The 59,645-nt window shown below is 39.7% G+C and overlaps 5 protein-coding genes across 5 annotated transcripts; all 5 read right to left on the reverse strand.

Annotated features, from left to right (window-relative positions):
* Positions 1-2,906: 2,906 nt before the first annotated feature.
* On the reverse strand, positions 2,907-4,855 carry LOC148115647 (vomeronasal type-2 receptor 26-like). Its single transcript, XM_087885099.1, has 2 exons — positions 4,770-4,855; positions 2,907-3,872 (listed from the first exon to the last, which is right to left on the reverse strand). Exons 1-2 carry the CDS (start codon positions 4,795-4,797, stop codon positions 2,971-2,973), a joined length of 930 nt encoding a protein of 309 aa, XP_087741225.1. The 5' UTR covers positions 4,798-4,855; the 3' UTR covers positions 2,907-2,970.
* Positions 4,856-14,694: 9,839 nt separating this feature from the next.
* On the reverse strand, positions 14,695-21,193 carry LOC132712320 (vomeronasal type-2 receptor 26-like). The gene is made up of 6 exons (XM_087885204.1): positions 20,912-21,193; positions 20,236-20,445; positions 19,657-19,842; positions 17,532-17,762; positions 16,494-16,620; positions 14,695-15,596 (listed from the first exon to the last, which is right to left on the reverse strand). Exons 1-6 carry the CDS (start codon positions 21,191-21,193, stop codon positions 14,695-14,697), a joined length of 1,938 nt encoding a protein of 645 aa, XP_087741330.1.
* A 5,342-nt stretch (positions 21,194-26,535) lies between these two features.
* LOC148115648 (vomeronasal type-2 receptor 26-like) lies at positions 26,536-28,739 on the reverse strand. Its single transcript, XM_087885100.1, has 2 exons — positions 28,578-28,739; positions 26,536-27,686 (listed from the first exon to the last, which is right to left on the reverse strand). The coding sequence occupies exons 1-2, from the start codon at positions 28,603-28,605 to the stop codon at positions 26,785-26,787; spliced, it is 930 nt and encodes a 309-aa protein (XP_087741226.1). The 5' UTR covers positions 28,606-28,739; the 3' UTR covers positions 26,536-26,784.
* Positions 28,740-39,965: 11,226 nt separating this feature from the next.
* Positions 39,966-46,869, reverse strand: LOC132712321 (vomeronasal type-2 receptor 26-like). The gene is made up of 5 exons (XM_087885205.1): positions 46,582-46,869; positions 45,314-46,117; positions 42,781-43,011; positions 41,729-41,855; positions 39,966-40,919 (listed from the first exon to the last, which is right to left on the reverse strand). Exons 1-5 carry the CDS (start codon positions 46,861-46,863, stop codon positions 40,018-40,020), a joined length of 2,346 nt encoding a protein of 781 aa, XP_087741331.1. The 5' UTR covers positions 46,864-46,869; the 3' UTR covers positions 39,966-40,017.
* A 3,545-nt stretch (positions 46,870-50,414) lies between these two features.
* LOC148115649 (vomeronasal type-2 receptor 26-like) lies at positions 50,415-52,415 on the reverse strand. The gene is made up of 2 exons (XM_087885101.1): positions 52,295-52,415; positions 50,415-51,398 (listed from the first exon to the last, which is right to left on the reverse strand). Exons 1-2 carry the CDS (start codon positions 52,320-52,322, stop codon positions 50,497-50,499), a joined length of 930 nt encoding a protein of 309 aa, XP_087741227.1. The 5' UTR covers positions 52,323-52,415; the 3' UTR covers positions 50,415-50,496.
* Positions 52,416-59,645: the final 7,230 nt, after the last annotated feature.

The following is a 59,645-nucleotide window of genomic DNA, read 5'->3' on the forward strand; positions in this document are numbered from 1 at the left end:
CCACATGTCCATCACATGGTCCAATCAAAGCACCGTCCCAACTGGAGATGCCTCCCAATCACACACCTCCAGGTGCAGGGCAGAGTGACCTTGACTCTCAGAGAAAGAAATGTTATTATGACTATATATCTCCCCAGCTCCCTACAATCCCCCCTCCCAGTTTCCCACAGCACTAAATGTGGCAGGCCTGAAGATCCAATGCCCAAGATGGCTTCCAGGCCTGACACAATATTCTTGACTACAGTTATTATGACATCTAGGCTGCTAAATAGGAGTGGGAATAGAGTCAAGCCTTCAGCACTCCATAAAGCAGAGGCCTAAGGTGAAACATTCCTCTCTGCACGCCAACTGAAATTAATTTTGGAAGGAGGAGAAGAATCACAGACGATATGTGCTTCCCAGTCCTAATTCCCTCAGGCAATCCAGAAATATAGCATAATCAATGGCATTAAAAGCTAGACTTTAGAAAGAGTGTGGAGAAGAGCAACAAAGATGATTAGGGGAACAGAGGCTAAAACATATATACAGAAGTGTTGCAGGAACTGGGTATGTCTACTTTAATGAAAAGAAGGACTAGGGGAGACATGATAGTAGTGTTCCAATATGTAAGGGCAGGGGTGGGCTGTTGGGGGTTTTTAGGGGTTCAGGAGAACCTCTAGCTAAGTTTCTGTGCAGTTCAGAGAATCCCCAAATCCAACTCCTGGCTGGCCCCACCCTGCCCTGTCCACCCCTCCCCTCCCAGGAGTATCCATGCTGCCCATTTTGGATGTGAGATAAGTGCAAGGTGCACACAGTGGTTCTGGGAGGGCGAAAAACTACTGGAAATTCAGGAAGATCCAGAGGGCCTCTGGAACCTGGGGAGGCCATTTACGCCCTCCCAGAAGCTCGAGGAAAGGCTCTGGATCCCGGGGAGGGCAAAAATGCCCCCACTCATGGTGCAGGAGGCTGACTAGGCCACACCCACCATGGCCACACTCACCCAGCAACCAGGCAAAGAACCCCTTGCTAAAAATGTTGAAGCCCACCTCTGTCTAAGGGGTTGCCACAAAGAAGAGAGAGTCAACCTATTCTCCAAAGCACCTGAAGGCAGGACAAAAAGCAATGGATGGAAACTAATCAAGGAGAGAAGCAACCTAGAACTAAGGAGAAATTTCTTGACCATTAGAACAGTTAATCAGTGGAACGACTTGCCTCCAGAAGTTTTGAATGCTCCAACACTGGAACATTTTAAGAAGATGTTGGATAACCATTTGTCTGAAGTGGTGTAGGGTTTCCTGCCTGAGAAAGAGGTTGGATTAGAATACCTCCAAGGTCCCTTCCAACTCTGTTATTCTGTTAATCTATGGACCAGGTTTGATCTACCACATTCAACCCAAGCCTACCAGAAATCATCCACAAGCATGTTCAATGGTGTCTTGCAGAGGTGAAATGCTCCTGGTTCAGACCGGATCACCTGATATGGGTCCAGAATGTTAAATTTACACAGTCGCAGAACTTGAGGGAAAATTTTTATAAAATGTTTTATAGGTGGCATTTAGATCCTAAGAAATTGTCTTGTATGTATCCTAATGTTCAACCAAAATGCTGGAGATGTGATTGCTTAGATGCCACATATTACCATATGTGGTGGACTTGTAAGAAAGTGAAGGCCTTTTGGATAAAAATTTGGTGGGTCATGCAAAATGTTTTGAAGAAAAAACTTCAGTTTTCTCCACAATTGTTTTTATTGGGTATAGTTAAGGGTTTTACATTGGGTGAAACAAAGTTGATATTGTATATGGTGACAGCAGCGAGATTACTGATAGGTCAATATTGGAAAAATGAAGCTATGCCTACTATTGAGGAATGGACTTTGAAGATGGCCAGTTTTGCAGAGATGGTGAAGATTTCAGCATATTTAAAAGACCGAACTCAAGAGACTTATGTATGGGAGTGGAAAAAGTGGATAGATTATGTGCAGAATAAATACCAAACTAGGAAATATCAGATAGCTTTTAACTGAATGTATTATATAGGGATAGAATAACTGAGTTTTATGAAGGTATAAACAGTATATAGTGGGTGGAGGGGTTCAAGTCTTATAAAATGTGATTTTGATTTGGATTATATTTTGTGGAAGTCACGGGGGAGGGGAGGATTAGGGGGGGTTAGGGAGGGTTAGGTGGGGTTAGGGAGGGTTGGGGGGGGAATTGGGGAGAAAATGTATTTGTAAAACTTTTTCAATAATATATATATATATATATCTCAATGCCCTTATAAAAAACCTACATAAGGACTTGAAGCCAGACTTTGAACAAAACAGAATTAAACAGAGTGATTCCAGGTCAGTAAAGAAGTGAGACAAGACTGTATAAGGTAAAGGTAAAGTTCCCCTGCACATGCATGCTAGTCGTTTCCGACTCTAGGGAGCGATGCTCATCTCCGTTTCAAAGCCGAAGAGCCAGTGCTGTCCGAAGACGTCTCCTTGGTCATGTGGCTGGCATGACTAATTGCCAAAGGCGCACAGAATGCTGTTACCTTCCCACCAAAGGTGGTCCCTATTTTTCTACTTGCATTTTTTACATGCTTTCGAACTGCTAGGTTGCCAGAAGCTGGAACAAGTAACGGGAGTTCAACCCGTTACACAGCACTAGGGATTCGAACCGCTGAACTGCCGACTTTCTGATCAACAAGCTCAGTGTCTTAGCCACTGAGCCACAGTGTCCCTAATTACAAGACTATATACTTACTTCTTATTTATTTATCTTGTATGCTGAATGAATATTGAAGAAGTGTAGTTTGGAAGACAAATAACATAGTTTTAAATTGGTGGAAGAAACATCAATAAGCTTCCTTAGGCTATTTATTGATAGTACATTAATCACATGGGAGAAAGAAAGAATTTTTAGAACAAATAACAAAAGGTTTTCAATTTCTGATTTTATCTTAGCAATAATTTGGATAAAAACATAACTGCCAAAGTCAAGAGCTCTAGTTGTTTTTCATCATTAGATGCTCCTTCATGTTCAAATCAGGTCTCAGAATGATGATGTAACATTTGGGGACAAAGATGCAGCCCATTAAGCCCAGGCTGGAAGTCAAGATGGAGAAGATCTGCACAGCCACCATGTATTTCCCTTTGGTGCTCAGGTAGGTGGGGACAAAGGAGACCCAAACACTGCAGAAAACCAGCATGCTGAAGGTGATCAGCTTGGCTTCGTTGAAAGATCCTGGCAACCTCCGGGCCAGGAAAGCCACCAAGAAGCAGATGGCAGACAGAAAGCCCATGTATCCAAGGGCACTGTAAAACATTGTAACTGAACCTTCATTGCATTGCAGTAGGATCTGTCCTTTTTGGGAATAGAAGTCAGAATCTGGGAATGGGGGAAAGATTCCCAGCCATATGAAACAGATGCCCACCTGAACACCAGAGCAGGAGAAGATGATGAAATTGGCCAGAGATTTCCCCAGCCATTTCCTCATCCTGCTGCCTGGCTTTGTGGCCAGAAATGCCACCACCACCATGATAGTCTTGGCCAGCAAGGATGACACGGCAACTGAGAAAACAACACTGAAGGCAGTTTGTCGAAGAAGGCAGGTCGCTTTCTTGGGTTGACCAATGAAGAGAAGGGAAGTCAAGAAAGAAAGCAAGAGAAAGATCAGCAGAATGTAGGTGAGATCCCGGTTGTTGGCTTTGACTATGGGAGTTTCTCGATATTTAATAAAAATTCCTAGAACTGAGGCAGTGATTAGAGACAAAAGAAGGGCAGAGATAGCCAGAACAAGACCTAAGTTTTCTCTGTAGGACAAAAATGTCATAACTTTGGGAACACACAGATCTCGTTTGTTGTTGGAATGGTGGTCATCTGGACACTTTTCACAATGGGCTACATCTGGAAAACACAAAATACTGTTTTTTAACAAGTGATTGAGTGACATTCAGCACATCATTCTATGCCGCCCAACTCCCAAGAGTCCCTTGGGAGTTGGGCGGCATAGAAATGCGACAAAATAAATAAATAAAATAAATAAATCATAGCCAACTTTTCAGATATAGGATGTACACATTTATTGTTATATGATTTGTTTATTATGCAATTATATTTATAGACCACCTGTAAAACATTTTGCAGCAGTTTCGCCTTAAATTATGACTTGGGAGTGAATTTTCTATATTTTTCTTTTTGAAAACTCTTCTCATTTTTGCATTAGGATTATTCCTTTGATGTCTTGCATCCATTTTATCATACAAATGTTTATTTTTTCCATCTCCATGTTATATTTCAAAAACAATTTATATATGGGTCTAAATCATAAATCTTGTTTTGTATGAGTATTTCAAATGCTGTCATCATTCTCAAGGTCTCTCAATCTTTTTCAAGATGGTTTGTTATTGTTTCAGCAGTTTGTGAAAAAAATCCACCACCGTGAATTCTATCTTCACTGAAGTGATTTTAGTCTGCTTCCTGAGTCTGGATGTAGCATATCGGCATATGACATCAAATCTTGGTAATACCAGAACAGTGGTAGCACAGTGATTAGAATACAGTATTGCAGGCTAACTCTGCCCAGAGCCTGGAATTCAATCCTGATCAGCTCAAGGTTGACTCAGCCTTCCTTCCTTTTGAGGTTGGCAAAATGTGGACTCACTTTGTTGGGGACAATATGCTGACTCTGTAAATAGCTTAGAGGATGATATAAAGCACCCTCTAAGTCTAAGTGCAATTGCTATTGCTAATATATTGTCCTTAAAATATATGGTGCTCCTTCTTTGTTCTTGAACTACCAACCTTCCTGCACAGAGATGGTTCCTTCCATGCATGGAGAACAGTCATAACAGCAAAGTGGTTCTCCCTCCCTCAAGAGCTTGGTATATCCTGGGAGGCAACTTTCAGTACACCTAGAAAAGGGGGCCTTCTAAACAGAAAGAAAGTCAGAGAAACATAGGAATGAGGGGGTTACTTCTAAAAATGGAACTGAGTGCCAAAGTGGGTTCAGGAATTCAAAAAGATACTTTCAAGATCTTTTTCCAAATATAATGAAAATAATTTTCTCTTAGTGAAAAGTCTTCACTAGCTGTTTCATTTCAGCAGGCTATGATCCCAGAGTCCCCTTAATGTTCAGAAAAGGCTGTTGATTCTCCAGTCCAGGCATCATTATCCTTCTGGGATTTTTCTGCATTTGGACTTCAGATCCCATCAGATTCAGCCAACTGGTCAATGACACAAAACTGTGGAAAGTGTAGTCCAAAGCATGGAAACCAAAGGGTTGCTCGCTCTCATCTTAGCAATTGCTAGAACACAATCTATCACAACATGTCCTCTGCCTTCTTACAATATGCATTTGTTAGATCTCAATTTCCTATCAACTCAGTCTCAAAGCAGACTCTAGTTGTGAACAAACATTGGATAAGATTCAATAGAAGAGAATCTCTGTAATGCAGGATTGAACTGTAAACTCCTTGATGCTCTCTCAGTTTGGTTGTCTGCTTGCATTCATTTGACTAGATAACATTATCAGTGCTATCATCAAGCACATCAGGCATTGATGATGTTACTTAGTTCGGTAAGCAACCAATGAAATACCTGCAAACAACAACCAAGCTCAGAGAACACCAAAGATTCCACTAACTAAGTGCCTCCAACCCCAGAACAATGCTGGTATTCCCACCATAAGCAATAGATCTTTTGAGAGGTCCAGGAGAAATAGTAGTGTCTCCTTCAACTGCCTTTTTACCAGTGCAGGTCCTCCATTATAGTGAAAAGGCTGAAAAACCATAAAATCACATGGATATATAGGAATAGATAAATAATAAAACCCAAAAAGAGGCAGATTTGGTTACCTAGTTAAAAGACGTTGGCCATATGATGGCACTCTCATGGACAGAGACCTTGATATCTGAAGAGACTTCTTCTTTTCCAATATTCCCAATTACCACCCCAGCAGCAGATTTGTTGGGAAATACTGCCCAGTCCATGATATCAAAGTCAGCAGTAGGAATTCCATTCTCATCCAAATAAACATCATTTACAGAAAAATTGTAAATCTGGAAGTTTCTTAGAAAAGGATGGAGCTGAAAAGATATGGAGAATCGCACTTGCAATGTATACGTTCCCATTTCAACCCTAAATCAAAACAGGGATACTTTACCCCGGTGTTTCTGTCTGCAAATGTGGTAGGAAGATTATTTTTTCTCTCTCTAATTCCCTCTCTCCCTCTCTTTCTTTCCCACTCCCACTGTCTCTCTCTCTCACACCCACATACACATACACACAAACCTTCTTCAGTTTAATATTTTTCGCCTGCTTTATGAAATTGGTAATCTCAGATTCCAAACATATTATGACTCCGGCAATCTCACCATATTCCTATGGTAGTTTTCCCACTAATTGTATTGGTATTACAAAAAGGAGTGTCCCAATTTTGCTTGACTAGAACATTAACTCCATCTTGGCTTTGAGTCATCAACAAAAGGCTGGTCCTAAATTTTCAGTCTCCTTTGGCCAATGTCCTAAGGCACCCCTGCTGCTTCCCCTTTGTTGCAAGGTTCTTGCCTGCCTACCTGTGTCCAAGTCACCTGCTGGAAGGAAACATGCACTAATCTAGGTAGTGTGAGAAAAAAGTGAGAAAAGGAGATATATGCAATGCCTGTTAAAAAAAAAGAAAGGATGGGGTTTCCATCACACTCTTTGGAAGAGAAAATATCACAAAATGAAACAGTGAGGTTTAGAAAAGCCACTAGAAATGAGAGCTAGTTATACAACCAGATGTGACATCATGATGCAACCTGACTTTTCCCCCACAACGTTGTGAATGGAAGTTTTTTTTCCCCTTATTAGCTGATATGTATCACAGTTGGAAAATTGCACAGCCAGAGAAATCACTTCTGTTCTGATGTCCTGGAAACACGGAAGAACAATGGAGGCATTTGGAAGTGAATAAAATGGTCAATAGAAAAAACACATTTCTTACCAATGTATTATTATACGCTCTTTCTAAGCTCTACAAGTTTTATTCTTCTATAGTAGCTTTATGGAACCAACAGTTGGTGTTGGAATGTGAAAGGATTGGGAGAAATGATTGGGTTCGAAACAGGGGTGTTATTCAGCAGGTTCTGTAGAACCGGTAGCAGAAATTTTGAGTAGTTCGGAGAACCGGCAAATACCACCTCTGGCTGGTCTCAGAGTGGGGTGGGAATGGGGATTTTGCAGTATCCTTCCCCTGCCACCCCCACCAAGCCATGCCCACCAAGCCACGCCCACACAACCGGTAGTAAAAAAAATCACTGGTTCCAAATACTAAGATTTAATTTTCAAAGGAGAGGAAAAGAATATTGGGAGATGGCAAACACAGAAGAGAAAATTGCCAGGCTATAACAAGGAAGTTGTAGTGTGCTCTCTGTAGCTTCAACCTGAAGATGGTAAGAGGAAGAAAGATTTGACTCCTCTTTTCATGGCAGGACAGGAATTCAGAACTACATGAGGCCAATGTTAGATCTTCAAGAGAACATGATGGTTTTGGTGGCATCCTACTGTTTACTGCTGCCCTGTAGACAGCAAGTCCATCATGACTTCGGATGTCATCCTTGCATTGAAAAAGTTCTCATAGATGCTGTATCCCAGGGTGATGTTTGGTAAAAGCTTTGGATTCTGGTTGACCTCATGAATGGCAAAGAAGAAGGGCAGGACGTGCCAGAAGCTCATACTCTTTATACTGCAAAATAAGAGAGTGCAGTTGGTTTTCATCCTCAATTCATAAAATGACATCATATTACCTGAAGCTGTTCCTTTATGACATTTAGCAATCAGTTGGATCACTGTCTTATGAGGCTAGCCTGGAAATTTAACAATCTAAAAATCTGAAATTAGTTATAGAATGCATCTCTAATATAGCTCTAATTGTGTTGCCCAAGATGATTTTTGATAACAGCTTGGGATTCTGATTGACCTCATGAAGGGAAAAGAGGAGGGAATCAGACCAAAAGTTCACTTCCTGCATTATAATGCAGGAAATATTCTCAGAAATTCCTTCTTCAATTAAACAAAGTCAGATGATTGTATGAGTCAATTACGGGACCTTGCCAGGTGATTGGGTGTTGCTCTTAGAAGGATAGTCCTATTGACTACAGAGGACTTTCTTTCCAATGCTTTTCTTTGGGCTCAAAATCATCCCAACTGGAAATTCTAGATAGTTTTAATCATAGACTGCTAATATCACAGGTGTCAATATTAAAAGTTAAAACATATAAAATTTTAGCATTCATATCAGCTAACCATCCCCATTAAAAGAAACACAGTGGAAAGGATAAAATTAATCACTAGCGTTGAGGACACATCAGGAATTACCTTACAAATCTGTGGTTTGGAGGCTTAAAGAAGGTGTATGGTTGAAATACAGCGCTAGATGTAGATATGAGTCCACTAATCAGGAAATCTCCTGTCTTGTAGTAATGAAATTTATGTTTGTCATCTTTCTGCACATTTAATGGACATTTGGTCATCAGCGTCCCACATGGAAAATGGGACACCAAGAGAAGCAGCAGCAGCAGCATTTCAAATATCACAATGAAGATCTTCTGTAGTTCTCTGAGACAAGACACCACTGTCTTTAGTTTCAGGGAAATCTTTAGGGGAAGCACAGCTCTCTTGCCAAAGGACACAGATACACTGACTTGATCAAGCAAGATAAAATTTAATCTGCCACATTAAAAGGACAGCATTAAAATTCAGACCTGTACAGTGTGCCTACAGGAGTCTCACCATGTGTTCTTTGTAATCCTTGAGGTCCTTGTGGACCAGATCTTCAGATTTTTATAAGAATTACAAAATACTTGTGAAATCTGTTGATGGGGGTTACTAAATATCTGTACCTCTGTTTCAAAATAACCGTGGGTGAGAGAAGTCCCCTAGGCTATAGTGGAAGATGAAGTAATCATTGTGATTTTGATAATTATACAGGGATTTTGGAATCACAGTTGATTCTCTGTATGACTTCATTCACAAGTGTACCTGAGGGGAAAAAACTTTGCATGAGTTATGGACCTAGTTAGAATTTAATCATCAAAATAACAACTGCAAACTTTTTATTCCCATTATTACTTTGGAGGAAGCAGAATATTATGGTCCTGTTATATTTGGGTTTCATGTTGAGTCCTAGCACAGAGAAAACACTGATTGTGCTTGTGAATTAACTCTGGTGGACCCTGAATTAGGTGGGGTATTCATCCTGCCTCTGCTGGGTCTCTCATCAGCTTTCAGTATTTGAAATACAATATATATGTAGTCCTCGGCTTACAACAACTCATTTAGTGACCATTCAAAGTTACAGCATCATTGAAAAGCATGACTTACAAAAAGTCATTTAATGAACATTAAAAGTTACAGCGTCATTGAAAAACATGACTTACAACAGTTGCATCTTCCCCATGGGCACATGATCAAAATTTGGATGCTTGGCAAGTGGTTCATATTTATGACGGTCGCAGTCTCCCAGAATCACGTGATCCACTTTTGCAACCTTCTGACAAGCAAAGTCAATGAGGAAATCTGATTCAATTAACAACCAAGTTTCTTTTTTTTTTAATAGTTTTTATTAATAATAAAAAGAAAAAACAAAACCAACATAAATACATTGAAACAACATACAAAACGAACACACATCAATTCAGTCCAATGACTGACTCTTAGAAGATATTACAACGGTGGGTTATTTTTCATATTTCTATTTGTATCAATATCTACAGTCACCTATTTACTTAGTTATATATGTACATATATAGTTGACTCCTTATTTGCTTCTATACATTTCTATTGAATAGTCGAAAATCATCTTTATATTCCTATTTTTGCCTCCAACCAGCTGTACCATCTTTGCCATACTAAATAGTAATCAGTATCATCTTTCTCTTGTATTTCTTTTGTGAGCTTATCCAATTCTGCACATTCTGAAATTTTAGCTATTATTTTGTCTTCTGTGGGTAACTGTTCAGATTTCCAATGTTGGGCAAAGAGTATACGTGCTGCTGTGAGGATATGGATGATCAGATATTTTATTTCTTTGGTATATTGTGCTGTGATTATTCCCAATAAAATGGTTTCCGGCCTCATTTCCAGTTTTTGTTTCGTGATTTCTTCAATCATTGTTTTAATTTGTTGCCAGTATTGTTTTGCCCTTCGGCATAGCCACCAGAGATGATAACATGTCCCTTTCTGTGATTTACATTTCCAGCACATCGGAGATGTATTTGGGAACATCGTGGCTAGGCGCGCCGGTGGGAGATGCCATTGGTAGAACATTTTGTAAAGGTTTTCCTTGTAGGGTATAGACAATGTCATCTTGTAATTTATCTTCCACAGATTCTCCCACTTATCCAATTCAATAGTATATCCTATATTTTTGGCCCATATTATCATATTCTCTTTGAGAACCTCCTCTTCTAATTTGTATTTTAATAGGTACTTATAAATTTTGGTAATCATTTTCTCATCTGTACTTTGTAATATTTTATCCAATTCATTTGGTTCATTTTGGAATCCGAATTGTGCCCGATCAGTTTTATATCTTGATTCTATTTGCATGTATGGCCACCAATCAATGTCAAAAAAGTTTCTAATTTAACTTAATTCACTTAACAATTCTGACAAGAAAGGTCATAAAATGGGGCAAAATTCGTTTAACAATCAGCAACAGAAATTTTAGGCTCCATTGTGGTCGTAAGTTGAGGACTCTAAGCCAATTGAGAGGGTTTGGAATGAATTTTCCCCTCCCCCAAAAATTATCAGGTTCCTCTACTCAGTCAACTCTCTTGTGATTTGCAAATATAGAGCACTAGGGAAAGTCTTTGCCACATTTCTCCCTGTGTGAAGTCCCATATAACTCACTCAAGAATTTGAGGACTATGTTGCTTCTCGTATTCTAAACTTTGTAATTAAATTACAAAGTTACTATGGCAACTGTGATATCTTTGGGAAGGAAGTTTTGAAAGTATGCCTTCATAAATTGAGTAGATTTTTAGCAGGCCAATTTTTTTTATTTTATTTTTTTGTATTGATATGAAAGAGTATCACACTTTTCTGATGGAAATGAGCTAGTCTCCTTTCTTTCCTAATGCAAAAGGCAATTCTTCCAAGTGTTCAGCTTAATTCAAAACAACATGTGCTTAAATTAATTGTCCACATGTAAAGCATTCCTGGCCTGCTCTTGAGTTGCCATAGGCAGGAGCGGGGGGGGAACTGATGGAGCAACCAGAAGCACATTCCACGCATACCTTCTCAAGGCACAGCCTAGGTTACCAAGAGTCAGCTGGAGAGGCATGTTCTCTACAGCCCGTGAAATTGCTCCGTTGGAGAATGTGATTTATGACACACCCTGGGAGGAGGGAGAAAACAGGGTCATAGTTGGGACGTAAATTACGTGAGGCAGAACTGACTCCATTTGGATATGTGCCGATATGTTGCTCCTAATTAACAACTGGAACTTGGCTCAAGGCTCATGAATTAATTAGGGCACCCGTTGGAACCTCGACATTAGTGCCTTCATATCAGCACTCAGTATTTTCACATTAACAATCAGGAGAGTCTAGATCACAGGTGTCAAACTCAATCGCATCACAGGCCATATTATGATGTATCACGTTTTTTGCTTTGGCAGAGCCTGGATGGGTATGGCCTACACATGATGTCTCCAGCCAATGGGGCACCAGTTTGACAGGCCTGGCTCTAAATCAGAGGTGTCAAACTCGTGTCGCCACAGCATCTTCAAGTGATGTATTGCGACTTTTTCCCCCTTCGCTAAACCAGGCATGGGCATGGCCAGCGGGTGACACATCCGGCCTGCATGCTATGAGTTTGACACCCCTGCTCTAGACACCTGAAGAAAAGAGCAGAAGGGAATGAAAAAATAATATCCCCATGAACAAATAACTAAATAAGTAAATCAGAGGTGATAATTGTCCAACTATAGAAGCTTAACAATATGAAATGAAATATGACAAAACAACTCACAAGGAACTATCATCATCAATCAATCAGAATAGAGCTAGAAGGGACACTCGAGGTCTTCTAGACCAGCCCCCTGCTCAAGCAGGAGACCCTATACCATTTCAGACAGGTGGCTGTCCAGTCTCTTCTTAAAGACCTCCAGTGATGAAACACCCACAACTTCAGAAGGCAACTTCTGTTCCACTGGTTAATTGTTCTCAATGTTAGAAAGTTTCTCCTTAATACTAGTTTGCTTCTCTCCTTGATTACTTTCCATCCATGGTTTATTATCTTGTCTTCTGGTGCTTTGGAAAATAAGTTGACCGCCTCGTCTTTGTGGCAGTTCCTCAAGTACTTGAATACTGCTATCATGTCACCCCTAGTCCTCCTTTTCTATACACCAGCGATACCCAATTCCTGCAATCGTTCTTCATATGTTTTGGTCTCCAGCCCCTTAATCATCTTAATTGCTCTTCTTTGCACTTTTTCCAAAGTCTCAGCATCTTTTTTTATAATGTGGTGACCAAAACTGGATGCAGTATTTGTGATCTTGGAAAGTTTTTATACAGCGGTACTAATACTTCACGTGATTTTGATTCTATTACTCTGTTTATGCAACCAAGGTTTATATTAGCTTATTTGGCTGCTGACACACACAACTGGCTCATATTTAAATGATTGTCCATGAGGACTCCTAGGTCTATCTCAAAGTTACTGATTTTGAGCCAGGTACAAGTCTCTACTTGTAACTTTGGTTTTTCTTGCCTAATTGTACAACTTTGCTTTTCTCCGCATTAAATTTTATTTTGTTGGATAGGACCCATTGTTCAAGTCTGTCATAATCCTTTTGGATCCTGAACTTGTCTTCCGGGCGGTTGGCTATTCCTGCCAGCTTTCTGTCATCTGCAAATTTGATCAGTTCTCCTTCTATTCCCTCATTTAAATATTTTATGAAAAACTTGAAGACTACGGGACTTAAGATGAAAACTTGTGGTACGCCACTGCTTACTTCCCTCCATGTAGATGTACTACTATTACTACTCGCTGAGTATGGTTTGTCAGCCAATCTGTTGGTTATGCTGTCTATCCCATATTTTTCCAGCTTATCAAGAAGTAGATTGTGGTCTACTTTGTCAAATGCCTTATTGAAATCTAGGTATATTATGTCCACAGCATTTCACTTGTCTGCTAATTTAGTCACTGTCAAAGAAGGAAATATGAGGGGTTTGGCATGATCTGTTTTTAACTGGCTCCTACTTATAACTTTATTTGTTTCTAGATGTTCACAGATCTATTTTTTGATGATCTTTTTCAGGAACTTCTCAGGTATTATATCAGACTGATTGGTCTGTAGTTTTCTGCGTCTGGTTTTTTTCATCATTTTTCATCATTTTTTTCATCATGATTGGCAAGAGATTTGTATCTCATCTAAAAATTATATTAAGAAAAACTCCCTGATAAAACTTCTCTAAATTGGTTTCAGAAACTTGTTTCTGATTTTATTTGCCTGGCATTTTTGTTATTCTGCTGCTGTGAGCCAACCTTTGTAGTGAGTAAAAGGAGAAAAAGCAATTCAGTTTTGATTTTTGAAGGTCAGTTGTGTTGTCATGAGAGCTGATGAACTGACCTGATTGCTGATTTTGGAGATAGCAGTCCCACTGGGCCAGCTAGTATGTAGGTGTCAGCAACTGGAAACCTGAGGGAGATCATATACTCATTCTCCTGTTAAGAACCAGAATTCTGAGGGAGTGTGACGACCAGCTTCCCCACCCCCCTTCCAAGAAAGTATGAACTCTTGAGAACTTGGTATTTCAAAAGGAGTCTTTTATTGAAAGGGATGAAAGCAAGTCAAAACTCAAAGCAGGCTCTGGGGTCCCTCAGGGTGTGCAGTTCAGGATAAAGGAAATTAGGAACCCCCTCTCCACTTTCCGATGTGGATTGTGACCAATCCACTAGTATGAATACGAATTGCACCAGCCTCTCTGAGAAACAGATATTAAGAGCTTCTCCGGGTCATCTTGCAATCCACTCGTTCCCCCTCCACCACCTTCCCTTTCCTGTCCTAAGGTGTGAGAATATTCCAGGCATTCCTGGCGCCAGGCAACGGTTATAAATCAGGGTAAAGTTCATACAAAGAGGACCAGGCAGGAAATAGGATACTTAGGACACATAGGAAAAGAACTAAACGTGACAACTCCAAACCCCCCCCCTTCTTCCATGAAGAATGGCAGATACACAGATCTGCCAGGGAGATTCCTATCCCCACTCTGTTTGTCTAGCTTAACTTTTCAAGAGAATAGGGGGAAGAGGAGAGAAATATGTGCATATTGACAGAGTGAATGGACTGGCTGAAGGGAAAGTGGAAAGAAAAGTTAAATATGCAAAGCAGATATCAGTTCCTGATTGGATAAAGAGAAAACAAAAATAATTGTTAAGATCATGGCTTTAAACAGAGTGATTCCAGATCAGAAAAGAAATGAGACAAGACTGTATACTCCATGTTTATTCAACTTGTATGCTGAATGAATATTGAAGAAGTATAGTTTAGAAGACAAATAACATAGTTTTAAATTGGTGGAAGAAACATCAATAACCTTCCTTAGGCTATTTATTGATAGTAACATTAATCACATGGGAGAAAGAAAGAATTTTTAGAACAAATAATAAAAGGTTTTCAATTTCTTATTTTATCTTAGCAATAATTTGGATAAAAACGTAACTGCCAAAATCAAGAGCTCTAGTTGTTTTTCATCATTAGATGCTCCTTCATGTTCAAATCAGGTCTCAGAATGATGATGTAACATTTGGGGACAAAGATGCAGCCCAGTAAGCCCAGGCTGGAAGTCAAGATGGAGAAGATCTGCACAGCCACCATGTATTTCCCTTTGGTGCTCAGGTAGGTGGGGACAAAGGAGACCCAAACACTGCAGAAAACCAACATGCTGAAGGTGATCAGCTTGGCTTCGTTGAAAGAGCCTGGCAACTTCCGGGACAGGAAAGCCACCAAGAAGCAGATGGCAGACAAAAAGCCCATATAGCCAAGGGCACTGTAAAACATTGTAACTGAACCTTCATTGCATTGCAGAAGGATCTGTCCTTTTTGGGAATAGAAGTCAGAATCTGGGAATGGGGGAAAAATTCCCAGCCATATGAAACAGATGCCCACCTGAACACCAGAGCAGGAGAAGATGATGAAATTGGCCAGAGATTTCCCCAGCCATTTCCTCATCCTGCTGCCTGGCTTTGTGGCCAGAAATGCCACCACCACCATGATAGTCTTGGCCAGCAAGGATGACACAGCAACTGAGAAAACAACACTGAAGGCAGTTTGTCGAAGAAGGCAGGTCGCTTTCTTGGGTTGACCAATGAAGAGAAGGGAAGTCAAGAAGGAAAGCAGGAGAAAGATCAGCAGAATGTAGGTGAGATCCCGGTTGTTGGCTTTGACTATGGGAGTTTCTCGATATTTAATAAAAATTCCTAGAACTGAGGCAGTGATTAGAGACAAAAGAAGGGCAGAGATAGCCAGAACAAGACCTAAGTTTTCTCTGTAGGACAAAAATGTCATAACTTTGGGAACACACAGATCTCGTTTGTTGTTGGAATGGTGGTCATCTGGACACTTTTCACAATGGGCTACATCTGGAAAACACAAAATACTGTTTTTTAACAAGTGATTGAGTGACATTCAGCACATCATTCTATGCCGCCCAACTCCCAAGAGTCCCTTGGGAGTTGGGCGGCATAGAAATGCGACAAAATAAATAAATAAAATAAATAAATCATAGCCAACTTTTCAGATATAGGATGTACACATTTATTGTTATATGATTTGTTTATTATGCAATTATATTTATAGACCACCTGTAAAACATTTTGCAGCAGTTTCGCCTTAAATTATGACTTGGGAGTGAATTTTCTATATTTTTCTTTTTGAAAACTCTTCTCATTTTTGCATTAGGATTATTCCTTTGATGTCTTGCATCCATTTTATCATACAAATGTTTATTTTTTCCATCTCCATGTTATATTTCAAAAACAATTTATATATGGGTCTAAATCATAAATCTTGTTTTGTATGAGTATTTCAAATGCTGTCATCATTCTCAAGGTCTCTCAATCTTTTTCAAGATGGTTTGTTATTGTTTCAGCAGTTTGTGAAAAAAATCCACCTCTGTGAATTCTACCTTCACTGAAGTGATTTTAGTCTGCTTCCTGAGTATGGATGTACCATATCAGCATATGCCATCAAATCTTGGTAATACCAGAACGGTGGTAGCACAGTGATTAGAATACAATATTGCAGGCTAACTCTGCCCAGAGCCTGGAATTCAATCCTGATCAGCTCAAGGTTGACTCAGCCTTCCTTCCTTTTGAGGTTGGCAAAATGTGGACTCACTTTGTTGGGGACAATACGCTGACTCTGTAAGTAGCTTAGAGGATGATATAAAGCACCCTCTAAGTCTAAGTGCAATTGCTATTTCTAATACATTGTCCTTAAAATATATGGTGCTCCTTCTTTGTTCTTGAACTACCGACCTTCCTGCACAGAGATGGTTCCTTCCATGCATGGAGAACAGTCATAACAGCAAAGTGGTTCTCCCTCCCTCAAGAGCTTGGTATATCCTGGGAGGCAACTTTCAGTACACCTAGAAAAGGGGGCCTTCTAAACAGAAAGAAAGTCAGAGAAACACAGGAATGAGGGGGTTACTTCTAAAAATGGAACTGAGTGCCAAAGTGGGTTCAGGAATTCAAAAAGATACTTTCAAGATCTTTTTCCAAATATAATGAAAATAATTTTCTCTTAGTGAAAAGTCTTCACTAGCTATTTCATTTCACCAGGCTATGATCCCAGAGTCCCCTTAATGTTCAGAAAAGGCTGTTGATTCTCCAGTCCAGGCATCATTATCCTTCTGGGATTTTTCTGCATTTGGACTTCAGATCCCATCAGATTCAGCCAACTGGTCAATGACACAAAACTGTGGAAAGTGTAGTCCAAAGCATGGAAACCACAAGGTTGCTCGCTCTTATTTTAACAACTGCTAGAACACAATCTATTACAACAATATGCATTTGTTAGATCTCAATTTCCTATCAACTCAGTCTCAAAGCAGACTCTAGTTGTGAACAAACATTGGATAAGATTCAATAGAAGAGAATCTCTGTAACACAGGATTGAACTGTAAACTCCTTGATGCTCTCTCAGTTTGGTTGTCTGCTTGCATTCATTTGACTAGATAACATTATCAGTGCTATCATCAAGCACATCAGGCATCGATGATGTTACTTAGTTCGGTAAGCAACCAATGAAATACCTGCAAACAACAACCAAGCTCAGAGAACACCAAAGATTCCACTAACTAAGTGCCTCCAACCCTAGAAAAATGCTGGTATTCCCCCCATAAGCAATAGATCTTTTGAGAGATCCAGGAGAAATAGTAGTGTCTCCTTCAACTGCCTTTTTAGCAGTGTAGGTCCTCCATTATAGTGAAAAGGCTGAAAAACCATAAAATCACATGGATATACAGTATAGGAATAGATAAATAATAAAACCCAAAAAGAGGCAGATTTGGTTACCTGGTTAAAAGACGTTGGCCATATGATGGCACTCTCATGGACAGAGACCTTGATATCTGAAGAGACTTCTTCTTTTCCAATATTCCCAATTACCACCCCAGCAGCAGATTTGTTGGGAAATACTGCCCAGTCCATGATATCAAAGTCAGCAGTAGGAATTCCATTCTCATCCAAATAAACATCATTTACAGAAAAATTGTAAATCTGGAAGTTTCTTAGAAAAGGATGGAGCTGAAAAGATATGGAGAATCACACTTGCAATGTATATGTTCCCATTTCAACCCTAAATCAAAACAGGGATACTTTACCCCGGTGTTTCTGTCTGCAAATGTGGTAGGAAGATTATTTTCTCTCTCTCTAATTCCCTCTCTCTCTCTCTCTTTCTTTCCCACTCCCACTGTCTCTCTCTCTCACACACACACACAGAGACATACACATACACATACACACAAACCTTTTTCAGTTTAATATTTTTGGCCTGCTTTATGAAATTGGTAATCTCAGATTCCAAACATTATGACTCCGGCAATCTCACCATATTCCTATGGTAGTTTTCCCACTAATTGTATTGGTATTACAAAAAGGAGTGTCCCAATTTTGCTTGACTAGAACATTAACTCCATCTTGGCTTTGAGTCATCAACAAAAGGCTGGTCCTAAATTTTCAGTCTCCTTTGGCCAATGTCCTAAGGCACCCCTGCTGCTTCCCCTTTGTTGCAAGGTTCTTGCCTGCCTCCCTGTGTCCAAGTCACCTGCTGGAAGGAAACATGCACTAATCTAGGTAGTGTGAGAAAAAAGTGAGAAAAGGAGATATATGCAATGCCTGTTAAAAAAAAGAAAGGATGGGGTTTCCATCACACTCTTTGGAAGAGAAAATATCACAAAATGAAACAGTGAGGTTTAGAAAAGCCACTAGAAATGAGAGCTAGTTATACAACCAGATGTGACATCATGATGCAACCTGACTTTCCCTCCACAACGTTGTGAATGGAAGTGTTTTTTCCCCTTATTAGCTGATATGTATCACAGTTGGAAAATTGCACAGCCAGAGAAATCACTTCTGTTCTGATGTCCTGGAAACATGGAAGAACAATGGAGGCATTTGGAAGTGAATAAAATGGTCAATAGAAACAACACATTCCTTACCAATGTATTATTATACGCTCTTTCTAAGCTCTACAAGTTTTATTCTTCTATAGTAGCTTTATGGAACCAACAGTTGGTGGTGGAATGTGAAAGGATTGGGAGAAATGATTGGGTTTGAAACAGGGGTGCTGTTCAGCAGGTTCTGACATGTTCTGAAGAACCGGTAGCAGAAATTTTGAGTAGTTCGGAGAACCAGCAAATGCCACCTCTGGCTGGTCTCAGAGTGGGGTGGGAATGGGAATTTTGCAGTTTCCTTCCCCTGCCACGCCCACCAAGCCATGCCCACCAAACCACACCCACACACCGGTAGTAAAAAAAAATTGAATTCCATCAATGGTTCCAAATACTAAGATTTAATTTTCAAAGGAGAGGAAAAGAATCTTGGGAGATGGCAAACACAGAAGAGAAAATTGCCAGGCAATAACAAGGAAGCTGTAGTGTGCTTTCTGTAGCTTCAACCTGAAGATGCTAAGAGGAAGAAAGATTTGACTCCTCTTTGCATGGCAGGACAGCAATTCAGAACTACATGAGGCCAATTTAGATCTTTAAGAGAAGATGATGGTTTTGGTGGCATCCTACTGTTTATTTATTCAGCAATTGTGGAAAGAACCTTCCAGTTTTTTCCGACATCATTGCCTATGCTCAGAAGCATCTCTTGTTTAGTCTGGAAGATTTACCAACACAATCTCTCTCTCTCTCTCTCTCTCTCTCTCTCTCTCTCTCTCTCTCTCTCTCTCTCTCTCTCTCTCTCTCTCTCTCTCTCTCTCTCTCTCTCTCTCCCTCCCTCCCTCCCTCCCTCCCTCCCTCTCTCTCTCTCCAAACCTCCTCATCTGCTCAGAAGAAATATTAGAAACTGGCAGTTTTTGTTGGGATCTGCCCCCTCCCCCCATCCATCTCTGATTATCTTTAACATAACATTTAAGAAATGAAAGGGAACCATCAGCAGAATTGTGAAAAACCATTACATGACACGGCTGTACCATCTGGTTATCCCAAATATGCATCTTCCTCTTACTCCTTTCGGAGGAAAAAGCAGCACTGAGGGCCCAGGCCACAACCTGGATTGCTGTGGAAATACTGGAGCCATCCTCAGACAGGATTCTTTCAACCAGATCCTGGGGTGGGATTTCCCAGGTCTCTTTCTCCAGGCATCTCTTCCAAACTTTCTTAGACAACAAGGGGATTGAATAGGAACACTGAAATGCTGCCTCCCCAAACTTCCGTGCAGCAGAGTAATGTGAATTAAAATCATAATATTGTGTCCTTTTCTTTGATTGAATTGAGAAGGATACTATAAGATGGTTATGCTGGAGATTAACAAACTGGTAAAATAATCTCACATTGATATCAGACAAAGCTGTAGCAATCCATACTTTTTCCTTAAACAGGATTTGATTCTTTTCAATGTGTTGTATTAGCACTGCTACTATTAATGTGGTCTGAGAATCCAACTGACAAACAATACTTTTCACTCTACTGTCACTAAAATACTGAAAAAATTGCTTATCCCTCCCTATTCTAAGAACCACGGGTAAGTTTTCTGAGAAGGCAACACAGACGCCTTTCTTTAGGGCTTCTGGCACAAAGGTTCTTCTGAACTTTTCTCCAGTTTCATTGTCCGGAGCAGCGAGGCCAATCCACGTCCATCGGAAATGCAGGAGCAGTTGGACAATTGCCAAGTGAGGAGGTTCTTGCTTTGGATTCACCCGGTAGAAAAAAGGAAAATGGTGTTTCTGTTCTGGAATGTGGCTGATGACCCCGTAGTTGATCTAAGATGTAAGAGAAAAAATATGGTCAATTGTTTTGCTTTTCAGGACAAAAATAAGTCCTTACCTCCAAGGGCTTTTTTTTTTCTGATGCTAACCCTATACTCACACATCAAGTGGTCAAATATATTCACCAAGTTATACTCAGTGGCTAAGACACTGAGCTTGTCGATCGAAAGGTCGACAATTCAGTGGTTCGAATCCCTAGTGCTGTGGAATGGAGTGAGCTCCCATTACTTGTCCCAGCTTCTGCAAACAAATCAATTTGGAAAGCACGTAAAAAATACAAGTAGAAAAATAGGGACCACCTTTGGTGGGAAGGTAACAAACATTTGAATGCCTGAGGAAAATATAATATTTCAGGAGTCTTTAAAGCTCTGTCATCTGACACATTTTATTTATCATCTGACCCCTTTTGGACTATCAGTAGACTTTATAAAATTAAATTAGCTTCAGTATTCATTCATACTTGTGGAATTTTGTAGGTGCCTAACATAGCTGAAATGTAATTAAAGAGTTCTGAATCAGTCTCTTCAAACACAGCCAAAAGATTGTTTTGTCTTCCGCAACTGTAGTTTGGGACATTCTCCTTCCCTGTAGACAGCAAGTCCATCATGACTTCGGATGTCATCCTTGCATTGAAAAAGTTCTCATAGATGCTGTATCCCAGGGTGATGTTTGGTAACAGCTTTGGATTCTGGTTGACCTCATGAATGGCAAAGAAGAAGGGCAGGACATGCCAGAAGCTCATACTCTTTGTACTGCAAAATAAGAGAGTGCAGTTGGTTTTCATCCTCAGTTCATAAAATGACATCATATTACCTGAAGCTGTTCCTTTATGACATTTAGCAATCAGTTGGATCGCTGTCTTATGAGGCTAGCCTGGAAATTTAACAATCTAAAAATCTGAAATTAGTTATAGAATGTATCCCTAATATATCTCTAATTGTGTTGCCCAGGATGATGTTTGATAACAGTTTTGGATTCTGATTGATGTCATGAAGGGAAAAGCAGGAGGGAATCAGACCAAAAGCTCAATTCCTAGTTTTAATCATAGACTGCTAATATCACAGGTGTCAATATTAAAAGTTAAAACATAAAATTTTAACATTCATATCAGCTAACCATCCCCATTAAAAGAAACACAGTGGAAAGGATAAAATTAATCACTAGCGTTCAAGACACATCAGGAATTACCTTACAAATCTGTGGTTTGGAGGCTTAAAGAAGGTGTATGCTTGAAATATAGCGCTAGATGTAGATATGATTCCACTAATCAGGAAATCTCCTGTCTTGTAGTAATGAAATTTATGTTTGTCATCTTTCTGCACATTTAATGGACATTTGGTCATCAGCGTCCCACATGGAAAATGGGACACCAAGAGAAGCAGCAGCAGCAGCATTTCAAATATCACAATGAAGATCTTCTGTAGTTCTCTGAGACAAGACACCACTGTCTTTAGTTTCAGGGAAATCTTTAGGGGAAGCACAGTTCTCTTGCCAAAGGACACAGATACGGACTTCACCAAGCAAGATAAAATTTAATCTGCCACATTAAAAGGACAGCATTAAAATTCGGACCTGTACAGTGTGCCTACAGGAGTCTCACCGTGTGTTCTTTGTAATCCTTGAGGTCCTTGTGGACCAGATCTTCAGATTTTTATAAGAATTACAAAATACTTGTGAAATCTGTTGATGGGGGTTACTAAATATCTGTACCTCTGTTTCAAAATAACCGTGGGTGAGAGAAGTCCCCTAGGCTATAGTGGAAGATGAAGTAATCATTGTGATTTTGATAATTATACAGGGATTTGGGAATCACAGTTGATTCTCTGTATGACTTCATTCACAAGTGTACCTGAGGGGAAAAAACTTTGCATGAGTTATGGACCTACTTAGAATTTAATCATCAAAATAACAACTGCAAACTTTTTATTCCATTATTACTTTGGAGGAAGCAGAATATTATGGTCCTGTTATATTTGGGTTTCATCTTGAGTCATAGCACAGAGAAAACACTGATTGTGCTTGTAAATTAACTCTGGTGGACCCTGAATTAGGTGAGGTATTCATCCTGCCTCTGCTGGGTCTCTCATCAGCTTTCAATATTTGAAACACAATATATAGGTAGTCCTCGGCTTACAAAAAGTCATTTAGTGACCATTCAAAGTTACAGCATCGTTGAAAAGCATGACTTACAAAAAGTCATTTAATGAACATTAAAAGTTACAGCGTCATTGAAAAACATGACTTACAACCGTTGCATCTTCCCCATGGGCACATGATCAAAATCTGGATGCTTGGCAAGTGGTTCATATTTATGACGGTCGCAGTCTCCCAGAATCACGTGATCCTCTTTTGCAACCTTCTGACAAGCAAAGTCAATGAGGAAATCAGATTCACTTATCAACCAAGTTTCTATTTTAACAACAGCAGTGATTCACTTAACAATTCTGACAAGAAAGGTCATAAAATGGGGCAAAATTCAATTAACAGCAACAGAAATTTTAGGCTCCATTGTGGTTGTAAGTTGAGGACTCTAAGACAATTGAGAGGGTTTGGAATGAATTTTCCCCTCCCCAAAAAATTATCAGGTTCCTCTACTCAGTCAACTCTCTTGTGATTTGCAAATATAGAGCACTAGGGAAAGTCTTTGCCACATTTCTCCCTGTGTGAAGTCCCATATAACTCACTCAAGAAATTGAGGACTATGTTGCTTCTCGTATTCTAAACTTTGTAATTAAATTACAAAGTTACTATGGCAACTGTGATATCTTTGGGAAAGAAGTTTTGAAAGTATGCCTTCATAAATTGAGTAGATTTTTAGCAGGCCAATTTTTTTTATTTATTTTTTTGTATTGATATGAAAGAGTATCACACTTTCCTGATGGAAATGAGCTGGTCTCCTTTCTTTCCTAATGCAAAAGGCAATTCTTCCAAATGTTCAGCTTAATTCAAAACAACATGTCCTTGAATTAGTTGTCCACATGTAAAGCATTCCTGGCCTGCTCTTGAGTTGCCATAGGCAGGAGTGGGGGGGGGAACTGATGGAGCAACCAGAAGCACCTTCTCAAGGCCACAGCCTAGGTTACCAAGAGTCAGCTGGAGAGGCATGTTCTCTACGGCCCGCGAAAGTGCTCCGTTAGAGAATGTGATTTATGACACACCCTGGGAGAAGGGAGAAAACAGGGTCATAGTTGGGACGTAAATTACGTGAGGCAGAACTGACTCCATTTGGGTATGTGCCGATATGTTGCTCCTAATTAACAACTGGAACTTGGCTCAAGGCTCATGAATTAATTAGGGCACCCGTCGGAACCCCGACATTAGCGCCTTCATATCAGCACTCTGTATTTTCACATTAACAATCAGGAGAGTCTAGATCACAGGCGTCAAACTCAATCGCATCACAGGCCATATTATGATGTATCATGTTTTATGCCTATGAAGAGCCTGGATGGGTATGGCCTACACATGATGTCTCCAGCCAATGGGGCATCCGTTTTTTCAGGCCTGGCTCTAAATCAGAGGTGTCAAACTCGTGTCGCCACAGCATCTTCAAGTGACGTAATGTGACTTTTTTCCCCTTCACTAAACCAGACATGGGCATGGCCAGCGGGTGACACATCTGGCCTGCGTGCTATGAGTTTGACACCCCTGTTCTAGATCACCTGAAGAAAAGAGCAGAAGGGAAAGAAAAAATAATATTCCCATAAACAAATAACTAGTAAGTAAATCAAAGGTGATAATTGTCCAACTATAGAAGCTTAACAATATGAAATGAAATATGACAAAACAACTCACAAGGAACCCTCCTCATCAATCAATCAGAATAGAGCTGGAAGGGACACTCGAGGTCTTCTAGACCAGCCCCCTGCTCAAGCAGGAGACCCTATACCATTTCAGACAGGTGGCTGTCCAGTCTCTTCTTAAAGACCTCCAGTGATGAAACACCCACAACTTCTGAAGGCAAAGCTGTTCCACTAGTCCTCCTTTTCTATACACCAGCGATATCCAATTCCTGCAGTCGTTCTTCATATGTTTTTGTCTCCAGCCCCTTAATCATCTTAAGTGCTCTTCTTTGCACTTTTTCCAAAGTCTCAGCATCTTTTTTTATAATGTGGTGACCAAAACTGGATGCAGTATTTGTGATCTTGGAAAGTTTTTATACAGCGGTACTAATACTTCATGTGATTTTGATTCTATTCCTCTCTTTAGGCAACCAAGGTTTATATTAGCTTATTTGGCTGCTGACACACACAACTGGCTCATATTTAAATGATTGTCCATGAGGACTCCTAGGTCTATCTCAAAGTTACTGATTTTGAGCCAGGTACAAGTCTCTACTTGTAACTTTGATTTTTCTTGCCTAATTGTACAACCTTGCTTTTCTCCACATTAAATTTTATTTTGTTGGATAGGACCCATTGTTCAAGTCTGTCATAATCCTTTTGGATCCTGAACTTGTCTTCCGGGCGGTTGGCTATTCCTGCCAGCTTTCTGTCATCTGCAAATTTGATCAGTTCTCCTTCTATTCCCTCATTTAAATATTTTATGAAAAACTTGAAGACTACGGGACTTAAGATGAAAACTTGTGGTACGCCACTGCTTACTTCCCTCCATGTAGATGTACTACTATTACTACTCGCTGAGTATGGTTTGTCAGCCAATCTGTTGGTTATGCTGTCTATCCCATATTTTTCCAGCTTATCAAGAAGTAGATTGTGGTCTACTTTGTCAAATGCCTTTTTGAAATCTAGGTATATTATGTCCACAGCATTTCACTCGTCTGCTAATTTAGTCACTGTCAAAGAAGGAAATAAGAGGGTTTGGCATGATCTGTTTTTAACTGGCTCCTACTTATAACTTTATTTGTTTCTAGATGTTCACAGATCTATTTTTTGATGATCTTTTTCAGGAACTTCTCAGGTATTATATCAGACTGATTGGTCTGTAGTTTTCTGTGTCTGGTTTTTTTCATCATTTTTCATCATTTTTTTCATCATGATTGGCAAGAGATTTGTATCTCATCTAAAAATTATATTAAGAAAAACTCCCTGATAAAACTTCTCTAAATTGGTTTCAGAAACTTGTTTCTGATTTTATTTGCCTGGCATTTTTGTTATTCTGCTGCTGTGAGCCAACCTTTGAAGTGAGTAAAAGGAGAAAAAGCAATTCAGTTTTGATTTTTGAAGGTCAGTTGTGTTGTCATGAGAGCTGATGAACTGACCTGATTGCTGATTTTGGAGATAGCAGTCCCACTGGGCCAGCTAGTATGTAGGTGTCAGCAACTGGAAACCTGAGGGAGATCATATACTCATTCTCCTGTTAAGAACCAGAATTCTGAGGGAGTGTGAGGACCAGCTTCCCCACCCCCCTTCCAAGAAAGTATGAACTTTTGAGAACTTTGTATTTCAAAAGGAGTCTTTTATTGAAAGGGATGAAAGCAAGTCAAAACTCAAAGCAGGCTCTGGGGTCCCTCAGGGCATGCAGTTCAGGATAAAGGAAATTAGGAACCCCCTCCCCACCTTCCGATGTGGATTGTGACCAATCCGCCGGTATGAATATGAATTGCACCAGCGTCTCTGAGAAACAGATATTAAGAGCTTCTCTGGGTCATCATGCAATCAATTAGTCCCCCCCCCCACCTTCCCTTTCCTTTCCTGAAGTGAGAGAATATTCCAGGTATTCCTGGCGCCAGGCAATGGTTATAAATCAGGGTAAAGTTCATACAAAGAGGACCAGGCCGGAAATAGGATACTAAGGACACATAGGAAAAGAACTAAACGTGACAACTCCAACCCCCCCTCCCCTCTTCTTTCATGAAGAATGGCAGATACACAGATCTGCCAGGGAGATTCCTATCCCCACTCTGTTTGTTTAGCTTAATTTTTCAAGAGAATGGGGGCAAGAGGAGAGAAATATATGCATATTGGCAGAGTGAATGGACTGGCTGGAGGGAAAGTGGAAAGAAAAGTTAAATACGGAAAGCAGATATCAGTTCCTGATTGGATAAACAGAAAACAAAAATACTTGTGAAGATCATGGCTTTAAACAGAGTGATTCCAGATCAGAAAAGAAATGAGACAAGACTGTATACTCCATGTTTATTCAACTTGTATGCTGAATGAATATTGAAGAAGTATAGTTTAGAAGACAAATAACATAGTTTTAAATTGGTGGAAGAAACATCAATAAGCTTCCTTAGGCTATTTATTGATAGTAACATTAATCAAATGGGAGAAAGAAAGAATTTTTAGAACAAATAATAAAAGGTTTTCAATTTCTTATTTTATCTTAGCAATAATTTGGATAAAAACATAACTGCCAAAATCAAGAGCTCTAGTTGTTTTTCATCATTAGATGCTCCTTCATGTTCAAATCAGGTCTCAGAATGATGATGTAACATTTGGGGACAAAGATGCAGCCCAGTAAGCCCAGGCTGGAAGTCAAGATGGAGAAGATCTGCACAGCCACCATATATTTCCCTTTAGTGCTCAAGTAGGTGGGGACAAAGGAGACCCAAACACTGCAGAAAACCAACATGCTGAAGGTGATCAGCTTGGCTTCGTTGAAAGAGCCTGGCAACTTCCGGGCCAGGAAAGCCACCAAGAAGCAGATGGCAGACAGAAAGCCCATATAGCCAAGGGCACTGTAAAACATTGTAACTGAACCTTCATTGCATTGCAGAAGGATCTGTCCTTTTTGGGAATAGAAGTAAGAATCTGGGAATGGGGGAAAGATTCCCAGCCATATGAAACAGATGCCCACCTGAACACCAGAGCAGGAGAAGATGATGAAATTGGCCAGAGATTTCCCCAGCCATTTCCTCATCCTGCTGCCTGGCTTTGTGGCCAGAAATGCCACCACCACCATGATAGTCTTGGCCAGCAAGGATGACACGGCAACTGAGAAAACAACACTGAAGGCAGTTTGTCGAAGAAGGCAGGTCGCTTTCTTGGGTTGACCAATGAAGAGAAGGGAAGTCAAGAAGGAAAGCAAGAGAAAGATCAGCAGAATGTAGGTTAGATCCCGGTTGTTGGCTTTGACTATGGGAGTTTCTCGATATTTAATAAAAATTCCTAGAACTGAGGCAGTGATTAGAGACAAAAAAAGGGCAGAGATAGCCAGAACAAGACCTAAGTTTTCTCTGTAGGACAGAAATGTCATAACTTTGGGAACACACAGATCTCGTTTGTTGTTGGAATGGTGGTCATCTGGACACTTTTCACAATGGGCTACATCTGGAAAACACAAAATACTGTTTTTTAACAAATGATTGAGTGACATTCAGCACATCATTTTATGCCGCCCAACTTCCAAGAGTCCCTTGGGAGTTGGGCGGCATAGAAATGCAACAAAATAAATAAATAAAATAAATAAATCATAGCCAACTTTTCAGATATAGGATGTACACATTTATTGTTATATGATTTGTTTATTATGCAATTATATTTATAGACCACCTGTAAAACATTTTGCAGCAGTTTCCATTTAAATTATAACTTGGCGGTGAATTTTCTATATTTTTCTTTTTGAAAACTCTTCTCATTTTTGCATTATGATTATTTCTTTGATGTCTTGCATCCATTTTATCTTTCAAATGTTTATTTTTTCCATCTCCATGTCATATTTCAAAAACAATTTATAAATGGGTCTAAATCATAAATCTTGTTTTGTATGAGTATTTCAAATGCTGTCATCATTCTCAAGGTCTCTCAATCTTTTTCAAGATGGTTTGTTATTGTTTCAGCAGTTTGTGAAAAAAATCCACCTCTGTGAATTCTACCTTCACTGAAGTGATTTTAGTCTGCTTCCTGAGTATGGATGTAGCATATCAGCATATGCCATCAAATCTTGGTAATACCAGAACGGTGGTAGCACAGTGATTAGAATACAATATTGCAGGCTAACTCTGCCCAGAGCCTGGAGTTCAATCCTGATCAGCTCAAGGTTGACTCAGCCTTCCTTCCTTTTGAGGTTGGCAAAATGTGGACTCACTTTGTTGGGGACAATACGCTGACTCTGTAAATAGCTTAGAGGATGATATAAAGCACCGTCTAAGTGCAATTGCTATTTCTAATACATTGTCCTTAAAATATATGGTGCTCCTTCTTTGTTCTTGAACTACCGACCTTCCTGCACAGAGATGGTTCCTTCCATGCATGGAGAACAGTCATAACAGCAAAGTGGTTCTCCCTCCCTCAAGAGCTTGGTATATCCTGGGAGGCAACTTTCAGTACACCTAGAAAAGGGGGCCTTCTAAACAGAAAGAAAGTCAGAGAAACACAGGAATGAGGGGGTTACTTCTAAAAATGGAACTGAGTGCCAAAGTGGGTTCAGGAATTCAAAAAGATACTTTCAAGATCTTTTTCCAAATATAATGAAAATAATTTTCTCTTAGTGAAAAGTCTTCACTAGCTATTTCATTTCAGCAGGCTATGATCCCAGAGTCCCCTTAATGTTCAGAAAAGGCTGTTGATTCTCCAGTCCAGGCATCATTATCCTTCTGGGATTTTTCTGCATTTGGACTTCAGATCCCATCAGATTCAGCCAACTGGTCAATGACACAAAACTGTGGAAAGTGTAGTCCAAAGCATGGAAACCACAAGGTTGCTCGCTCTTATTTTAACAACTGCTAGAACACAATCTATTACAACAATATGCATTTGTTAGATCTCAATTTCCTATCAACTCAGTCTCAAAGCAGACTCTAGTTGTGAACAAACATTGGATAAGATTCAATAGAAGAGAATCTCTGTAACGCAGGATTGAACTGTAAACTCCTTGATGCTATCTCAGTTTGGTTGTCTGCTTGCATTCATTTGACTAGATAACATTATCAGTGCTATCATCAAGCACATCAGGCATCGATGATGTTACTTAGTTCGGTAAGCAACCAATGAAATACCTGCAAACAACAACCAAGCTCAGAGAACACCAAAGATTCCACTAACTAAGTGCCTCCAACCCTAGAAAAATGCTGGTATTCCCCCCATAAGCAATAGATCTTTTGAGAGGTCCAGGAGAAATAGTAGTGTCTCCTTCAACTGCCTTTTTACCAGTGCAGGTCCTCCATTATAGTGAAAAGGCTGAAAAACCATAAAATCACATGGATATACAGTATAGGAATAGATAAATAATAAAATCCAAAAAGAGGCAGATTTGGTTACCTGGTTAAAAGACGTTGGCCATATGATGGCGCTCTCATGGACAGAGACCTTGATATCTGAAGAGACTTCTTCTTTTCCAATATTCCCAATTACCACCCCAGCAGCAGATTTGTTGGGAAATACTGCCCAGTCCATGATATCAAAGTCGGCAGTAGGAATTCCATTGTCATCCGAATAAGCATCATTTACAGAAAAATTGTAAATCTGGAAGTTTCTTAGAAAAGGATGGAGCTGAAAAGATATGGAGAATCGCACTTGCAATGTATACGTTCCCATTTCAACCTAAATCAAAACAGGGATACTTTACCCCGGTGCTTCTGTCTGCAAATGTGGTAGGAAGATTATTTTTTCTCTCTCTCTCTTTCTTTCCCACTCCCACTGTCTCTCTCTCTCTCTCTCTCTCTCACACACACACACACACACAGAGAGAGAGAGACAGACATACACATACAAATACACACAAACCTTTTTCAGTTTAATATATTTGGCCTGCTTTATGAAATTGGTAATCTCAGATTCCAAACATATTATGACTCCGGCAATCTCACCATATTCCTATGGTAGTTTTCCCACTAATTCTATTGGTATTACAAAAAGGAGTGTCCCAATTTTGCTTGACTAGAACATTAACTCCAACTTGGCTTTGAGTCATCAACAAAAGGCTGGTCCTAAATCTTCAGTCTCCTTTGGCCAATGTCCTAAGGCACCCCTTTGTTGCAGGGTTGTTGCCTGCCTCCCTCTGTCCAAGTTACCTGCTGGAAGGAAACATGCACTAATCTAGGTAGTGTAAGAAAAAAAGGGAGAAAAGGAGATATATGCAATGCCTGTTAAAAAAAAGAAAGGATGGGGGTTTCCATCACACTCTTTGGAAGAGAAAATATCACAAAATGAAACAGTGAGGTTTAGAAAAGCCACTAGAAATGAGAGCTAGTTGTACAACCAGAGGTGACATCATGTTGCAACCTGACTTTTCCCCCACAATGTTGTGAATGGAAGTTTTTTTTTTCCCCTTATTAGCTGATATGTATCACAGTTGGAAAATTGCACAGCCAGAGAAATCACTTCTGTTCTGATGTCCTGGAAACATGGAAGAACAATGGAGGCATTTGGAAGTGAATAAAATGGTCAATTGAAACAACACATTCCTTACCAATGTATTATTATACGCTCTTTCTAAGCTCTACAAGTTTTATTCTTCTATAGTAGCTTTATGGAACGAACAGTTGGTGTTGGAATGTGAAAGGATTGGGAGAAATGATTGGGTTCGAAACAGGGGTGTTATTCAGCAGGTTCTGTAGAACCGGTAGCGGAAATTTTGAGTAGTTCGGAGAACCGGCAAATACCACCTCTGGCTGGTCTCAGAGTGGGGTGGGAATGGGGATTTTGCAGTATCCTTCCCCTGGAGTGGGGTGGGAATGGGGATTTTGCAGTATCCTTCCCCTGCCACCCCCATCAAGCCATGCCCATCAAGCCACGCCCACACAACCAGTAGTAAAAAAAAATTGAATTCCATCACTGGTTCCCAATACTAAGATTTAATTTTCAAAGGAGCAGGAAAAGAATATTGGGAGATGGCAAACACAGAAGAGAAAATTGCCAGGCTATAACAAGGAAGTGGTAGTGTGCTCTCTGTAGCTTCAACTTGAAGATGCTAAGAGGAAGAAAGATTTGACTCCTCTTTTCATGGCAGGACAGGAATTCAGAACTACATGAGGCCAATGTTAGATCTTCAAGAGAACATGATGGTTTTGGTGGCATCCTACTGTTTACTTATTCAGCAATTGTGGAAAGAACCTTCCAGTTTTTTCAGACATTATTGCCTATTCTCAGAAGCATCTCTTGTTTAGTCTGGAAGATTCACCAACAAAATCTCTCTCTCTCTCTCTCTCTCTCTCTCTCTCTCTCTCTCTCTCTCTCTCTCTCTCTCTCTCTCTCTCTCTCTCCCTCCCTCCCTCCCTCCCTCCCTCCCTCTCTCTCCAAACCTCCTCATCTGCTCAGAAGAAATATTAGAAACTGGCAGTTTTTGTTGGGATCCGCCCCCTCCCCACATCCATCTCTGCTTATCTTTAACATAACATTTAAGAAATGAAAGGGAACCATCAGCAGAATTGTGAAAAACCATTACATGACACAGCTGTACCATCTGGTTATCCCAAATATGCATCTTCCTCTTACTCCTTTGGGAGGAAAAGGCAGCACTGAGGGCCCAGGCCACAACCTGGATTGCTGTGGAAATACTGGAGCCATCCTCAGACAGGATTCTTTCAACCAGATCCTGGGGTGGGATTTCCCAGCTCTCTTTCTCCAGGCATCTCTTCCAAACTTTCTTAGACAACAAGGGGATTGAATAGGAACACTGAAATGCTGCCTCCCCAAACTTCCCTGCAGCAGAATAATGTGAATTAAAATCATAATATTGTGTCCTTTTCTTTGATTGAGTTGAGAAGGATAATAAAAGATGGCTTTGCTGGAGATTAACAAACTGGTAAAATAATCTCACACTGATATCAGACAAAGCTGTAGCAATCCATACTTTTTCCTTAAACAGGATTTTTTCAATGTCTCGTATTAGCACTGCTAGTATTAATGTAGTCTGAGAGTCCAACTGACAAACAATACTTTTCACCTTATTGTCACTAAAATATTGAAAAAATTGCTTATCCCTCCCTATTCTAAGAACCATGGGTAAACTTTCTGAGAAGGCAACACAGACGCCTTTCTTTAGGGCTTCTGGCACAAAGGTTCTTCTGAACTTTTCTCCAGTTTCATTGTCCGGAACAGCAAGACCGATCCACGTCCATCGGAAATGGAGCAGCAGTTGGACAATTGCCAAGTGAGGAGGTTCTTGCTTTGGACTCACCCGGTAGAAAAAAGGAAAATGGTGTTTCTGTTCTGGAATGTGGCTGATGACCCCATAGTTGATCTAAGATGTAAGAGAAAAAATATGGTCAATTGCTTTGCTTTTCAGGAGAAAAATAAGTGCTTACCTCCAAGGGTTTTTTTTTTTCTGATGCTAACCCTATACTCACACATCAGGTGGTCAAATATATTCATCAAGTTATACTCAGTGGCTAAGACACTGAGCTTGTCGATCGAAAGGTCGGCAATTCAGTGGTTCGAATCCCTAGTGCTGTGGAACAGGGTGGGAAGGTAACAGACATTTGAATGCCTGATGAAAATATAATATTTCAGGTATCTTTTAAGCTCTCTCCTCTGATACATTTTATTTATTATCTGACCCCTTTTGGACTATCAGTAGACTTTATAAAATGAAATTAGCTTCAGTATTCATTCTTACTTGTGGAATTTTGTAGGTGCCTAACATAGCTGAAATGTAATTAAAGAGTTCTGAATCAGTCTCTTCAAACACAGCCAAAAGATTGTTTTGTCTTCCGCAACTGTAGTTTGGGACATTCTCCTGCCCTGTAGACAGCAAGTCCATCATGACTTCGGATGTGATCCTTGCATTGAAAATGTTCTCATAGATGCTGTATCCCAGGGTGATGTTTGGTAAAAGCTTTGGATTCTGGTTGACCTCATGAATGGCAAAGAAGAAGGGCAGGACGTGCCAGAAGCTCATACTCTTTATACTGCAAAATAAGAGAGTGCAGTTGGTTTTCATCCTCAATTCATAAAATGACATCATATTACCTGAAGCTGTTCCTTTATGACATTTAGCAATCAGTTGGATCACTGTCTTATGAGGCTAGCCTGGAAATTTAACAATCTAAAAATCTGAAATTAGTTATAGAATGCATCTCTAATATAGCTCTAATTGTGTTGCCCAAGATGATTTTTGATAACAGCTTGGGATTCTGATTGACCTCATGAAGGGAAAAGAGGAGGGAATCAGACCAAAAGTTCACTTCCTGCATTATAATGCAGGAAATATTCTCAGAAATTCCTTCTTCAATTAAACAAAGTCAGATGATTGTATGAGTCAATTACGGGACCTTGCCAGGTGATTGGGTGTTGCTCTTAGAAGGATAGTCCTATTGACTACAGAGGACTTTCTTTCCAATGCTTTTCTTTGGGTTCAAAATCATCCCAACTGGAAATTCTAGATAGTTTTAATCATAGACTGCTAATATCACAGGTGTCAATATTAAAAGTTAAAACATATAAAATTTTAGCATTCATATCAGCTAACCATCCCCATTAAAAGAAACACAGTGGAAAGGATAAAATTAATCACTAGCGTTGAGGACACATCAGGAATTACCTTACAAATCTGTGGTTTGGAGGCTTAAAGAAGGTGTATGGTTGAAATACAGCGCTAGATGTAGATATGAGTCCACTAATCAGGAAATCTCCTGTCTTGTAGTAATGAAATTTATGTTTGTCATCTTTCTGCACATTTAATGGACATTTGGTCATCAGCGTCCCACATGGAAAATGGGACACCAAGAGAAGCAGCAGCAGCAGCATTTCAAATATCACAATGAAGATCTTCTGTAGTTCTCTGAGACAAGACACCACTGTCTTTAGTTTCAGGGAAATCTTTAGGGGAAGCACAGCTCTCTTGCCAAAGGACACAGATACACGGACTTGACCAAGCAAGATAAAATTTAATCTGCCACATTAAAAGGACAGCATTAAAATTCAGACCTGTACAGTGTGCCTACAGGAGTCTCACCATGTGTTCTTTGTAATCCTTGAGGTCCTTGTGGACCAGATCTTCAGATTTTTATAAGAATTACAAAATACTTGTGAAATCTGTTGATGTGGGTTACTAAATATCTGTACCTCTGTTTCAAAATAACCGTGGGTGAGAGAAGTCCCCTAGGCTATAGTGGAAGATGAAGTAATCATTGTGATTTTGATAATTATACAGGGATTTTGGAATCACAGTTGATTCTCTGTATGACTTCATTCACAAGTGTACCTGAGGGGAAAAAACTTTGCATGAGTTATGGACCTACTTAGAATTTAATCATCAAAATAACAACTGCAAACTTTTTATTCCCATTATTACTTTGGAGGAAGCAGAATATTATGGTCCTGTTATATTTGGGTTTCATGTTGAGTCATAGCACAGAGAAAACACTGATTGTGCTTGTGAATTAACTCTGGTGGACCCTGAATTAGGTGGGGTATTCATCCTGCCTCTGCTGGGTCTCTCATCAGCTTTCAGTATTTGAAATACAATATATATGTAGTCCTCGGCTTACAACAACTCATTTAGTGACCATTCAAAGTTACAGCATCATTGAAAAGCATGACTTACAAAAAGTCATTTAATGAACATTAAAAGTTACAGCGTCATTGAAAAACATGACTTACAACAGTTGCATCTTCCCCATGGGCACATGATCAAAATTTGGATGCTTGGCAAGTGGTTCATATTTATGACAGTCACAGTCTCCCAGAATCACGTGGGCCTCTTTTGCAACCTTCTGACAAGCAAAGTCAATGAGGAAATCTGATTCAATTAACAACCAAGTTTCTTTTTTTTTAATAGTTTTTATTAATAATAAAAAGAAAAAACAAAACCAACATAAATACATTGAAACAACATACAAAATGAACACACATCAATTCAGTCCAATGACTGACTCTTAGAAGATATTACAACGGTGGGTTATTTTTCATATTTCTATTTGTATCAATATCTACAGTCACCTATTTACTTAGTTATATATGTACATATATAGTTGACTCCTTATTTGCTTCTATACATTTCTATTGAATAGTCGAAAATCATCTTTATATTCCTATTTTTGCCTCCAACCAGCTGTACCATCTTTGCCATACTAAATAATAATCAGTATCATATTTCTTTTGTGAGCTTATCCAATTCTGCACATTCTGAAATTTTAGCTATTATTTTGTCTTCTGTGGGTAACTGTTCAGATTTCCAATGTTGGGCAAAGAGTATACGTGCTGCTGTGAGGATATGGATGATCAGATATTTTATTTCTTTGGTATATTGTGCTGTGATTATTCCCAATAAAAAGGTTTCTGGCCTCATTTCCAGTTTTTGTTTCATGATTTCTTCAATCATTGTTTTAATTTGTTGCCAGTATTGTTTTGCCCTTCGGCATAGCCACCAGAGATGATAATATGTCCCTTTCTGTGATTTACATTTCCAGCACATCGGAGATGTATTTGGGAACATCTTGGCTAGGCGCGCCGGTGGGAGATGCCATCGGTAGAACATTTTGTAAAGGTTTTCCTTGTAGGGTATAGACAATGTCATCTTGTAATTTATCTTCCACAGATTCTCCCACTTATCCAATTCAATAGTATATCCTATATTTTTGGCCCATATTATCATATTCTCTTTGAGAACCTCCTCTTCTAATTTGTATTTTAATAGGTACTTATAAATTTTGGTAATCATTTTCTCATCTGTACTTTGTAATATTTTATCCAATTCATTTGGTTCATTTTGGAATCCGAATTGTGCCCGATCAGTTTTATATCTTGATTCTATTTGCATGTATGGCCACCAATCAATGTCAACCAAGTTTCTAATTTAACTTAATTCACTTAACAATTCTGACAAGAAAGGTCATAAAATGGGGCAAAATTCGTTTAACAATCAGCAACAGAAATTTTAGGCTCCATTGTGGTCGTAAGTTGAGGACTCTAAGCCAATTGAGAGGTTTGGAATGAATTTTCCCCTCCCCCAAAAATTATCAGGTTCCTCTACTCAGTCAACTCTCTTGTGATTTGCAAATATAGAGCACTAGGGAAAGTCTTTGCCACATTTCTCCCTGTGAAATCCCATATAACTCACTCAAGAATTTGAGGACTATGTTGCTTCTCGTATTCTAAACTTTGTAATTTAATTACAAAGTTACTATGGCAACTGTGATATCTTTGGGAAGGAAGTTTTGAAAGTATGCCTTCATAAATTGAGTAGATTTTTAGCAGGGCAATTTTTTTTATTTTATTTTTTTGTATAGATATGAAAGAGTATCACACTTTTCTGATGGAAATGAGCTGGTCTCCTTTCTTTCCTAATGCAAAAGGCAATTCTTCCAAATGTTCAGCTTAATTCAAAACAACATGTCCTTGAATTAGTTGTCCACATGTAAAGCATTCCTGGCCTGCTCTTGAGTTGCCATAGGCAGGAGTGGGGGGGGGAAACTGATGGAGCAACCAGAAGCACATTCCACGCATACCTTCTCAAGGCCACAGCCTAGGTTACCAAGAGTCAGCTGGAGAGGCATGTTCTCTACGGCCCGCGAAAGTGCCCCGTTAGAGAATGTGATTTATGACACACCCTGGGAGAAGGGAGAAAACAGGGTCATAGTTGGGACGTAAATTACGTGAGGCAGAACTGACTCCATTTGGGTATGTGCCGATATGTTGCTCCTAATTAACAACTGGAACTTGGCTCAAGGCTCATGAATTAATTAGGGCACCCGTCGGAACCCCGACATTAGCGCCTTCATATCAGCACTCAGTATTTTCACATTAACAATCAGGAGAGTCTAGATCACAGGCGATAAACTCAATCGCATCACAGGCCATATTATGATGTATCATGTTTTATGCCTATGCAGAGCCTGGATGGGTATGGCCTACACATGATGTCTCCAGCCAATGGGGCATCCGTTTTTTCAGGCCTGGCTCTAAATCAGAGGTGTCAAACTCGTGTCGCCACAGCAACTTCAAGTGACGTAATGTGACTTTTTTCCCCTTCACTAAACCAGACATGGGCATGGCCAGCGGGTGACACATCTGGCCTGCGTGCTATGAGTTTGACACCCCTGTTCTAGATCACCTGAAGAAAAGAGCAGAAGGGAAAGAAAAAATAATATTCCCATAAACAAATAACTAGTAAGTAAATCAAAGGTGATAATTGTCCAACTATAGAAGCTTAACAATATGAAATGAAATATGACAAAACAACTCACAAGGAACCCTCCTCATCAATCAATCAGAATAGAGCTGGAAGGGACACTCGAGGTCTTCTAGACCAGCCCCCTGCTCAAGCAGGAGACCCTATACCATTTCAGACAGGTGGCTGTCCAGTCTCTTCTTAAAGACCTCCAGTGATGAAACACCCACAACTTCTGAAGGCAAAGCTGTTCCATTAGTCCTCCTTTTCTATACACCAGCGATATCCAATTCCTGCAGTCGTTCTTCATATGTTTTTGTCTCCAGCCCCTTAATCATCTTAAGTGCTCTTCTTTGCACTTTTTCCAAAGTCTCAGCATCTTTTTTTATAATGTGGTGACCAAAACTGGATGCAGTATTTGTGGTCTTCGAAAGTTTTTATACAGCGGTACTAATACTTCATGTGATTTTGATTCTATTCCTCTGTTTAGGCAACCAAGGTTTATATTAGCTTATTTGGCTGCTGACACACACAACTGGCTCATATTTAAATGATTGTCCATGAGGACTCCTAGGTCTATCTCAAAGTTACTGATTTTGAGCCAGGTACAAGTCTCTACTTGTAACTTTGGTTTTTCTTGCCTAATTGTACAACCTTGCTTTTCTCCGCATTAAATTTTATTTTGTTGGATAGGACCCATTGTTCAAGTCTGTCATAATCCTTTTGGATCCTGAACTTGTCTTCCGGGCGGTTGGCTATTCCTGCCAGCTTTCTGTCATCTGCAAATTTGATCAGTTCTCCTTCTATTCCCTCATTTAAATATTTTATGAAAACTTGAAGACTACGGGACTTAAGATGAAACCTTGTGGTACACCACTGCTTACTTCCCTGCATGTAGATGTACTACTAATACTACTCGCTGAGTATGGTTTGTCAGCTGTTGGTTATGCTGTCTATCCCATATTTTTCCAGCTTATCAAGAAGTAGATTGTGGTCTACTTTGTCAAATGCCTTTTTGAAATCTAGGTATATTATGTCCACAGCATTTCACTCGTCTGCTAATTTAGTCACTGTCAAAGAAGGAAATAAGAGGGTTTGGCATGATCTGTTTTTAACTGGCTCCTACTTATAACTTTATTTGTTTCTAGATGTTCACAGATCTATTTTTTGATGATCTTTTTCAGGAACTTCTCAGGTATTATATCAGACTGATTGGTCTGTAGTTTTCTGTGTCTGGTTTTTTTCATCATTTTTCATCATTTTTTTCATCATGATTGGCAAGAGATTTGTATCTCATCTAAAAATTATATTAAGAAAAACTCCCTGATAAAACTTCTCTAAATTGGTTTCAGAAACTTGTTTCTGATTTTATTTGCCTGGCATTTTTGTTATTCTGCTGCTGTGAGCCAACCTTTGAAGTGAGTAAAAGGAGAAAAAGCAATTCAGTTTTGATTTTTGAAGGTCAGTTGTGTTGTCATGAGAGCTGATGAACTGACCTGATTGCTGATTTTGGAGATAGCAGTCCCACTGGGCCAGCTAGTATGTAGGTGTCAGCAACTGGAAACCTGAGGGAGATCATATACTCATTCTTCTGTTAAGAACCAGAATTCTGAGGGAGTGTGAGGACCAGCTTCCCCACCCCCCTTCCAAGAAAGTATGAACTTTTGAGAACTTTGTATTTCAAAAGGAGTCTTTTATTGAAAGGGATGAAAGCAAGTCAAAACTCAAAGCAGGCTCTGGGGTCCCTCAGGGCATGCAGTTCAGGATAAAGGAAATTAGGAACCCCCTCCCCACCTTCCAATGTGGATTGTGACCAATCCGCCGGTATGAATATGAATTGCACCAGCGTCTCTGAGAAACAGATATTAAGAGCTTCTCTGGGTCATCATGCAATCAATTAGTCCCCCCCCCCCACCTTCCCTTTCCTTTCCTGAAGTGAGAGAATATTCCAGGTATTCCTGGCGCCAGGCAATGGTTATAAATCAGGGTAAAGTTCATACAAAGAGGACCAGGCCGGAAATAGGATACTAAGGACACATAGGAAAAGAACTAAACGTGACAACTCCAACCCCCCCCTCCCCTCTTCTTTCATGAAGAATGGCAGATACACAGATCTGCCAGGGAGATTCCTATCCCCACTCTGTTTGTTTAGCTTAATTTTTCAAGAGAATGGGGGCAAGAGGAGAGAAATATATGCATATTGGCAGAGTGAATGGACTGGCTGGAGGGAAAGTGGAAAGAAAAGTTAAATACGGAAAGCAGATATCAGTTCCTGATTGGATAAACAGAAAACAAAAATACTTGTGAAGATCATGGCTTTAAACAGAGTGATTCCAGATCAGAAAAGAAATGAGACAAGACTGTATACTCCATGTTTATTCAACTTGTATGCTGAATGAATATTGAAGAAGTATAGTTTAGAAGACAAATAACATAGTTTTAAATTGGTGGAAGAAACATCAATAAGCTTCCTTAGGCTATTTATTGATAGTAACATTAATCACATGGGAGAAAGAAAGAATTTTTAGAACAAATAATAAAAGGTTTTCAATTTCTGATTTTATCTTAGCAATAATTTGGATAAAAACATAACTGCCAAAATCAAGAGCTCTAGTTGTTTTTCATCATTAGATGCTCCTTCATGTTCAAATCAGGTTTCAGAATGATGACGTAACATTTGGGGACAAAGATGCAGCCCATTAAGCCCAGGCTGGAAGTCAAGATGGAGAAGATCTGCACAGCCACCATATATTTCCCTTTGGTGCTCAGGTAGGTGGGGACAAAGGAGACCCAAACACTGCAGAAAACCAACATGCTGAAGGTGATCAGCTTGGCTTCGTTGAAAGAGCTTGGCAACCTCCGGGCCAGGAAAGCCACCAAGAAGCAGATGACAGCCAGAAAGCCCATATAGCCAAGGGCACTGTAAAACATTGTAACTGAACCTTCATTGCATTGCAGAAGGATCTGTCCTTTTTGGGAATAGAAGTCAGAATCTGGGAATGGGGGAAAGATTCCCAGCCATATGAAACAGATGCCCACCTGAACACCAGAGCAGGAGAAGATGATGAAATTGGCCAGAGATTTCCCCAGCCATTTCCTCATCCTGCTGCCTGGCTTTGTGGCCAGAAATGCCACCACCACCATGATAGTCTTGGCCAGCAAGGATGACACGGCAACTGAGAAAACAACACTGAAGGCAGTTTGTCGAAGAAGGCAGGTCGCTTTCTTGGGCTGACCAATGAAGAGAAGGGAAGTCAAGAAGGAAAGCAGGAGAAAGATCAGCAGAATGTAGGTGAGATCCCGGTTGTTGGCTTTGACTATGGGAGTTTCTCGATATTTAATAAAAATTCCTAGAACTGAGGCAGTGGCTAGAGACAAAAAAATGGCAGAAATAGCCAGAACAAGACCTAGGTTTTCTCTGTAGGACAGAAACGTTATAACTTTGGGAACACACAGATCTCGTTTGTTGTTGGAATGGTGGTCATCTGGACACTTTTCACAATGGGCTACATCTGGAAAACACAAAGTATATTTTTAAACAAGTGATTGAGTGACATTCAGCACATCATAACCAACTTTCCAGAGATAGGATGTACACATTTATTGTTATATGTTTTGTTTATTATGCAATTATATTTATAGACCACCTGTAAAATATTTTGCAGCAGTTTTCCCTTAAATTATAACTTGGAGTGAATTTTCTACATTTTTCTTTTTGAAAACTCTTCTCATTTTTGCATTAGGATTATTTCTTTGACGTCTTGTATCCATTTTATCATACAAATGTTGATTTTTCCCATCTCCATGGCATATTTTAAAAACAATTTATATATGGCTCTAAATCATAAGTCTTGTTTTGTATGAATATTTCAAATGCTGTCATCGTTCTCAAGGTCTCGCAATCTTTTTCAAGATGGTTTGTTATTGTTTCAGCAGTTTGTGAAAAAAATCCACCGCCGTGAATTCTACCTTCACTGAAGTGATTTTAGTCTGCTTCCTGAGTCTGGATGTAGCATATCGGCATATGACATTAAATCTTGGTAATACCAGAACGGTGGTAGCACAGTGATTAGAATACAGTATTGCAGGCTAACTCTGCCCAGAGCCTGGAGTTCAATCCTGATCAGCTCAAGGTTGACTCAGCCTTCCTTCCTTTTGAGGTTGGCAAAATGTGGACTCACTTTGTTGGGGACAATATGCTGACTCTGTAAATAGCTTAGAGGATGATATAAAGCACCTTCTAAGTCTAAGTGCAATTGCTATTGCTAATATATTGTCCTTAAAATATATGGTGCTCCTTCTTTGTTCTTGAACTACCGACCTTCCTGCACAGAGATGGTTCCTTCCATGCATGGAGAACAGTCATAACAGCAAAGTGGTTCTCCCTCCCTCAAGAGCTTGGTATATCCTGGGAGGCAACTTTCAGTACACCTAGAAAAGGGGGCCTTCTAAACAGAAAGAAAGTCAGAGAAACACAGGAATGAGGGGGTTACTTCTAAAAATGGAATTGAGCACCAAAGTGGGTTCAGGAATTCAACAAGATACTTTCAAGATCTTTTTCCAAATACAATGAAAATATTTTTGTCTTAGTGAAAAGTCTTCACTGGCAGTTTCATTTCAGCAGGCTATGATCCCAGAGTCCCCTTAATATTCAGAAAAGGCTGTTGACTCTCCAGTCCAGGCATCATTATCCTTCTGGGATTTTTCTGCATTTGGACTTCGGATCCCATCAGATTCAGCCAACTGGTCAATGACACAAAACTGTGGAAACTGTAGTCCAAAGCATGGAAACCACAGGGTTGCTCGCTCTCATCTTAGCAATTGCTAGAACACAATCTATCACATCATGTCCTCTGCCTTCTTACAATATGTATTTCTTAGATCTCAATTTCCTATCAACTCAGTCTCAAAGCAAACTCTAGTTGTGAACAAACATTGGATAAGATTCAATAGAAGAGAATCTCTGTAACGCAGGATTGAACTGTAAACTCCTTTATGCTCTCTCAGTTTGGTTGTCTGCTTGCATTCATTTGACTAGATAACATTATCAGTGCTATCATCAAGCACATCAGGCATTGACGATGTTACTTAGTTCGGTAAGTAACCAATGAAATGCCTGCAAAAAACAACCAAGCTCAGAGAACACCAAAGATTCCACTAACTAAGTGCCTCCAATCCTAGAAAAATGCTGGTATTCCCACCATAAGCAATAGATCTTTTGAGAGATCCAGGAGAAATAGTAGTGTCTCCTTCAACTGCCTTTTTACTAGTGTAGGTCCTCCATTATAGTGAAAAGGCTGAAAAACCATAAAATCACATGGATATATAGGAATAGATAAATAATAAAACCCAAAAAGAGGCAGATTTGGTTACCTGGTTAAAAGACGTTGGCCATATGATGGCGCTCTCATGGACACAGACCTTGAAATCTGAAGAGACTTCTTCTTTTCCAATATTCCCAATTACCACCCCAGCTGCAGATTTGTTGGGAAATACTGCCCAGTCCATTATATCAAAGTCGGCAGTAGGAATTCCATTCTCATCTGAATAAACATCATTTACAGAAAAATTGTAAATCTGGAAGTTTCTTAGAAAAGGATGGAGCTGAAAAGATATGGAGAATCGCACTTGCAATGTATACGTTCCCATTTCAACCCTAAATCAAAAGAGGGATACTTTACCCCGGTGTTTCTGTCTGCAAATGTGGTAGGAAGATTATTTTTTCTCTCTCTAATTCCCTCTCTCCCTCTCTTTCTTTCCAACTCCCACTGTCTCTCTCTCTCTCTCACACACACACACACACACACATACACACAAACCTTCTTCAGTTTAATATTTTTCGCCTGCTTTATGAAATTGGTAATCTCAGATTCCAAACATATTATGCAGTGGTGGGATTCAATTTTTTTAACAACTGGCTCTGTGGGCGTGGCTTAGTTGGGGGTGTGGCTTGGTGGTCATGTGACTGGGTGGTCATGGCTAACTGGTCATGTGACCGTTGGGCGTGGCTAGCTGGTCATGTGACCGTTGGGTGTGGCTACCTGGTCATGTGACTGGTGGGCGTGGCTATCTGCATAGGGACTATAGAGGGCTGAAAAAAGTCATTTCTGACTGGTCCTCGCACTTTTGACCGGTCCTCGCACTTATGACCATCCTCACATTTACACCCGTTGCGGCATTCTTAACAATCATGTTACTCATTTCACAACTGCTTCTCTTCATCATGGTGACAAGATAGGGCAAAAACGTAAAATGTGAAGACAGTCGTAAATTCGAGGACTGGTCAAAAGTGTGAGGACCAGTCAAAAATAACTTTTTCAGCTCTCTGAGTAGTCCATATGCATAAAAGGACTACCCAGAGGGTTGAAAAAAGTGATTTCTGACAGGTCCTCGCACTTTTGACCGGTCTTCGCACTTATGACTGGTCATCATTTATGACCATTGTAGCATTCTTAACAACCATGTCACTCATTTCACAACTGCTTCTCTTCACCATGGTGACAAGATAGGGCAAAAACGTAAAATGTGAGGACAGTCGTAAGTTCGAGGACTGGTCAAAAGTGTGAGGACCAGTCAAAAATAACTTTTTCAGCCCTCTGAGTAGTCCATATGCATAAAAGGAGGCAGCAATAGAGAGGGATGAAGGAAGGGAAGGGAAATTAGAGTAGGAGTGAGGGTAAGAGAGGGAGGAAGAGAGGAGGAGAAGGAGAAAGGAAGAGGAAGTAGGGAGGAGAAGAAGAGGGGGAGGAAGAGAAAGTAAGAAGGAAAGAAAAGAGAGAGGTGGTAGGTTTGAGGAGAAAGATTGCTGTACAATAAAAAAGATGAAAGGGAAGAAAGCCAACCCCAAACAAATATAAAAATATTAAGATAAAGAATGAATTGTTAAACTTTAAAGAATAAAAGAGAACAAATATGAAGAAATAACAATAATTAGAAACACACATACAAACATACAATGTATTTTCTTTGAACAGAGTATTTGGCCGGTTCACAAATTTAAACAGTGTTTAGTCATTTCAATTAAATTTACAATTTCTATATTTCCTTTTTGCCATATTTATTCCTCATCTATTTTTGTAAAAAACCAATATTACCCTTCATCCTCATCTCTAATTTTAATCAAATTCAATTTTTCCCTTCTATTCTATATTATACCCCTTCCCATTGTCAACTATTTTTATATCCATCCTCACATTGGTTAATTATGTAATATTACAGTTGTTTAATACAAATTCAACATTTTAATATAAATCAATTAGTTATATAACTACCTTTTTGTATATTAATCAATATGAACATGAATATTCCAATTATTTCCATGCAATCCAATTTCTTACAAACCAATTAATTATATTTACCAATAATAATAAACCAAATAATTTCCCCCATATATTCCTCCAAACCTATAACAAGGAAGTTGTAGTGTGCTTTTTGTAGCTTCAACCTGAAGATGCTAAGAGGAAGAAAGATTTGACTCCTCTTTTCATGGCAGGACAGGAATTCAGAACTACATGAGGCCAATTTAGATCTTCAAGAGAACATGATGGTTATTGTGGCATCCTACTGTTTATTTATTCAGCAATTGTGGAAAGAACCTTCCAGTTTTTTTAGACATTATTGCCTATTCTCAGAAGCATCTCTTGTTTAGTCTGGAACATTCACCAACACAATCTCTCTCTCTCTCTCTCTCTCTCTCTCTCTCTCTCTCTCTCTCTCCCTCCCTCCCTCCCTCCCTCCCTCTCTCTCTCTCTCTCTCTCCAAACCTCCTCATCTGCTCAGAAGAAATATTAGAAACTGGCAGTTTTTGTTGGGATCCGCCCCCTCCCCCCATCCATCTCTGCTTATCTTTAACATAACATTTAAGAACTGAAAGGGAACCATCAGCAAAATTGTGAAAAACCATTACATGACACGGCTGTACCATCTGGTTATCCCAAATATGCATCTTCCTCTTACTCCTTTGGGAGGAAAAGGCAGCACTGAGGGCCCAGGCCACAACCTGGATTGCTGTGGAAATACTGGAGCCATCCTCAGACAGGATTCTTTCAACCAGATTCTGAGCTGGGATTTCCCAGCTCTCTTTCTCCAGGCATCTCTTCCAAACTTTCTTAGACAACAAGGGGATTGAATAGGAACACTGAAATGCTGCCTCGCCAAACTTCCCTGCAGCAGAGTAATGTGAATTAAAATCATAATATTGTGTCCTTTTCTTTGATTGAGTTGAGAAGGATAATATAAGATGGTTATGCTGGAGATTAACAAACTGGTAAAATAATCTCACACCGATATCTGACAAAGCTGTAGCAATCCATACTTTTTCCTTAAACAGGATTTGATTCTTTTCAATTTGTTGTATTAACACTGCTACTATTAATGTGGTCTGAGAATCCAACTGACAAACAATACTTTTCACTCTACTGTCACTAAAATATTGAAAAAATTGCTTATCCCTCCCTATTCTAAGAACCACAGGTAAGCTTTCAGAGAAGGCAACACAGACGCCTTTCTTTAGGGCTTCTGGCACAAAGGTTCTTCTGAACTTTTCTCCAGTTTCATTGTCCGGAGCAGCGAGGCCGATCCACGTCCATCGGAAATGCAGGAGCAGTTGGACAATTGCCAAGTGAGGAGGTTCTTGCTTTGGACTCACCCGGTAGAAAAAAGGAAAATGGTGTTTCTCCTCTGGAATGTGGCTGATGACCCCGTAGTTGATCTAAGATGTAAGAGAAAAAATATGGTGAATTGCTTTGCTTTTCAGGACAAAAATAAGTCCTTACCTCAAAGGGATTTTTTTTTTCTGATGCTAACCCTATACTCACACATCAAGTGGTCAAATATATTCACCAAGTTATACTCAGTGGCTAAGACACTGAGCTTGTCGATCGAAAGGTCGGCAATTCAGTGGTTCAAATCCCTAGTGCTGTGGAACGGGGTGAGTTCCCGTTACTTGTCCCAGCTTCTGCCAACAAAGCAGTTCGGAAAGCACGTAAAAAATACAAGTAGAAAAATAGGGACCACCTTTGGTGGGAAGGTAACAGACATTTGAATACCTGATGAAAATATAATATTTCAGGTGTCTTTTAAGCTCTGTCATGACACATTTTATTTATCATCTGACCCCTTTTGGACTATCAGTAGACTTTATAAAATGAAATTAGCTTCAGTATTCATTCATACTTGTGGAATTTTGTAGGTGCCTAGCATAGCTGAAATGTAATTAAAGAGTTCTGAATCAGTCTCTTCAAACACAGCCAAAAGATTGTTTTGTCTTCCGCAACTGTAGTTTGGGACATTCTCCTGCCCTGTAGACAGCAAGTCCATCATGACTTCGGATGTGATCCTTGCATTGAAAAAGTTCTCATAGATGCTGTATCCCAGGGTGATGTTTGGTAACAGCTTTGGATTCTGGTTGACCTCATGAATGGCAAAGAAGAAAGGCAGGACGTGCCAGAAGCTCATACTCTTTATACTGCAAAATAAGAGAGTGCAGTTGGTTTTCATCCTCAAGTCATAAAATGACATCACATTATCTGAAGCTGTTCCTTTATGACATTTAGCAATCAGTTGGATTGCTGTCTTATGAGACTAGCCTGGAAATTTAACAATCTAAAAATCTGAAATTAGTTATAGAATGCATCTCTAATATATCTTTAATTGTGTTGCCCAAGATGATGTTTGATAACAGCTTGGGATTCTGATTGACCTCATGAAGGGAAAAGCAGGAGGGAATCAGACCAAAAGCTCATTTCCTGCATTATAATGCAGGAAATATTCTCAGAAATTCTTTGTTCAATTAAACAAAGTCAGATGATTGAATGAGTCATTTACGGGACCTTGCCAGGTGATTGGGTGTTGCTGTTAGAAGGATAGTCCTATTGACTACAGAGGACTTTCTTTCCAATGCTCTTCTTCGGGCTCAAAATCATCCCAACTGGAAATTCTAGATAGTTTTAATCATAGACTGCTAATATCACAGGTGTCAATATTAAAAGTTAAAACATATAAAATTTTAGCATTCATATCAGCTAACCATCCCCATTAAAAGAAACACAGTGGAAAGGATAAAATTAATCGCTAGCATTGAGGACACATCAGGAATTACCTTACAAATCTGTGGTTTGGAGGCTTAAAGAAGATGTATGGTTGAAATACAGCGCTAGATGTAGATATGAGTCCACTAATCAGAAAATCTCCTGTCTTGTAGTAATGAAATTCGTGTTTTCCTTCTTTCTGCGCATTTAAGGGACATTTGGTCATCAGCCTCCCACATGAAAAATGGGACACCAAGAGAAGCAGCAGCAGCAGTAGCATTTCAGATATCACAATGAAGATCTTCTGTAGTTCTCTGAGACAAGACACCACTGTCTTTAGTTTCAGGGAAATCTTTAGGGGAAGCACAGCTCTCTTGCCAAAGGACACAGATACACGGACTTCACCAAGCAAGATAAAATTTAATCTGGCACATTAAAAGGACAGAATTAAAATTCAGACCTGTACAATGTGCCTACAGGAGTCTCACCATGTCTTCTTTGTAGTCCTTGAGATCCTTGTGGATCAGATCTTCAGATTTTTATAAGAATTACAAAATATTTATGAAATCTGTTGATGGGGGTTACTAAATATCCATACCTTGGTTTCAAAATAACCGTGGGTGGGAGAAGTCCCCTAGGCTTTAGTGGAAGATGAAGTAATCATTGTGATTTTGATAATTATACAGGGATTTGGGAATCACAGTTGATTCTCTGTTTGACTTCACTTACAAGTGTGCCTGAGGGGAAAAATTTTTGCATGAGTTATGGACCTAGTTAGAATTTAATCATCAAAATAACGACTCAGGAAACTTTTTATTCCCATTATTACTTTGGAGGAAGCAGAATATCTGGTCCTGTTATATTTGGGTTTCATGTTGAGTCATAGCACAGAGAAAACACTGATTGTGCTTGTAAATTAACTCTGGTGGACCTTGAATTAGGATGGGGTATTAATCCTGCCTCTGCTGGGTCTCTCATCAGCTTTCAATATTGAAACACAATACATAGGTAGTCCTCGGCTTACAACAACTCATTTGGTGACCATTGAAAGTTACAGCATTATTGAAAAAAGTGACTTATAACCATGTTTCACACTTACAACTATTGCAGATTCCTCGTGGGCATGTAATCAAAATCTGGATGCTTGAAAAGTGGTTCAATTTTAAGATAGTTGCAGTGTCCTGGAATCATGTGATCACCTTTTGCAACTTTATGGCAAGTAAAGTCAAAGAGGAAACTGTCAGTGTGTATGAGAATTCATGACTGGCAGAGAACAAGGTCAGCCAATGGGGACTGTTTGGAAACTGAAACAGTATTTGCTGGAGACAGCAAGGAGTCTGGGTGTGGTTAAACTTAATCTCAAAAACTAGTCTGCTGAATTGAAACTGAAACTATTCTCTCCTCTGCCTGTGTTTGCCTGTACTCTCTACCATGTTGGAAGAATCAGCCATTGGTATTGTATATTTACTTTCATGTGTTTTTTATATATAAAGAGAAGTTAATGAATCCTGCTGAATCAGTTACCTGTGTGTGCTTTCTGGATTTGATTGCTGCAGCAAACTCTGACAGAAACCAGATTCATTTAACAATCAACTTACTGATTTAACAACTGCAGTGATTCACTTAAGAACTGTGGCAAGAAAGGTCATAAAATGGGGAAAAATTCATTTAACAATTGTCTCACTTAGCAACAGAAATGTTGGGCTCCATTGTAGTCATAAGCTGAGGACTACCTATACCTCTAGGCCAGGGGTGTCAAACTCGCATCATCACAGCTTCATCACATGACATATCGTGACTTCTTTTCCCCTCGGTAAACAGGGTGTGACCAGCATGGCCCATGGGACCCCAGTTTCACACCTGTGCTCTAGACCCATTGAGAGGGTGGGGAATGAATTTTCCCTCACAAAAACATTATCAAGTTCCTCTACTGTGTCAACTCTCTTGTGATTGGCAAGTACAGACTCATATCTTCATTCTGCTGGTCTCGCTTAAAATTTGGAGACAATGGGGAGAGAGGAAAGAAATCTGTGCATTGACAGAGTGAATGGTGTGGCTTGAGGGAAAGTAGAAAGAAAAGTTAAATATGCAAAGCAGATATCAGTTACTGATTGGATAAACCAAAATCAAAAATACTCCTGGCTTTTGAAGATTATAGAACATAAAATATGTGTTAATATAGGTGGCCATACAAATCTTTTAAAATAAATGAGTCACTAAAACAAATTATGTTGAGTTATGAAATGTTTTTGAGAAATGAGAATCCTACAATATCTCCCTATCCTTATAAGAAACCTACACAAGGACCCGAAGCCAGACTCTGAACAAAACAGAGTTAAGCAGAGTGATTCCACATCACTCTTGTGAGACAAAAATGAGACAAGACTGTATACTCCCTTTGGCAGCATTCCAAGTTTCAACCCCAACAAAAGAAGACTCCGAGGCTGGCAATTCCTAAAAGTTCCATTTTATTAGAGAAGTCATATTGACACATCTGGGAAAACCCAAATCTGAAAGCTTCCAGTTTTCCTCACCCAAAAGAAAGTCAAAGTTCCATCCCCTTCACCCACATGTCCATCACATGATCCAATCAATTCACTGTCCCAACTGGAGGCAAACCCCCGGGCACGCCCATCCAGGTGCAGGCTGATTGTCCTTGGTTCCCAGAGAAAGGAATGTTGTTATGGCTAATTCTCCACCGACTCCTTGAAATCCCCCATCCCGTTTTCCCAGGCACTAAATGTGACAGCTCAGAAGCTCTAAAGAAAAAGATGGCTTCCAGGGCTGACATCCTTCTTATTTATTCAACTTGTATGCTGAATGGATATTGAAGAAATGTAGATTGGAAGACAAATAACATGGTTTTAAACTGCTGGAAGAAACATCAATAACTTTCCTATGCTATTTATTGATAGCAAGATTAATCACATGGAAGAAAGAAAAAATTCTTAGAACAAATACCAAAAAATTTGCAATTTTGCAATCTTATTGCAATTTGCAATGTCTTATTTTATTTTAGCTACCATTTGGATAAAAACAATAATTGCCAAAATCAAGAGCTCTAGTTGTTTTTCATCATTAGATGCTCCTTCATGTTCAAATCAGGTCTCAGAATGATGACGTAACATTTGGGGACAAAGATGCAGCCCAGTAAGCCCAGGCTGGAAGTCAGGATGGAGAAGATCTGCACAGCCACCATGTATTTCCCTTTGGTGCTCAGGTAGGTGGGGACAAAGGAGACCCAAACACTGCAAAAAACCAACATGCTGAAGGTGATCAGCTTGGCTTCGTTGAAAGAGCCTGGCAACCTCCGGGCCAGGAAAGCCACCAAGAAGCATATGGCAGCCAGAAAGCCCATATAGCCAAGGGCACTGTAAAACATTGTAACTGAACCTTCATTGCATTGCAGAAGGATCTGTCCTTTTTGGGAATAGAAGTCAGAATCTGGGAATGGGGGAAAGATTCCCAGCCATATGAAACAGATGCCCACCTGAACACCAGAGCAGGAGAAGATGATGAAATTGGCCAGAGATTTCCCCAGCCATTTCCTCATCCTGCTGCCTGGCTTTGTGGCCAGAAATGCCACCACCACCATGATAGTCTTGGCCAGCAAGGATGACACGGCAACTGAGAAAACAACACTGAAGGCAGTTTGTCGAAGTAGGCAGGTCGCTTTCTTGGGTTGACCAATGAAGAGAAGGGAAGTCAAGAAGGAAAGCAAGAGAAAGATCAGCAGAATGTAGGTGAGATCCCGGTTGTTGGCTTTGACTATGGGAGTTTCTCGATATTTAATAAAAATTCCTAGAACTGAGGCAGTGATTAGAGACAAAAAAAGGGCAGAGATAGCCAGAACAAGACCTAAGTTTTCTCTGTAGGACAGAAATGTCATAACTTTGGGAACACACAGATCTCGTTTGTTGTTGGAATGGTGGTCATCTGGACACTTTTCACAATGGGCTACATCTGGAAAACACAAAATACTGTTTTTTAACAAGTGATTGAGTGACATTCAGCACATCATTCTATGCCGCCCAACTCCCAAGAGTCCCTTGGGAGTCGGGCGGCATAGAAATGCGACAAAATAAATAAATAAAATAAATAAATCATAGTCAACTTTTCAGATATAGGATGTACACATTTATTGTTATATGATTTGTTTATTATGCAATTATATTTATAGACCACCTGTAAAACATTTTGCAGCAGTTTCGCCTTAAATTATAACTTGGAGTGAATTTTCTATATTTTTCTTGTTGAAAACTCTTCTCATTTTTGCATTAGGATTATTCCTTTGATGTCTTGCATCCATTTTATCATACAAATGTTTATTTTTTCCATCTCCATGTTATATTTCAAAAACAATTTATATATGGCTCTAAATCATAAATCTTATTTTGTATGAGTATTTCAAATGCTGTCATCTTTCTCAAGGTCTCTCAATCTTTTTCAAGATGGTTTGTTATTGTTTCAGCAGTTTGTGAAAAAAATCCACCACCGTGAATTCTACCTTCACTGAAGTGATTTTAGTCTGCTTCCTGAGTCTGGATGTAGCATATCGGCATATGACATCAAATCTTGGTAATACCAGAACGGTGGTAGCACAGTGATTAGAATACAGTATTGCAGGCTAACTCTGCCCAGAGCCTGGAATTCAATCCTGATCAGCTCAAGGTTGACTCAGCCTTCCTTCCTTTTGAGGTTGGCAAAATGTGGACTCACTTTGTTGGGGACAATATGCTGACTCTGTAAATAGCTTAGAGGATGATATAAAGCACCCTCTAAGTCTAAGTGCAATTGCTATTGCTAGTATATTGTCCTTAAAATATATGGTGCTCCTTCTTTGTTCTTGAACTACCGACCTTCCTGCACAGAGATGGTTCCTTCCATGCATGGAGAACAGTCATAACAGCAAAGTGGTTCTCCCTCCCTCAAGAGCTTGGTATATCCTGGGAGGCAACTTTCAGTACACCTAGAAAAGGGGGCCTTCTAAACAGAAAGAAAGTCAGAGAAACATAGGAATGAGGGGGTTACTTCTAAAAATGGAACTGAGCAACAAAGTGGGTTCAGGAATTCAAAAAGATACTTTCAAGATCTTTTTCCAAATATAATGAAAATAATTTTCTCTTAGTGAAAAGTCTTCACTAGCTGTTTCATTTCAGCAGGCTATGATCCCAGAGTCCCCTTAATGTTCAGAAAAGGCTGTTGATTCTCCAGTCCAGGCATCATTATCCTACTGGGATTTTTCTGCATTTGGACTTCGGATCCCATCAGATTCAGCCAACTGGTCAATGACTCAAAACTGTGGAAACTGTAGTCCAAAGCATGGAAACCACAGGGTTGCTCGCTCTCATCTTAGCAATTGCTAGAACACAATCTATCACAACATGTCCTCTGGCTTCTTTCAATATGCATTTGTTAGATCTCAATTTCCTATCAACTCAGTCTCAAAGCAAACTCTAGTTGTGAACAAACATTCGATAAGATTCAATAGAAGAGAATCTCTGTAACGCAGTATTGAACTGTAAACTCCTTGATGCTCTCTCAGTTTGGTTGTCTGCTTGCATTCATTTGACTAGATAACATTATCAGTGCTATCATCAAGCACATCAGGCATCGATGATGTTACTTAGTTCGGTAAGCAACCAATAAAATACCTGCAAACAACAACCAAGCTCAGAGAACACCAAAGATTCCATTAACTAAGTGCCTCCAACCCCAGAACAATGCTGGTATTCCCACCATAAGCAATAGATCTTTTGAGAGGTCCAGGGGAAATAGTAGTGTCTCCTTCAACTGCCTTTTTACCAGTGCAGGTCCTCCATTATAGTGAAAAGGCTGAAAAACCATAAAATCACATGGATATATAGGAATAGATAAATAATAAAACCCACAAAGAGGCAGATTTGGTTACCTGGTTAAAAGACGTTGGCCATATGATGGCGCTCTCATGGACAGAGACCTTGATATCTGAAGAGACTTCTTCTTTTCCAATATTCCCAATTACCACCCCAGCAGCAGATTTGTTGGGAAATACTGCCCAGTCCATGATATCAAAGTCAGCAGTAGGAATTCCATTCTCATCCAAATAAACATCATTTACAGAAAAATTGTAAATCTGGAAGTTTCTTAGAAAAGGATGGAGCTGAAAAGATATGGAGAATCGCACTTGCAATTTATACGTTCCCATTTCAACCCTAAGTCAAAACAGGGATACTTTACCCCGGTGTTTCTGTCTGCAAATGTGGTAGGAAGATTATTTTTTCTCTCTCTAATTCCCTCTCTCCCTCTCTTTCTTTCCCACTCCCACTGTCTCTCTCTCTCTCACATACACACACACATACACATACACACAAACCTTCTTCAGTTTAATATTTTTCGCCTGCTTTATGAAATTGGTAATCTCAGATTCCAAACATATTATGACTCCGACAATCTCACCATATTCCTATGGTAGTTTTCCCACTAATTGTATTGGTATTACAAAAAGGGGTGTCCCACTTTTGCTTGACTAGAACATTAATTCCAACTTGGCTTTGAGTCAACAACAAAATGCTGGTCCTAAATTTTCAGTCTCCTTTGGCCAATGTTCTAAGGCACCCCTGCTGCTTCCCCTTTGTTGCAGATTTGTTGCCTGCCTCCCTCTGTCCAAGTCACCTGCTGGGAGGAAACATGCACTAATCTAGGCAGTGTAAGAAAAAAAGTGAGAAAAGGAGATATATGCAATGCATGTTAAAAAAAAGAAAGGATGGGGTTTCCATCACACTCTTTGGAAGAGAAAATATCACAAAATGAAACAGTGAGGTTTAGAAAAGCCACTAGAAATGAGAGCTAGTTATACAACCAGATGTGACATCATGATGCAACCTGACTTTCCCCCCACAACGTTGTGAATGGAAGTTTTTTTTCCCCTTATTAGCTGATATGTATCACAGTTGGAAAATTGCACAGCCAGAGAAATCACTTCTGTTCTGATGTCCTGGAAACACGGAAGAACAATGGAGGCATTTGGAAGTGAATAAAATGGTCAATAGAAACAACACATTCCTTACCAATGTATTATTATACGCTCTTTCTAAGCTCTACAAGTTTTATTTTTCTATAGTAGCTTTATGGAACCAAAAGTTGGTGGTGGAATGTGAAAGGATTGGGAGAAATGATTGGGTTTGAAACAGGGGTGCTATTCAGCAGGTTCTGACAGGTTCTGAAGAACCGTTAGCAGAAACTTTGAGTAGTTCGGAGAACCAGCAAATGCCACCTCTGGCTGGTCTCAGAGTGGGGTGGGAATGGGGATTTTGCAGTATCCTTCCCCTGGAGTGGGGTGGGAATGGGGATTTTGCAGTATCCTTCCCCTGCCACCCCCACCAAGCCATGCCCACCAAGCCACGCCCACACAACCGGTAGTAAAAAAAAATGAATTCCATCAATGGTTCCAAATACTAAGATTTAATTTTCAAAGGAGAGGAAAAGAATCTTGGGAGATGGCAAACACAGAAGAGAAAATTGCCAGGCTATAACAAGGAAGCTGTAGTGTGCTCTCTGTAGCTTCAACCTGAAGATGCTAAGAGGAAGAAAGATTTGACACCTCTTTCCATGGCAGGACAGGAATTCAGAACTACATGAGGCCAATGTTAGATCTTCAAGAGAACATGATGGTTTTGGTGGCATCCTACTGTTTATTTATTCAGCAATTGTGGAAAGAACCTTCCAGTTTTTTCAGACATCATTGCCTATTCTCAGAAGCATCTCTTGTTTAGTCTGGAAGATTTACCAACACAATCTCTCCCTCCCTCCCTCTCCCTCTCTCTCTCTCTCTCTCTCTCTCTCTCTCTCTCTCTCTCTCTCTCTCTCTCTCTCTCTCTCTCTCTCTCTCTCTCCCTCCCTCCCTCTCTCCCTCCCTCTCTCTCCAAACCTCCTCATCTGCTCAGAAGAAATATTAGAAACTGGCAGTTTTTGTTGGGATCCGCCCCCTCCCCCCATCCATCACTGATTATCTTTAACATAACATTTAAGAACTGAAAGGGAACCATCAGCAAAATTGTGAAAAACCATTACATGACACGGCTGTACCATCTGGTTATCCCAAATATGCATCTTCCTCTTACTCCTTTGGGAGGAAAAGGCAGCACTGAGGGCCCAGGCCACAACCTGGATTGCTGTGGAAATACTGGAGCCATCCTCAGACAGGATTCTTTCAACCAGATTCTGAGCTGGGATTTCCCAGCTCTCTTTCTCCAGGCATCTCTTCCAAACTTTCTTAGACAACAAGGGGATTGAATAGGAACACTGAAATGCTGCCTCGCCAAACTTCTCTGCAGCAGAGTAATGTGAATTAAAATCATAATATTGTGTCCTTTTCTTTGATTGAGTTGAGAAGGATAATATAAGATGGTTATGCTGAAGATTAACAAACTGGTAAAATAATCTCACACCGATATCTGACAAAGCTGTAGCAATCCATACTTTTTCCTTAAACAGGATTTGATTCTTTTCAATGTGTTGTATTAACACTGCTACTATTAATGTGGTCTGAGAATCCAACTGACAAACAATACTTTTCACTCTACTGTCACTAAAATATTGAAAAAATTGCTTACCCCTCCCTATTCTAAGAACCACAGGTAAGCTTTCAGAGAAGGCAACACAGAGGCCTTTCTTTAGGGCTTCTGGCACAAAGGTTCTTCTGAACTTTTCTCCAGTTTCATTGTCCGGAGCAGCGAGGCCGATCCACGTCCATCGGAAATGCAGGAGCAGTTGGACAATTGCCAAGTGAGGAGGTTCTTGCTTTGGACTCACCCGGTAGAAAAAAGGAAAATGGTGTTTCTGCTCTGGAATGTGGCTGATGACCCCGTAGTTGATCTAAGATGTAAGAGAAAAAATATGGTGAATTGCTTTGCTTTTCAGGACAAAAATAAGTCCTTACCTCAAAGGGATTTTTTTTTCTGATGCTAACCCTATACTCACACATCAAGTGGTCAAATATATTCACCAAGTTATACTCAGTGGCTAAGACACTGAGCTTGTCAATCGAAAGGCCGGCAATTCAGTGGTTTCGAATCCCTAGTGCTGTGGAACGGGATGAGCTCCCATTACTTGTCCCAGCTTCTGCCAACAAAGCAGTTCGGAAAGCACGTAAAAAATACAAGTAGAAAAATAGGAACCACCTTTGGTGGGAAGGTAACAGACATTTGAATACCTGATGAAAATATAATATTTCGGGAGTCTTTTAAGCTCTGTCATGACACATTTTATTTATCATCTGACCCCTTTTGGACTATCAGTAGACTTTATAAAATGAAATTAGCTTCAGTATTCATTCATACTTGTGGAATTTTCTGGGTGCCTAGCATAGCTGAAATGTAATTAAAGAGTTCTGAATCAGTCTCTTCAAACACAGCCAAAAGATTGTTTTGTCTTCCGCAACTGTAGTTTGGGACATTCTCCTGCCCTGTAGACAGCAAGTCCATCATGACTTCGGATGTGATCCTTGCATTGAAAAAGTTCTCATAGATGCTGTATCCCAGGGAGATGTTTGGTAACAGCTTTGGATTCTGGTTGACCTCATGAATGGCAAAGAAGAAGGGCAGGACGTGCCAGAAGCTCATACTCTTTATACTGCAAAATAAGAGAGTGCAGTTGGTTTTCATCCTCAATTCATAAAATGACATCACATTACCTGAAGCTGTTCCTTTATGACATTTAGAAATCAGTTGGATTGCTGTCTAAATCTGAAATTTAACAATCTAAAAATCTGAAATTAGTTATAGAATGCATCTCTAATCTATCTCTAATTGTGTTGCCCAGGATGATGTTTGATAACAGCTTTGGATTCTGATTGATGTCATGAAGGGAAAAGCAGGAGGGAATCAGACCAAAAGCTCATTTCCTGCATTATAATGCAGGAAATATTCTCAGAAATTCCTTCTTCAATTAAACAAAGTCAGATGATTGTATGAGTCAATTACAGGACCTTGCCAGGTGATTGCTGTTAGAAGGATAGTCCTATTGACTATAGAGGACTTTCTTTCCAATGCTTTTCTTCGGGCTGAAAATCATCCCAACTGGAAACTTTAGGAAGTTTTAATCATAGACTGTTAATATCACAGATGACAATATTAAAAGTTAAAACATATAAAATTTTAACATTCATATCAGCTAACCATCCCCATTAAAAGAAACACAGTGGAAAAGATAAAATTAATCACTAGCGTTGAGGACACATCAGGAATTACCTTACAAATCTGTGATGTGGAGGCATAAAGAAGATGTATGGTTGAAATGCAGTGCTAGATGTAGAAATGATTCCACTAATCAGGAAATCTCCTGTCTTGTAGTAATGAAATTCGTGTTTTCCTTCTTTCTGCACATTTAAGGGACATTTGGTCATCAGCGTCCCACATGGAAAATGGGACACCAAGAGAAGCAGCAGCAGCAGCAGCATTTCAGATATCACAATGAAGATCTTCTGTAGTTCTCTGAGACAAGACACCACTGTCTTTAGTTTCAGGGAAATCTTTAGGGGAAGCACAGCTCTCTTGCCAAAGGACACAGATTCACGGACTTGACCAAGCAAGATAAAATTTAATCTGGCACATTAAAAGGACAGAATAAAATTCAGACCTGTACAGTCTGTCTACAGGAGTCTCACCATGTGTTCTTTGTAATCCTTGAGATCCTTGTGGATCAGATCTTCAGATTTTTATAAGAATTACAAAATATTTGTGAAATCTGTTGATGGGGGTTACTAAATATCCATACCTTGGTTTCAAAATAACCGTGGGTGAGGGAAGTCCCCTAGGCTTTAGTGGAAGATGAAGTAATCATTGTGATTTTGATAATTATACAGGGATTTGGGAATCACAGTTGATTCTCTGTTTGACTTCACTTACAAGTGTGCCTGAGGGGAAAAATTTTTGCATGAGTTATGGACCTAGTTAGAATTTAATCATCAAAATAACGACTCAGGAAACTTTTTATTCCCATTATTACTTTGGAGGAAGCAGAATATCTGGTCCTGTTATATTTGGGTTTCATGTTGAGTCATAGCACAGAGAAAACACTGATTGTGCTTGTAAATTAACTCTGGTGGACCTTGAATTAGGATGGGGTATTAATCCTGCCTCTGCTGGGTCTCTCATCAGCTTTCAATATTGAAACACAATACATAGGTAGTCCTCGGCTTACAACAACTCATTTGGTGACCGTTCAAAGTTACAGCATTATTGAAAAAAGTGACTTATAACCATTTTTCACACTTACAACTATTGCAGATTCCTCGTGGGCATGTAATCAAAATCTGGATGCTTGAAAAGTGGTTCAATTTTAAGATAGTTGCAATGTCCTGGAATCATGTGATCACCTTTTGCAACTTTATGGCAAGTAAAGTCAAAGAGGAAACTGTCAGTGTGTATGAGAATTCATGACTGGCAGAGAACAAGGTCAGCCAATGGGGACTGTTTGGAAACTGAAACAGTATTTGCTGGAGACAGCAAGGAGTCTGGGTGTGGTTAAACTTAATCTCAAAAACTAGTCTGCTGAATTGAAACTGAAATTGTTCTCTCCTCTGCCTGTGTTTGCCTGTACTCTCTACCATGTTGGAAGAATCAGCCATTGGTATTGTATATTTACTTTCATGTGTTCTATTATATATAAAGAGAAGTTAATGAATCCTGCTGAATCAGTTACCTGTGTGTGCTTTCTGGATTTGATTGCTGCAGCAAACTCTGACAGAAACCAGATTCATTTAACAATCAACTTACTGATTTAACAACTGCAGTGATTCACTTAAGAACTGTGGCAAGAAAGGTCATAAAATGGGGAAAAATTCATTTAACAATTGTCTTAGCAACAGAAATGTTGGGCTCCATTGTGGTCATAAGCTGAGGACTACCTATACCTCTAGGCCAGGGGTGTCAAACTCGCATCATCACAGCTTCATCACATGAAATATCGTGACTTCTTTTCCCCTCGGTAAACAGGGTGTGACCAGCATGGCCCATGGGACCCCAGTTTCACACCTGTGCTCTAGACCCATTGAGAGGGTGGGGAATGAATTTTCCCTCACAAAAACATTATCAAGTTCCTCTACTGTGTCAACTCTCTTGTGATTGGCAAGTACAGACTCATATCTTCATTCTGCTGGTCTCGCTTAAAATTTGGAGACAATGGGGAGAGAGGAAAGAAATCTGTGCATTGACAGAGTGAATGGTGTGG

Source organism: Pantherophis guttatus, chromosome 2 (genome assembly GCF_059756535.1).
Source record: "Pantherophis guttatus breed Tessera chromosome 2, ASM5975653v1, whole genome shotgun sequence".
Taxonomy (NCBI): domain Eukaryota; kingdom Metazoa; phylum Chordata; class Lepidosauria; order Squamata; family Colubridae; genus Pantherophis; species Pantherophis guttatus.

Coding starts and splice junctions, on each gene's coding strand:
- LOC148115647 (XM_087885099.1), bottom strand. CDS start 4,797: ATGGAAGGAACCATCTCTGTGCAGGAAG. Junction 3,873..4,769: donor AACCATCTCTGTGCAGGAAG/GTTGGTAGTTCA, acceptor TGTGTTTTCCAG/ATGTAGCCCATTGTGAAAAG.
- LOC132712320 (XM_087885204.1), bottom strand. CDS start 21,193: ATGAGCTTCTGGCATGTCCTGCCCTTCTTCTTTGCCATTCATGAGGTC. Junction 19,843..20,235: donor CAGAAGCCCTAAAGAAAGGC/GTCTGTGTTGCC, acceptor TTGTTGTCTAAG/AAAGTTTGGAAGAGATGCCT. Junction 17,763..19,656: donor ATATTTGGGATAACCAGATG/GTACAGCCGTGT, acceptor ATATCTTTTCAG/CTCCATCCTTTTCTAAGAAA.
- LOC148115648 (XM_087885100.1), bottom strand. CDS start 28,605: ATGGAAGGAACCATCTCTGTGCAGGAAG. Junction 27,687..28,577: donor AACCATCTCTGTGCAGGAAG/GTCGGTAGTTCA, acceptor TGTGTTTTCCAG/ATGTAGCCCATTGTGAAAAG.
- LOC132712321 (XM_087885205.1), bottom strand. CDS start 46,863: ATGAGCTTCTGGCACGTCCTGCCTTTCTTCTTTGCCATTCATGAGGTC. Junction 43,012..45,313: donor AGATGGTACAGCCGTGTCAT/GTAATGGTTTTT, acceptor ATATCTTTTCAG/CTCCATCCTTTTCTAAGAAA. Junction 41,856..42,780: donor GGCCAACGTCTTTTAACCAG/GTAACCAAATCT, acceptor CTTTCTGTTTAG/AAGGCCCCCTTTTCTAGGTG.
- LOC148115649 (XM_087885101.1), bottom strand. CDS start 52,322: ATGGAAGGAACCATCTCTGTGCAGGAAG. Junction 51,399..52,294: donor AACCATCTCTGTGCAGGAAG/GTCGGTAGTTCA, acceptor TGTGTTTTCCAG/ATGTAGCCCATTGTGAAAAG.